The sequence below is a fragment of the Gopherus evgoodei genome, chromosome 4, assembly GCF_007399415.2.
Source record: "Gopherus evgoodei ecotype Sinaloan lineage chromosome 4, rGopEvg1_v1.p, whole genome shotgun sequence".
NCBI classification, from domain to species: domain Eukaryota; kingdom Metazoa; phylum Chordata; order Testudines; family Testudinidae; genus Gopherus; species Gopherus evgoodei.
In genome coordinates this window covers 128,932,779-129,002,555 of record NC_044325.1, presented here as the reverse complement: position 1 = coordinate 129,002,555, position 69,777 = coordinate 128,932,779, and positions in this window count along the sequence as shown.

Genomic DNA, 69,777 nt, shown 5'->3' with positions numbered 1-69,777 from the left:
CAACCCCTGGGGGCCCTAACCCTAGCCCCAGGGGCCTAACCACTGTGTGCCCTAACTCTAGCTCCAGAGGCCCATCCCCTGGGTCCTCAAACCCTAGCTCCAGGGGCCCAACCCCTGGGGACCATAACTCTAGCTGCAGGAGCCCAACCTCTGGGGGCTTTAACCCTACCTCCAGGGGCCCAGCCCCTGGGGCTCTAACACTAGCTCTAGGGGCCCAATCCCTGGGGAGTCTAACCCTAGCTCCAGGGGCCCAACCCCTTGGTCCCCTAACCCTATCTCCAGGGGCCCAAATCCTGGGGGTCCTAACCCTAGCTCCATTGGCCCAACCCCTGAGGGTTCAAACCCTAGCTCCATGGGCCAAAGCCCTGGGGGCCCTAACCCTAGCTCCAGGGGACTAACCCCTGTGTCTTATAACCCTAGCTCAAAGGGCCCAAACCCTGGGTGCCCTAACCCTAGCTCCGGGGGCCAACCCTTGGGTCCCCTAACCCTAGCTCCAGGAGCCCAAACACGGGAGGCCCTAACTCTAGCTCCAGGGGCCCAAACCCTGGGGGTCCTAACCCTAACTCCAGGGGCAAAACCCCTGGGTCCTCTAACCATAGCTTAGGGGCCCAACCCTTTGGGTCCTTAGCCCTAGCTTCAAGGCCCAACCCTTGGGTCCCCTCACCCTAGGTCCAGGTTTCCAAGCCCTAGGGCCGTACCACTACCTCCAGGGGCCCAACACCTGGGTCCCCTAACCCTAGCTCCAGGGGCTCAAACCCTGGGGGTCCTAACCCTAGCTGCAGGGGCCCAATTTTTGGGTCCACTAACCGTAGCTCTAGGGGACCAACCTCTGGGAGCTCTTACTTTAGTTCCAGGGGCCCAAACCCTGGGTCCCCTAACCCTAGCTTCAGGGGCCCAGCCCCTGGGGGCCCTAACCCTAGCTCCATTGCCCCAACCCCTGATGGCCATAACCCTAGCTCAAGGGGCCCAAACCCTGATGGCCCTAACCCTTGCTCCAGGGGCCCAATTCATGGGGGCCCTAACCCTTGCCCAGGGGCCCAACCCGTGAGTCCCCTAAAACTAGCTCCAGAGGCCCAACTCCTGGGGATCTTAAACCTAGCTCCAGAGGCATAACCCCTGGGTCCCCTAACCCTAACTCCAGAGTCCCATCCCCTGGGGGCCCAAACCCTAGCTCCAGGTCTAGCTGCAGGAGCCCAACCTCTGGGGGCTTTAACCCTAGCTCCAGGGGCCCAACTCCTGGGGCCCTTACACTAGCTCGAGGGGCCCAATCCCTGGGGGGTCTAACCCTAGTTCCAAGGGCCCAACCCCTGGGGACCATAACTCTATCTGCAGGGGCCCAAACTCTGGGGGATTTAACCCTACCTCCAGGGGCCCAACCCCGGGGGCTCTAACACTAGCTTTAGGGGCCCAATCCCTGGGGGGTCTAACCCTAGCTCCAGGGACCCTACCCGTCGGTCCCCTAACTCTGTCACCATGGGCCCAAATCCTGGGGGCCCTAACCCTAGCTCCAGGGGCCCAATCCCTGGGTCCCCTTACCCTTGCTCCAGGGGCCCAACGAGTGGGAGCCCGAACCCTAGCTCCAGAGTCACAACCCCTGGGGACCCTAACCCTAGCCCCATGGACCCAACCCCTGGGGGCCCTAACCCTTGCTCCAGGGGCCCAATCCCTGGGTCCCCTAACCCTAGCTCTAGGGGCCCAACCCCTGGGAGCCCTAATCCTAGCTCCAAGGGCCCAACCCCTGGGTCCCCAAACCCTAGCTCCAGAAACCCAACCCCTGGACGCCTTAACTCTAGCTCCAGGGGCCCAAACCCTGGGGGCCATAACCCTAGATCCAGGGGCCAAACCCCTGGGTCCTCTAATCCTAGATTAGGGGCCCAACCTTCGGGGCCCTAGCCCTAGCTCCAGGCCCAACCCCTGGGAGCCCTAACCCTAACTACAGGGGACCAAACCATGCGGGCCCTAATCCTAGCTGCAGGGGCCCAATTTTTGTGTCCCCTAAACATAGCTCTAGGGGACCAACCCCTCGGGGCTCTAACTCTAGCTCCAGGGCCCCAAACCCTGAGTCCCCTAACCCTAACTCCACGGGCCCAACCCCTGGGGGCCCTAACCATAGCTCCAGGGGTCCAACCAATGGGTCCCCTAACCCTAGCTCCAGGGACCCAAACCCTGTGGGCCCTATCCGTAGCTCCAGGGGGTCAATCCCTGTGTCCCCTAACCCATTGCTCCAGGGGCCCAACCCCTGGGGTCCTAACCCTAGCTCCATTGGCCGAATCCCTGGGGGCGCTAACCCTAGTACCAGGGGCCTACCCCCTAGGGGCCCTAAACCTAGCTCCAGAGGCCGAACCCCTGTGGGTCCTAACCCTAGTACCAGGGGCCCAACCCTTGGAGGTCCTCAATCTAGCCCCAGGGGCCCAATCCCTGGGTCCCCTAACCCTAGCAACAGGGGCCCAACCCATAGGGAGCCTAACCCTAGCTGCTGGGGACCAACCCCTGGGGGCCCTAACCTTAGCTCAAGGGGCCCAACCACTAGGGGTCCTAACCCTAGCTCCAGGGGCCCAACCTGCGGGATCCCTGACCCTAGCTCCAGGGGCCCAACCCCTGGGGGCCCTTACCCGAGCTCCCAGGCAAAACCTCAGGGGGTCATAACCCTAGCGCCAGGTCCCAAACCCCGGGGGCCCTAACCCTAGTTCCAGGGGCCCAACCCCTGGGCTCCCTAACCCTAGCTCCAAGGGCCCAACCCCTGGGTCCTCTATACCTAGCTCCAGGGGCCCAACCCCTAGGGGCCGTAACCCTAGCTCCAGGGGCCCATCCCCAGGATCCCCTAGCCCTAGTTCCAAGAGTCCAACCCCTATGGGTCCTAACCCTAGGTCCAGGGGCCCAACCCCTAGGTCCCCTAACCCTAACTCCAGGGGCCCAACCCCTGGGGGCCCAAACCCTAGCCCCTGGGCCCAACCCCTAGGTCCCCTAACCCTAGCTCCAGGGGCCCAAGCCCTGGGAGACCTAAATCTAGCTCCATTGTCCCAACCCCTGAGGGCCCTAACCCTAGCTCGAGGGGCCCAACCTCTGGGGGCCCTAACCCTAACTCCGGGGGCCCAACCCATGGGGGCTCTAACCCTAGCTCCAGGGGCCTAACCCCTGGGTCCCCTAACCCTAGCACCAGAGGCCCATTCCCTGGGGGCCCAAACCCTAGCTCCAGGGGCCCAACCCCTGGGGACCATAACTCTAGCTAAAGGGGCCCAACCTCTGGGGGCTTTAACCCTAGCTCCAGGGGCTCAATCCCTGGGGCGTTTAACCCTAGTTACAGGGGCCCGATCCCTGTGGGCCTGAACCCTACCTCCAGTGGCCCAACCCCTGGGGGCCCTAACCGTAGTTGCAGGGGCCAAATTTTTGGGTCCCCTAATCCTACCTCTAGGGGACCAACCCCTGGGAGCTCTAACTCTACCTGCAGGGGCCCAAACACTGGGTCCTCTAACCCAACTTCACGGGCCTAACCCCTGGGGGCCCTAATAATAGCTCCAGGGGTCCAACCAATGGGTCCCCTAACCCTAGCTCCAGGGACCCAAACCATGGGGGCCCTATCCCTAGCTCCAGGGGCCCTACCTCTGGGTCCCCTTACCCTTTGCTCCAGGGCCCAACCTCTGGGGGCCCTAACCTTAGCTCTAGGGGCCGAATCCCTGGGGACCCTGACCCTAGCTCCAGGGGCCCCTCCCCTGGTTCCCTTCACCCTAGCTCCAGGGGCCCAACCCCTGGGGGCCCAAGCCCTAGGTCCAGGACCCAAACCCTGCATCCCCTAACCCTAGCTCCAGGGGCCCAACCCCTGGGTCCCCTAACCCTAGCTCCAGGGGCCAAACCCCTGGAGGCCCTTACCCTAGCTCCAGGGTCCCAACCCCTGGGTCCCCTAACCGTAGCTCCAGGGGCCCAGGGGTTGTGCCGCTCACCCTAGCTCCTGGGGCCCAACCCCTTGGCTGCCCTAACTCTAGATCCAGGGGCCCAAACCCTGGGTCCCCTAACCCTAGCTCCAGGGGCCCAAACTCTGTGTCCCCTAACCCTAGCTCCACGGGTCCAACCCCTGGGGGCCCTAATCATAGCTCCAGGGGTCCAAGCAATGGGTCCACTAACCATAGCTCCAGGGACCCAAACCCTAGGGGTCCTATCCCTAGCTCCAAGGGCCCAAGCCCTGGGTCCCCTAACCCTTTGCTCTAGGGGCCCAAACCCTGGGGGCCATAACCCTAGCTCCAGCGGCCGAATCCCTGGGGGCCCTAACCCTAGCTCCAGGGGCCCAACCCCTGGGTCCCCTAACCCTAGCTCCAGCGGCCGAATCCCTGGGGGCCCTAACCCTAGCTCCAGGGGCCCAACCCCTGGGTCCCCTAACCCTAGCTCCAGAGGCTCAACCCCTGGGGACGCAAGCCCTAGGTCCAGGACCCAAACCTGGGTCTCCTAACCCTAGCTAGGGGGACTCCGCTCCTGGGAGCCCTAACCCTACCTCTGGGGGAAAACCCCTCGTTCCCCTAACCCAAGCTCCAGAGGCCCAAGTGCTGGGGGCCCAAACCTATCCCTAGCTCCAGAGGGACAACCCCTGAGTCCCCTAAGAATACCTCCAGGGCCCCAACCCCTGGGGGCCCTAACCCTAGCTCCAGGGGCCCAAACCCTGGGTCCCCTAACCCTAGCTCCAGGGGCCCAAATCCTGGGGGTCCTAACCCTAGCTCTAGGGTCCTAACCCCTGCATCCCCTAACCCTAGCTTCAGGGGTCCATCCCCTGGGGACCCTATCCTTAGCTCCAGGGACCCAAACCCTGGGTCTCCTAACCCTAGCTCCAGGGGCCAAACGCCTAGAGGCCCTTACCCTAGTTCCAGGGGCCCAACCCCTGGGTTCCTTAACCCTAGCTCCAGTGGCCCAAACCCTTGTGCCGCTCCCCCTAGCTCCTGGGGCCCAACCCCTTGGGTGCCCTAACCCTAGCTCCAAGGGCCTAACCCCTGGGGGCCCTAAACCTAGCTCCAGAGTCCCAACCCCTGAGGGACCTAACCCTAGCTCCAGGGGCCGAACCTCTGGGGGCACTAACCCTAAGTCCGGGGGACCAACCCATGGGGGCCCTAACCCTAGCTCCAGGGTCCTAACCCCTGGGTCCTCTAACCCTAGCTCCATTGGCCAATCCCCTGGGTGCCCAAACTCTAGCTCCAGGGGCCCAACCCCTGGGGACCATAACTCTAGCTGCAGAGGCCCAACCTCTGGGGGCTTTAACCCTAGTTCCAGGGGCCCAACCCCTGGGGCCCTAACACTAGCTCCAGGGGCTCAATCCCTAGGGGGTCTAACCCTAGTTCCAGGGGCCCGACCCCTGTGGGCCCGAACCCTAGCTCCAGTGGCCCAACCCCTGGGGGTCCTAACCCTACCTCTGTGGGCCCAACCCCTGGGTCCCCTAACCCTAGCTCCAGGGGCCCAAATCCTGGGGGCCCTAACCCTAGCTCCAGGGGCCCAACCCCTGGGGGCCCTAAACCTAGCTCCAGGGGCCCAACCCCTGCGCACTCTAACCCTAGCTCCAGGGGCCTAATCCCTGGGGGCCCTAACCCTAGCATCATGGGACCAACCCCTGGGGGCGCTAAACCTAGCTCCAGGGGCTCAACCCCTGGGGGTCCTAACCCTAGCTGCAGGGGCCCAATTTTTGGGTCCCCTAACCCTAGCTCTAGGGGACAAATCCCTGGGAGCTCTAACTCTAGTTCCAGGGGCCCAACCCCTGGGTCCCCTAACCTTTTGCTCCAGGGGCCCAACCCCTAGCGGCCCTAACGCTAGCTCCAGGGGCCGAATCCCTGGGGGCTCTAACCCTATCTCCAGGTGCCGAATCCCTGGGGGCCCTAACCCTAGCTCTAGGGGCCCAACCCCTGGGTCCCGTAACCCTAGCTCCAGGGGCCCAACCCCTGGGGGCCCCAGCCCTAGGTCCAGGACCCAAACCCTGGGTCCCGTAACCGTAGTTCCAGGGGCCCAAACCCTGGGTCCCCTAACCCTAGCTCCACAGCCTCAGCCCCTGGGGGCCCATCCATAGCTCCAAGGGTCCAACCAATGGGTCCCCTAACCCTAGCTCCAGGGACCCAAGCCCTGGGGGCCCTATCCCTAGCTCCAAGGGCCCAACCCCTGGGTCCCCTCAACCTTTGCTCAAAGGACCCAACCCCTGGGGGCCATAACCCTAGCTTCAGTGGCCGAATCCCTGGGAACCCTAACCCTAGCTCCAGGGGGACAACCCCTGGGTCCCCTGACCCTAGCTCCAGGGGCCCAACCCCTGCATCCCCTAACCCTATCTCCAGGGGCCCAAATCCTAGGGGCCCTAACCCTAGCTCCAGGGGGACAACCCCTGCGTCCCCTAACGCTAGCTTCAGGGGCCCAACCCCTGGGGACCCTTTCCCTAGTTCCAGGGGCCCAACCCGTGGCTCACCTATCCCTAGCTCCAGGGGCCAAACCCCTGGAGGCCCTTACCCTAAGTCCAGGGGCCCAACCCCTGGGTCCCCTAACCCTAGCTCCAGAGGCCCAACCCCTGGGTCCCCTTACCCTTGCTCCAGGGGCCCAGCCCCTGGGGTCCCTAACCCTAGCTCCATTGGCCCAACCACTGATGGCCCTAACCCTAGCTCCAGGGGCCCAACCTCTGGGGGCTTTGCCCCTACCTCCAGGGGCCCAACCCCGGGGGCCCTAACACTAGCACTAGGGGCCCAATCCTGGGGGGTCTAACCCTAGCTCTAGGGGCCCAGCCCCTCGGTCCCCTAACCCTACCTCCAGGGGCCCAAATCCTGGGGGCCCTAACCTAGCTCCAGAGGCCCAACCCCTGGGTCCCCTTACCCTTGCTCCAGGGGCCCAACGAGTGGGAGCCCGAACCCTAGCTCCAGAGTCACAACCCCTGGAGACCCTAACCCTAGCCTGATGGACCAAACCCCTGGGGGCCCTTACCCTAGCTCCATGGGCCCAATCCCTGGGTCCCCTAACCCTAGCTCTAGGGGCCTAAAACCTGGGAGCCCTAATCCTAGCTCCAGGGGCCCGACCCCTGGGTCCCCTAACCCTAGCTCCAGGAGCCCAACCCATGGAGGCCTTAACTCTAGCTCCAGGGGCCCAAACCCTGGAGGCCCTAACCCTAGCTCCAGGGGCCAAACCCCTGGGTTCTCCAATCCTAGCTTAGGGGCCCAACCCTTCTGGGCCCTAACCCTAGCCCCAGGCCCAACACCTGGGTCCCCTAACCCTAGCTCCAGAGGCCCAAAGCCTGGGGGTTCTAAATCTAGCTCCATTGTCCCCACCCCCGAGGGCCCTAACCCTCGCTCTAGGGGCCAAAACTCTGGGGGCCCTAAACCTACCTACAGGGGACCAACCCATCGGGGTCCTATCCCTAGGTGCAGGGGCCCAATTTTTGGGTCCCCTAACCCTAGCTCTAGGGGACCAACCCCTGGGAGCTCTAACTCTAGTTCCAGGGGCCCAACCCCTGGGTCCCCTAACCCTAGCTCCAGGGGCCCAACCCCTGGGTCCCCTAAACCTTTGTCCAGGGGCCCAACCCGTAGGGGCCCTAACCCTAGCTCCAGGGGCCAAATCTCTGGGGGCCCTAACCCTAGCTGCAGGGGCCCAAACCCTGGGTCCCCTAACCCTAGCTCCAGGGGCCCAACCCCTGGGGGCCCCAGCTCTTGGTCCAGGACCCAAACCCTGGGTCCCCTAACCGTAGCTCCTGGGGCATAACCCTTGGGTCCCCTAACCCTAACTCCAGAGGCTCATTCCCTAGGGGCCCAAACCCTAGCTCCAGGGGCCCAACCCCTGGGGACGATAACTCTATCTGCAGGGGCCTAACCTTTGGGGGCTTTAACCCTAGCTCCAGATCTCCAGGGCTTTAACCCTAGCCCTAAAACTAGCTTCAGGGGCCCAATCCCTGGGGGGTCTAACCCTAGCTCTAGGGGCCCAGCCCCTCGGTCCCCTGACCCTAGCTCCAGGTTCCCAAACCCTGGGGGCCCTAACCCTAGCTCCAGGGGCCCAACGAGTGGGAGCCCGAACCCTAGCTCCGGAGTCACAACCCCTGGGGACCCTAACCCTAGCCCCATGGACCCAACCCATGGGGGCCGTAACCCTAACTCCAGGGGCCCGATCCCTGGGTCCCCTAACCCTAGCTCCAGGAGCCCAAACCCTGGAGGCCTTAACTCTAGCTCCAAGGGCCCAAACCCTGGGGGCCCTAGCCCTAGCTCCAGGGCGAAACCCCTGGGTCTTCTAATCTTAGCTTAGGGGCCCAATCCTTCGGGGCAATAACCCTAGCTCCAAGCCCATCCCCTGGGTCCCCTAACCCTAGCTGCACGTGCCCAAGCCCTGGGGCCGTAACACTAGCTCCAGGGGCCCAACACCTGGGTCCCTTAACCCAACCCCAGAGGCCCAAAGCCTTGGGGTCCTAAATCTAGCTCCATTGTCCCAAACCCTGAGGGCCCTAACCCTAGCTCCAGGGGCCAAACCTCTGGGGGCCCTAACCCTACCTACAGGTGACCAACTCATGGGGGCCCTAACCCTAGGTGCAGGGGCCCAATTTTTCGGTCCCCTAAACATACCTCTAGGGGACCAACCCCTGGGGGCCCTAACCATAGCTTCAGGGGTTCAACCAATGGGTCCCCTAACCCTACCTCCAGGGACCCAAACCCTGGGGGCCCTATACCTAGCTCCAGGGGGCCAACCCCTGTGTCTCTTAACCCATTGGTTCAAGCTTCCCAACCCCTGGGGGCCCTAAACCTAGCTCCAGAGGCCCAACCCCTGGAGGCCCTAACCCTAGTACCAGGGGCCCAATCCTGGAGGTCCTAACCCTAGCCCCAGGGGCCCAATCCCTGGGTCCTCTAACCCTAGCCACAGGGGCTCAACCCATAGGGAGCCTAACCCTAGCTGCAGGGGCCCAGTCCCTGGGGGCCCTAACCTTAGCTCCAGGGGCTCAACCCCTAGGGGCCGTAACCCTACCTCCAGGGGCCCAAACCGTGGCATCCCTGACCCTATCTCCAGGGGCCCAGCCCCTGGGGGCCCTTACCCGAGCTCCAAGGGCAAAACCTCAGGGGGCCTTAACCCTAGTGCCAGGGTTCCAACCCCTGGGCTCCTTAACCCTAGCTCCAGGGGCCCAACCCCTGGGTCCTCTATCCCTAGCTCCAGGGGCCCAACCCCTGGGGGCCGTAACCCTAGCTCCAGGGGCCCATCCCCAGGGTCCCCTAGCCCTAGCTCGAGGAGTCCAACCCCTATGGTCCCTAACCCTAGCTCCAGGGGCCCAACCCCTGGGTCCCCTAACCCTAGCTCCAGGGGCCCAACCCCTGGGGGCCCAAACCCTAGCACCTCGGCCCAACCCCTAGGTCCCCTAACCCCAGCTCCAGGGGCCCAACCCCTGGGGGCCCTAAATCTAGCTCCATTGTCCCAGCCCCTGAGGGCCCTAACCCTAGCTCCAGGGGACCAACGCATGGGGTCCCTAACCCTAGCTCTAGGGGCCTAACCCCTGGGTCCCCTAACCCTTGCTCCAGAGGCCGATCCCCTGGGGGCCCTAACCCGAGCCCCAGGGGCCCAACCCCTGGGGGTCCTAACCCTAGTACCAGGGGCCCAACCCCTGGGGGTCGTAACCCTAGCCCCAGGGGCCCAATCCCTGGGTCCTCTAACCGTAGACAAAGGGGCCCAGCCCCTAGGGAGCCGAACCCTAGCTAGAGACGTTCAACCCCTGGGGTCCCTAACTTTAGCTACAGGAGCCCAACCCCTAGGGGCCCTAACCCTAGCTCCAGGGGCCTAACTCGTGGTTTCCCTGACCCTATCTCCAGGGGCCCAGCCCCTGGGGGCCCTTACCCGAGCTCCAAGGGCAAAACCCCAGGGGGCCCTGACCCTAGCACCAGGGGCCCAAACCCCGGGGGCCCTATCCCTAGTTCCAGGGGCCCAACCCCTTGGCGCCCTAACCCTAGCTCCAGGGTCTCAACCCCTGGTTCCTCTATCCCTAGCTCCAGGGGCCCAACCCCTGCAGGCCGTAACCCTAGCTCCAGGGTCCCATCCCCAGGGTCCCCTAGTCCTAGCTCCAGGAGCACAACCCCTATGGGCCTTAACCCTAGCTCCTGGGGCCCAATCCCTGGGTCCTCTAACCCTAGCTCAAGGGGCCCAACCCCTGGGGGGCTAAACCCTAGCCCCTGGGCCCAACCGCTAGGTTCCCTAACCCTAGATCCAGCGGCCCAACCCCTTGGGGCCCTAAATCTAGCTCCATTGTCCCAACCCCCGAGGGCCCTAACCCTACCTCCAGGGGCCGAACCTCTGGGGGCCCTAACCCTAACTCCGGGGGACCAACACATGGGGGCTCTAACCCTAGCTCCAGGAGCCTAACCACTGGGTCCCCTAACCCTAGCTCCATAGGCCAATCCCCTGGGTGCCCAAACCCTAGCTCCAGGAGCCCAACCCCTGGGGACCATAACTCTAGCTGCAGGGGCCCAACCTCTGGGGGCTTTAACCCTAGCTTCAGGGACCCAACCCCTGGGGCCCTAACAGTAGCTCCAGGGGCTCAAACCCTGGTGTGTCTAACCCTAGTTCCAGGGGCCCGACCCCTGTGGCCCGAAACCTAGCTCCAGTGGCCCAACCCCTGGGGGCCATAACCCTAGCTCCATGGTCCCAACCCCTCTGTCCCCTAACCCTAGCTGCAGGGGCCCAATTATTGGGTCCCCTAACCCTAGCTCTAGGGGACCAACCCCTGGGAGCTCTAACTCTAGTTCCAGGGGCCCAATCCCTGGGTCCCCTAGCCCTAGCTCCAGGGGCCCAACCTCTGGGTCCCCTAACCCTTTGCTCCAGAGGCCCAACCCCTAGGGGCCCTAACCCTAGCTCCAGGGGCCGAATCTCTGGGGGCCCTAACCCTATCTCCAGGTGCGGAATCCCTGGGGGCCATAACCCTAGCTGCAGGGGCCCAACCCCTGGGTCCCCTAACCCTAGCTCCAGGGGCCCAACCCCTGGGGACCCCAGCCCTAGGTCCAGGACCCAAACCCTGGGTCCCCTAACCGTAACTCCAGGGGCCCAAACCCTGGGTCCCCTAACCCTAGCTCCACGGACTCAACCCCTGGCTGCCCTAACCCTTGCCCAGGGGCCCAGCCCCTGGGTCCCCTAAAACTAATTCCAGGGGCCAAACTCCTGGGGGCTCTAATCCTAGCTCCAGGGGCATAACCCTTGGGTCCCCTAACCCTAATTCCAGAGGCTCATCCCCTGGGGGCCCAAACCCTAGCTCCAGGGGCCCAACCCCTGGGGACCATAATTTTAGCTGCAGGGCCCCAACCTCTGGGGGCTTTAACCCTCGCTCCAGGGGCCCAACCCCTGGGGCCCTAACACTAGCTCCAGGGGCCCAGTCCCTGGGGGGTCTAACCCTAGGTCCAGGGACCCAACCCCTGGGGACCATAACTCTATCTGCAGGGGTCTAACCTTTGGGGGCTTTAACCCTTGCTCCAGGGGCCCAACCCCTGGAGCCCTAACACTAGCTCTAGGGGCCCAATCCCTGGGGGGTCTAACCCTAGCTCTAGGGGCCCAGCCCCTCGGTCCCCTTACCCTAGCTCCAGGGACCCAACCCCTGGGTCCCCTTACCCTTGCTCCAGGGGCCCAACGAGTGGGAGCCCGAACCCTAGCTCCAGAGTCACAACCCCTGGGGACCCTAACCCTAGCCCCATGGACCCAACCCCTGGGGGCCGTAACCCTACCTCCATGGGCCCAACCCCTGGGTCCCCTAACCCTAGCTCCAGGAGCCCAAACCCTGGAGGCCTTAACTCTAGCTCCAAGGGCCCAACACCTGGAGGCCCTAACCCTAGCTCCAGGGCCAAACCCCTGGGTCTTCTAATCTTAGCTTAGGTGCCCAACCCTTCGGGGCCCTAACCCTAGCTCCAAGCCCAACCCCTGGGTCCCCTAACCCTAGCTGCACATGCCCAAGCCCTGGGGCCGTAACACTAGCTCCAGGGGCCCAACACCTGGATCCCCTAACCCAACCCCAGAGGCCCAAAGCCTTGGGGTCCTAAATCTAGCTCCATTGTCCCAAACCCTGAGGCCCCTAATCCTAGCTCCAGGGGCCAAACCTCTGGGGGCCGTAACCCTACCTACAGGGGACCAACTCATAGGGGCCCTAACCCTAGGTGCAGGGGCCCAATTTTTCGGTCCCCTAAACATAGCTCTAGGGGACCAACCCCTGGGGGCCCTAACCATAGCTCCAGGGGTCCAAATAATGGGTCCCCTAACCCTACCTCCAGGGACCGAAACCCTGGGGGCCCTATACCTAGCTCCAGGGGGCCAACCCCTGTGTCTCCTAACCCATTGGTTCAAGGTTCCCAACCCCTGGGGGCCCTAAACCTAGCTCCAGAGACCCAACCCCTGGGGACCCTAACCCTAGTACCAGGGGCCCAACCCTGGAGGTCCTAACCCTAGCCCCAGGGGCCCAGTCCCTGGGTCCTCTAAGCCTAGCCACAGGGCCTCAACCCATAGGGAGCCTAACCCTAGCTGCAGGGGCCCAATCCCTGGGGGCCCTAACCTTAGCTCCAGGGGCTCAAACCCTAGGGGCCCTAACCCTATCTCCAGAGGCCCAACCAGTGGGAACCCTGACCCTAGCTCCAGGGGCCCGGCCCCTGGGGGCCCTTACCCGAGCTCCAAGGGCAAAACACCAGGGAGCCCTAACCCTAGCGCCATGGGCCCAAAACCCGAGGGCCCTAACCCTAGTTCCAGGGGCCCAACCCCTGGGTCCCCTAACCCTAGCTCCAGGGGCTCTACCCCTGGGTCCTTTATCCCTAGCTCCAGGGTCCCAAACCATGGGGGCCGTAACCCTAGCGCCAGGGACCCATCCCCAGGGTCCCCTAGCCCTAGCTCCAGGAGCCCAACCTCTATGGGCCCTAACCCTAGCTCCAGGGGCCCAACCCCTGGGTCCCCTAACCCTAGCTCCAGGGGCCCAACCTCTGGGGGCCCTAACCCTAACTCCGGGGGACCAACCCATGGGTGCCCTAACCCTAGCTCCAGAGGCCCATGCCCTAGGGGCCCAAATGGGGGCCCTATCCCTAGCTCCAGGGGCCCAACCCCTGGGTCCCATAACCCTAGCTCCAGGGGCCCAAATCCTGGGGGCCCTAACCCTAGCATCAGGGGCCCAATCCCTGGGGGCGCTAACCCTAGCTCCAGGGGCCCAACCCCTGGGGGCCCTAATCATAGCTCCAGGGGTCCAACCAATGGGTCCCCTAACCCTAGCTCCACAGACCCAAACCCTGGGGGCCCTATCCCTAGCTCCAAGGGCACAAACCATGGGTCCCCTAACCCTTTTCTCCAGGGTCCCAACCCCAGGGGGCCATAACCCTAGCTCCAGGGGCCTTATCCCTGGGGGCACTAACCCTAGCTCCAGGGGCCCAACCCCTCGGTCCCCTAACCCTAGCTTCAGGGGCTCAACCCATGGGGGCCCAAGCCCTAGGTCCAGGACCCAACCCCTCGGTCCCCTAACCCTAGCTCCAGGGGCTCAACCCATGGGGGCCCAAGCCCTAGCTCCACAGACCCAAACCCTGGGGGCCCTATCCCTAGCTCCAAGGGCACAAACCATGGGTCCCCTAACCCTTTGCTCCAGGGTCCCAACCCCAGGGAACCCTAACCCTTGCTCCAGGGGCCCAAACCTTGGGTCCCCTAACCCTATCTCCAGGGGCCCAACCCCTCGGTCCCCTAACCCTAGCTCCAGGGGCCCAAATCCTGGGGGTCAAAACCCTAGCTCCAGAGTCCAAACCCCTGCGTCCCCTAAACCTAGCTTCAGGGGTCCAATCCCTGGGGACCCTATCCCTAGCTCCAGGGGCCCAACCCCTGGGTCCTCTAACCCTAGCTCCAGGGGCCCAAACCCTTGTGCCGCTCACCCTAGCTCCTGGAGTCCAAACCCCTGCGTCCCTTAACCAAATTGCTCTGATGTGAGACAGGGGTCATGGCTGTCATGCCCGGGGAAAGGCCCCAGCTCCTTCACCCGCTGATGTTGAGGGTGTGTTGGTGAGTGGTGGAGGGGGATGGTCGGAACCGTAGAGATGGGACGTGGCACTGAAAAGTGGTGCAACTCCCAGGCCCAGGGAGAGGGACGACCACCAGCAATCACATTGTGCCTCCACCGACTGCCATGGCATTGCAGACAATCGCAAATCAGATCAGTCTCTCATAACATATGAGCCTTCTCTCTGCTGGCTGCCTGCCGGTCCATTTCCACATGACCGAACCACCACCACCTACAAAGCAAAAAGATCCTAGCTCCAGGGGCCCAAACCCTGGGTCCCCTAACCCTAGCTCAAGGGGCCCAAACCCTGGGTCCCCTAACCATTTGCTCCAGGGGCCCAACCCCTGGAGGCCATAACCCTAGCTCCAGGGGCCCAACCTCTGGGTCCCCTAACCCTAGCTCCAGGGGCCCAACCCCTGGGGACCAAAGCCTTCACTCCAGGACCCAAAACCTGGGTCCCCAAACCCTAGCTCGGGGGACTCAACCCCAGGGAGCCCTAACCCTAGTTCCGGGGGCCAACCCCTCATTCCCCTAACCCTTGCTCCAGAGGTCCAGCCCCTGGGGCCCCAAACCATAGCTCCAGGGGAAAACCCCTGAGTCCCCTAACAATACCTCCAGGGCCCCAACCCTTGGGGGCCCTAACCCTAACTCCAGGAGCCAAACCTCTGGGGGCCCTAACTCTAACTCCAGGGGACCAATCCATAGGGGCCCTAACCCTAGCTGCAGGGGCCCAATTTTTGGGTCCCCTAACCATAGCTCTAGCGGACGAACCCCTGGGGGCTCTAACCCTAGCTCCACGGGCACAACCCCTGGGGGCCCTAACCATAGCTCCAGGGGTCCAACCAATGGGTCCAGTAACCCTAGCTCCAGGGACCCAAACCCTGGGGGCCCTATCCCTACCTCCAGAGGGCCAACCCCTGTGACCCCTAACCCTTTGCTCCAGGGGCTGAATCCCTGGGGGCCCTAACCCTAGCTCCAGGGAACAAATCCCTGGGGGCCCTAACCCTAGCTCCAGGGGCCTAACCCCTGGGGCCCTAAAACTAGCTCCAGAGGCCCAACCCCTGGAGGCCCTAACCCTAGTACCAGGGGCCCAACCCCTGGGGGTCCTAACCCTAGCCCCAGGCGCCCAATCCCTGGGTCCCCTAACTCTACCCACATTGGTCCAATCCCTAGCGAGCTTAAACCTAGCTCCAGGGGTCCAACCCGTGGGATCCCTGACCCTAGCTCCAGGGGCCCAGCCCCTGGGGGCCCTTACCCGAGCTCCAAGGGCAAAACCCCAGGGAACCCTAACCCTGGCACCAGGGGCCCAAACCCCGGGGGTTCTAACCCTAGTTCTAGGGGCCCAACCCCTGGGTGCCCTAACCCTAGCTCCAGGGGCCCAACCACTGGGGGCCGTAACCATAGAGCCAGGGGCCCATTCCCAGGGTCCCCTAGCCCTAGCTCCAGGAGCCCATCCCCTATGGGCCATAACCCTAGCTCCAGGGGCCCAATCCCCTGCATCCCCTAACCCTAGCTCCAGGGGCCCAACCGCTGGGGGCCCTAAATCTAGCTCCATTGTCCCAACCCCTGAGGGCCCTAACCCTAGCTCCAGGGGCTCAACCCTTGGGGACCCAAGCCCTAGCTCCAGGGACCCAAACCCTGGGTCCCCTAACCCTAGCTCCAGGGGCCCAACCTCTCGGTCCCCTACCCCTAGCTCCAAGGGCCCAAATTTTGGAGGCCCTAACCCTAGCTCCAGGGTCCCAACCCCTGCGTCCCCTAACCCTAGCTTCAGGGGCCCAACCCCTGGGGACCCTATCCCTAGCTCCAGGGGCCCAACCACTGGGTGCCCTAACCCTACCTCTTGGGGCCCAACCCCTGGGTCCACTAACCATAGCTCCAAGGGCCCAACCCCTGGGAGCCCTAACTTTAGCTCCAGGGGCCCAACCCGAGGGTCCTCAAACCCTAGCTCCAGGTGCCCAACTTATGGGGGCCCTAACCCTAACTCCAGGGGCCCAACCCCTGGGGGCCCTAACCCTAGCTCCAGGGGCCCAACCCCTGGGGGCACTAACTCTAGCTCCAGGGGCCCAACCCCTGGGTCCCCTAACCCTAGCTCCAGGGGCCTAACCCCTCGGGATCCTAACCCTAGTTCCAGGGGTCCAACCCCTGGTTCCCCTAATGCTAGTTACAGGGGCCTAACCCCTGGGTCCCCTAACCCAAGCTCCAGGGGCCAAACCCCTGGGGGCCCTAACACTAGCTTCAGTGGCCCAACCCCTCGGTCCCCAAACCCTAGCTCCAGAGGCCGAACACCTGTGTGCCCTAACTCTAGCTCCAGGGGCCCAACTCCAGGGGGCCCTAACCCTAGCTTCAGGGACCCAACCCCTGAGGGCAGTAATCCTAGCTCCAGGGGCCAAACCGCTGCATTCGCTAACCCTAGCTCCAGGGGCCCAACCCCTGGGGGCCCTAACACTAGGTCCAGTGGCCAAACCCCTGGAGGTCCTAACCCTATCCCCAGGTGCACAACCCCCGGAGGCCCTAACCCTGGCTCCAGGTACCCAAACTCTGGGTCCTCTAACCATAGCTCCAGGGGCCCAAACCCTGTGTCCCCTAATGCTAGCTCCAGGGGCCCAACCCCTGGGGGCCCTAACCCTAGCTCCAGGGGCCAAACCCCTCCGTCTCCTAACCCTAGCCCCAGGGGCCCAACCCCTGGGGGCCCTAACCCTAGCTCCAGGGGCCCAACCCCTGGGTCCTCTAATCCTTGTTCTAGGGGCAGAACTATTGGGGCCCGAACCCTACCTCCACGGTCCTAACCCCTTGGAGCCCTAAACCTAGCTCCAGGGGCCCAACCCCTAGGTCGCCTAACCAGAGCCTCAGGGGCCCAACATCTGGGGGCCCTAACCCTAGCTCCATTGGCCCAACTCCTGGTGGCCCTAACCCTAGGTCCATTGGCCCAACCCCTGGGTCCCCAAACCCTAGTTCCAGGTGCCCAACCCTTGAGGGCCCTAACCCTAGTTCCAGGGGTACAACCCCTGAGTCCTCTAACCCTAGCTCCAGTAGAACAACCACTGGGGCTCTAACCCTAGCTCCAGGGGACCATCCCCCGGGTCCCCTAACCCTAGATCCAGGAACCCAAACCCTGGGGGCCCTAACCCTAGCTCCAGGGGCCCAACCCCTGGGTCCCCTAAACCTAGCTCCAGGTGCTCAGCCCCTGTGGTCCCTAAACCTAGCTCCAGGGCCTCATCCCCTGGGGGCCCTAACCCTAGCTCCAGGGGCTGAAGCCCTGGGTCCCCTAATCCTAGCTCCAGGGGCCCACCCCCTGGGGGTCCTAACCCTAGCTCCAGTGGCCAAACACCTGGGGGCCCTAACCCTAGCTCCAAGGGCTAACCCCTGGGACCCTAAACTTAGCCCAGAGGCCCAACCCCTGGGGGTCCTAACTGTAGCCCAAGGGGCCCAACCCCTGGGTCCCCTAACCCTAGCCACAGGGGCCCAACCCCAAGGGAGCCTAACCCTAGCTCCAGGGGCCCAACCCCTGGGGGCCCTAACCTTAGCTCCAGGGGCCCAACCCCTAGGGGCCCTAACCCTAGCTCCAGGGGCAGAACCCCTGGGGGCCCTTACCCTAGCTCCAGGGACCCAACCCCTGGGTCCCCTTACCCTTGCTCCAGGGGCCCAACGAGTGGGAGCCCGAACCCTAGCTCCAGAGTCACAACCCCTGGGGACCCTAACCCTAGCCCCATGGACCCAACCCCTGGGGGCCGTAACCCTACCTCCATGGGCCCAACCCCTGGGTCCCCTAACCCTAGCTCCAGGAGCCCAAACCCTGGAGGCCTTAACTCTAGCTCCAAGGGCCCAACACCTGGAGGCCCTAACCCTAGCTCCAGGGCCAAACCCCTGGGTCTTCTAATCTTAGCTTAGGTGCCCAACCCTTCGGGGCCCTAACCCTAGCTCCAAGCCCAACCCCTGGGTCCCCTAACCCTAGCTGCACATGCCCAAGCCCTGGGGCCGTAACACTAGCTCCAGGGGCCCAACACCTGGATCCCCTAACCCAACCCCAGAGGCCCAAAGCCTTGGGGTCCTAAATCTAGCTCCATTGTCCCAAACCCTGAGGCCCCTAATCCTAGCTCCAGGGGCCAAACCTCTGGGGGCCGTAACCCTACCTACAGGGGACCAACTCATAGGGGCCCTAACCCTAGGTGCAGGGGCCCAATTTTTCGGTCCCCTAAACATAGCTCTAGGGGACCAACCCCTGGGGGCCCTAACCATAGCTCCAGGGGTCCAAATAATGGGTCCCCTAACCCTACCTCCAGGGACCGAAACCCTGGGGGCCCTATACCTAGCTCCAGGGGGCCAACCCCTGTGTCTCCTAACCCATTGGTTCAAGGTTCCCAACCCCTGGGGGCCCTAAACCTAGCTCCAGAGACCCAACCCCTGGGGACCCTAACCCTAGTACCAGGGGCCCAACCCTGGAGGTCCTAACCCTAGCCCCAGGGGCCCAGTCCCTGGGTCCTCTAAGCCTAGCCACAGGGCCTCAACCCATAGGGAGCCTAACCCTAGCTGCAGGGGCCCAATCCCTGGGGGCCCTAACCTTAGCTCCAGGGGCTCAAACCCTAGGGGCCCTAACCCTATCTCCAGAGGCCCAACCAGTGGGAACCCTGACCCTAGCTCCAGGGGCCCGGCCCCTGGGGGCCCTTACCCGAGCTCCAAGGGCAAAACACCAGGGAGCCCTAACCCTAGCGCCATGGGCCCAAAACCCGAGGGCCCTAACCCTAGTTCCAGGGGCCCAACCCCTGGGTCCCCTAACCCTAGCTCCAGGGGCTCTACCCCTGGGTCCTTTATCCCTAGCTCCAGGGTCCCAAACCATGGGGGCCGTAACCCTAGCGCCAGGGACCCATCCCCAGGGTCCCCTAGCCCTAGCTCCAGGAGCCCAACCTCTATGGGCCCTAACCCTAGCTCCAGGGGCCCAACCCCTGGGTCCCCTAACCCTAGCTCCAGGGGCCCAACCTCTGGGGGCCCTAACCCTAACTCCGGGGGACCAACCCATGGGTGCCCTAACCCTAGCTCCAGAGGCCCATGCCCTAGGGGCCCAAATGGGGGCCCTATCCCTAGCTCCAGGGGCCCAACCCCTGGGTCCCATAACCCTAGCTCCAGGGGCCCAAATCCTGGGGGCCCTAACCCTAGCATCAGGGGCCCAATCCCTGGGGGCGCTAACCCTAGCTCCAGGGGCCCAACCCCTGGGGGCCCTAATCATAGCTCCAGGGGTCCAACCAATGGGTCCCCTAACCCTAGCTCCACAGACCCAAACCCTGGGGGCCCTATCCCTAGCTCCAAGGGCACAAACCATGGGTCCCCTAACCCTTTTCTCCAGGGTCCCAACCCCAGGGGGCCATAACCCTAGCTCCAGGGGCCTTATCCCTGGGGGCACTAACCCTAGCTCCAGGGGCCCAACCCCTCGGTCCCCTAACCCTAGCTTCAGGGGCTCAACCCATGGGGGCCCAAGCCCTAGGTCCAGGACCCAACCCCTCGGTCCCCTAACCCTAGCTCCAGGGGCTCAACCCATGGGGGCCCAAGCCCTAGCTCCACAGACCCAAACCCTGGGGGCCCTATCCCTAGCTCCAAGGGCACAAACCATGGGTCCCCTAACCCTTTGCTCCAGGGTCCCAACCCCAGGGAACCCTAACCCTTGCTCCAGGGGCCCAAACCTTGGGTCCCCTAACCCTATCTCCAGGGGCCCAACCCCTCGGTCCCCTAACCCTAGCTCCAGGGGCCCAAATCCTGGGGGTCAAAACCCTAGCTCCAGAGTCCAAACCCCTGCGTCCCCTAAACCTAGCTTCAGGGGTCCAATCCCTGGGGACCCTATCCCTAGCTCCAGGGGCCCAACCCCTGGGTCCTCTAACCCTAGCTCCAGGGGCCCAAACCCTTGTGCCGCTCACCCTAGCTCCTGGAGTCCAAACCCCTGCGTCCCTTAACCAAATTGCTCTGATGTGAGACAGGGGTCATGGCTGTCATGCCCGGGGAAAGGCCCCAGCTCCTTCACCCGCTGATGTTGAGGGTGTGTTGGTGAGTGGTGGAGGGGGATGGTCGGAACCGTAGAGATGGGACGTGGCACTGAAAAGTGGTGCAACTCCCAGGCCCAGGGAGAGGGACGACCACCAGCAATCACATTGTGCCTCCACCGACTGCCATGGCATTGCAGACAATCGCAAATCAGATCAGTCTCTCATAACATATGAGCCTTCTCTCTGCTGGCTGCCTGCCGGTCCATTTCCACATGACCGAACCACCACCACCTACAAAGCAAAAAGATCCTAGCTCCAGGGGCCCAAACCCTGGGTCCCCTAACCCTAGCTCAAGGGGCCCAAACCCTGGGTCCCCTAACCATTTGCTCCAGGGGCCCAACCCCTGGAGGCCATAACCCTAGCTCCAGGGGCCCAACCTCTGGGTCCCCTAACCCTAGCTCCAGGGGCCCAACCCCTGGGGACCAAAGCCTTCACTCCAGGACCCAAAACCTGGGTCCCCAAACCCTAGCTCGGGGGACTCAACCCCAGGGAGCCCTAACCCTAGTTCCGGGGGCCAACCCCTCATTCCCCTAACCCTTGCTCCAGAGGTCCAGCCCCTGGGGCCCCAAACCATAGCTCCAGGGGAAAACCCCTGAGTCCCCTAACAATACCTCCAGGGCCCCAACCCTTGGGGGCCCTAACCCTAACTCCAGGAGCCAAACCTCTGGGGGCCCTAACTCTAACTCCAGGGGACCAATCCATAGGGGCCCTAACCCTAGCTGCAGGGGCCCAATTTTTGGGTCCCCTAACCATAGCTCTAGCGGACGAACCCCTGGGGGCTCTAACCCTAGCTCCACGGGCACAACCCCTGGGGGCCCTAACCATAGCTCCAGGGGTCCAACCAATGGGTCCAGTAACCCTAGCTCCAGGGACCCAAACCCTGGGGGCCCTATCCCTACCTCCAGAGGGCCAACCCCTGTGACCCCTAACCCTTTGCTCCAGGGGCTGAATCCCTGGGGGCCCTAACCCTAGCTCCAGGGAACGAATCCCTGGGGGCCCTAACCCTAGCTCCAGGGGCCCAACCCCTGGGGCCCTAAAACTAGCTCCAGAGGCCCAACCCCTGGAGGCCCTAACCCTAGTACCAGGGGCCCAACCCCTGGGGGTCCTAACCCTAGCCCCAGGCGCCCAATCCCTGGGTCCCCTAACTCTACCCACATTGGTCCAATCCCTAGCGAGCTTAAACCTAGCTCCAGGGGTCCAACCCGTGGGATCCCTGACCCTAGCTCCAGGGGCCCAGCCCCTGGGGGCCCTTACCCGAGCTCCAAGGGCAAAACCCCAGGGAACCCTAACCCTGGCACCAGGGGCCCAAACCCCGGGGGTTCTAACCCTAGTTCTAGGGGCCCAACCCCTGGGTGCCCTAACCCTAGCTCCAGGGGCCCAACCACTGGGGGCCGTAACCATAGAGCCAGGGGCCCATTCCCAGGGTCCCCTAGCCCTAGCTCCAGGAGCCCATCCCCTATGGGCCATAACCCTAGCTCCAGGGGCCCAATCCCCTGCATCCCCTAACCCTAGCTCCAGGGGCCCAACCGCTGGGGGCCCTAAATCTAGCTCCATTGTCCCAACCCCTGAGGGCCCTAACCCTAGCTCCAGGGGCTCAACCCTTGGGGACCCAAGCCCTAGCTCCAGGGACCCAAACCCTGGGTCCCCTAACCCTAGCTCCAGGGGCCCAACCTCTCGGTCCCCTACCCCTAGCTCCAAGGGCCCAAATTTTGGAGGCCCTAACCCTAGCTCCAGGGTCCCAACCCCTGCGTCCCCTAACCCTAGCTTCAGGGGCCCAACCCCTGGGGACCCTATCCCTAGCTCCAGGGGCCCAACCACTGGGTGCCCTAACCCTACCTCTTGGGGCCCAACCCCTGGGTCCACTAACCATAGCTCCAAGGGCCCAACCCCTAGGAGCCCTAACTTTAGCTCCAGGGGCCCAACCCGAGGGTCCTCAAACCCTAGCTCCAGGTGCCCAACTTATGGGGGCCCTAACCCTAACTCCAGGGGCCCAACCCCTGGGGGCCCTAACCCTAGCTCCAGGGGCCCAACCCCTGGGGGCACTAACTCTAGCTCCAGGGGCCCAACCCCTGGGTCCCCTAACCCTAGCTCCAGGGGCCTAACCCCTCGGGATCCTAACCCTAGTTCCAGGGGTCCAACCCCTGGTTCCCCTAATGCTAGTTACAGGGGCCTAACCCTGGGTCCCCTAACCCAAGCTCCAGGGGCCAAACCCCTGGGGGCCCTAACACTAGCTTCAGTGGCCCAACCCCTCGGTCCCCAAACCCTAGCTCCAGAGGCCGAACACCTGTGTGCCCTAACTCTAGCTCCAGGGGCCCAACTCCAGGGGGCCCTAACCCTAGCTTCAGGGACCCAACCCCTGAGGGCAGTAATCCTAGCTCCAGGGGCCAAACCGCTGCATTCGCTAACCCTAGCTCCAGGGGCCCAACCCCTGGGGGCCCTAACACTAGGTCCAGTGGCCAAACCCCTGGAGGTCCTAACCCTATCCCCAGGTGCACAACCCCCGGAGGCCCTAACCCTGGCTCCAGGTACCCAAACTCTGGGTCCTCTAACCATAGCTCCAGGGGCCCAAACCCTGTGTCCCCTAATGCTAGCTCCAGGGGCCCAACCCCTGGGGGCCCTAACCCTAGCTCCAGGGGCCAAACCCCTCCGTCTCCTAACCCTAGCCCCAGGGGCCCAACCCCTGGGGGCCCTAACCCTAGCTCCAGGGGCCCAACCCCTGGGTCCTCTAATCCTTGTTCTAGGGGCAGAACTATTGGGGCCCGAACCCTACCTCCACGGTCCTAACCCCTTGGAGCCCTAAACCTAGCTCCAGGGGCCCAACCCCTAGGTCGCCTAACCAGAGCCTCAGGGGCCCAACATCTGGGGGCCCTAACCCTAGCTCCATTGGCCCAACTCCTGGTGGCCCTAACCCTAGGTCCATTGGCCCAACCCCTGGGTCCCCAAACCCTAGTTCCAGGTGCCCAACCCTTGAGGGCCCTAACCCTAGTTCCAGGGGTACAACCCCTGAGTCCTCTAACCCTAGCTCCAGTAGAACAACCACTGGGGCTCTAACCCTAGCTCCAGGGGACCATCCCCCGGGTCCCCTAACCCTAGATCCAGGAACCCAAACCCTGGGGGCCCTAACCCTAGCTCCAGGGGCCCAACCCCTGGGTCCCCTAAACCTAGCTCCAGGTGCTCAGCCCCTGTGGTCCCTAAACCTAGCTCCAGGGCCTCATCCCCTGGGGGCCCTAACCCTAGCTCCAGGGGCTGAAGCCCTGGGTCCCCTAATCCTAGCTCCAGGGGCCCACCCCCTGGGGGTCCTAACCCTAGCTCCAAGGGCTAACCCCTGGGACCCTAAACTTAGCCCAGAGGCCCAACCCCTGGGGGTCCTAACTGTAGCCCAAGGGGCCCAACCCCTGGGTCCCCTAACCCTAGCCACAGGGGCCCAACCCCAAGGGAGCCTAACCCTAGCTCCAGGGGCCCAACCCCTGGGGGCCCTAACCTTAGCTCCAGGGGCCCAACCCCTAGGGGCCCTAACCCTAGCTCCAGGGGCAGAACCCCTGGGGGCCCTGACCTTAGATGCAGGGGCACAGCCCATGGGGACCCTTACCCGAGCTCCAGGGGCAGAACCCCAGGGGGCCCGAACCGTAGCGCCAGGGGCCGAAACCCTGGAGACCTTAACCCTAGTTCCAGGGACCCAACCCCCGGGCACCCTAACCCTAGCTCTAAGGGCCCAAGCCCTGGGTCCTCTATGCCTAGATCCAGGGGCCCAACCCCTGGGGGCCTTAGCCCTAGCTCCAGGGGACCAACCATTGGGGTCCCTAACCCTAGCCCCTTGGCCCAACCCCGAGGTCCCCTAACCCTAGCTCCAGGGGCCGAAGCCCTGGCGGCCCTTACTCTAGTTCCATTGTCCCAATCCCTGAGGGCCCTAACCCTAGCTCCAGGGGCCCAACCCCTGGGGCCCAACCCCTGGGTCCCCTAACCCTAGCTGCACATGCCCAAGCCCTGGGGCCGTAACACTAGCTCCAGGGGCCCAACACCTGGATCCCCTAACCCAACCCCAGAGGCCCAAAGCCTTGGGGTCCTAAATCTAGCTCCATTGTCCCAAACCCTGAGGCCCCTAATCCTAGCTCCAGGGGCCAAACCTCTGGGGGCCGTACCCTACCTACCGGGGACCAACTCATAGGGGCCCTAACCCTAGGTGCAGGGGCCCAATTTTTCGGTCCCCTAAACATAGCTCTAGGGGACCAACCCCTGGGGGCCCTAACCATAGCTCCAGGGGTCCAAATAATGGGTCCCCTAACCCTACCTCCAGGGACCGAAAACCCTGGGGGCCCTATACCTAGCTCCAGGGGGCCAACCCCTGTGTCTCCTAACCCATTGGTTCAAGGTTCCCAACCCTGGGGGCCCTAAACCTAGCTCCAGAGACCCAACCCCTGGGGGCCCTAACCCTAGTTCCAGTGGCCCAAACCCTGCATCCCCTAACCCTAGCTCCAGGGGCCCAACCCCTTGGGGCCCTAACCCTAGCATCAGGGGCCCAACCCCTGGGGACGCTAACCCTAGCTCCAAGGGCCCAACCCTTGGGGGTCCTAACCAAAGCTGCAGGGGCCAAATTTTTTGTTCCCCTAACCCTATCTCTAGGGGACCAACACCTGGGAGCTCTAACTCTTGCTCCAGGGGCCCAAACCCTTGGTCCCCTAACCCTAGCTCCATGGGCCCAACCCCTGGGGGCCCTAATAATACCTCCAGGGGTCCAACCAATGGGTCCGCTAACCCTAGCTCCAGGGACCCAAATCATGGGGGCCCTATCTCTAGCTCCAGGGGCCCAACCCCTGGGTCCCCTTACCCTTTGCTCCAGGGCCCAACCCCTGAGGGCCCTAACCTTAGCTCAGGGGCCGAATCCCTGGGGCCCTGACCCTAGCTCCAGGGGCCCCACCCCTGGGTCCCCTCACCCTAGCTCCAGGTGCCCAACCCCTGTGGGCCCAAGCCCTAGGTACAGGACCCAAACCCTGAGTCCCCTAACCCTAGTTCCAGGGTCCCAACCCCTGGGTCCCCTAACCCTAGCTCCACGGGTCCAACCCCTGGGGGCCCTAACCATAGCTCCAGGGGGCCAACCAATGGGTCCACTAACCGTAGCTCCAGCAACCCAACCCTCGGGGCCCTATCCCTAGCTCCAAGGGCCCAAACCCTGGGTCCCCTAACACTTTGCTCCAGGGGCCCAACCCCTGGGGGCCATAACCCAAGCTCCAGAGGCCGAATTCCTGGGGGCCCTAACCCTAGCTCCAGGGGCCTAACCCCTGGGGGCCTTAAACCTAGCTCCGTAGGCTCAACCCCTTGGGGGCCCTAACCCTAGTAACAGGGGCCCAACCCCTAGGGGTCCTAACCCTAGCCCCAGGGGCCCAATCCCTGGGTCCTCTAACTCTAGCCACAGCTGCCCAACCCCTCGGGAGCCTAACCCTAGCTCCAGGGGTCCAGCCCCTGGGTGCCCTAACCTTAGCTACAGGGGCCCAATCCCTAGGTGCCCTAACCCTATCTCCAGAGGCCCAACCAGTGGGAACCCTGACCCTAGCTCCAGGGGCCCGGCCCCCGGCGGCCCTTACCCGAGCTCCAAGGGCAAAACACCAGGGAGCCCTAACCCTAACGCCAGGGGCCCAAACCCCGGGGGCCCTAACCCTAGTTCCAGGGGCCCAACCCCTGGGTTCCCTAACCCTAGCTCCAGGTGCTCAACCCCTGGTTCTTTATCCCTAGCACCAGGGGCCCAAACCATGGGGGCCGTAACCCTAGTGCCAGGGACCCATCCCCAGGGTCCCCTAGCCCTAGCTCCAGGAGCCCAACCTCTATGGGCCCTAACCCTGGCTCCAGGGGCCCAACCCCTCGGTCCCCTAACCCTAGCTCCAGGGGTCCAACCTCTGGGGGCCCTAACCCTAACTCCGGGGGACCAACCCATGGGGGCCCTAACCCTAGCTCCAGAGGCCTAACCCCTGGGTCCCCTAACCCTAGCTCCAGAGGCCCAACCCATAGGGGCCCAAATGGGGCTCTATCCCTAGCTCCAGGGGCCCAACCCCTGGGTCCCATAACCCTAGCTCCAGGGGCCCAAACCCTGGGGGCCCTAACCCTAGCTCCAGGAGCCCAACCCCTGCGACCCCTAATCCTAGCTCCAGGGGCCCAACCCCTGGGGGCCCTAACCCTAGCATCCGGGGCCCAATCCCTGGGGGCGCTAACCCTAGCTCCAGGGGCCCAACCCCTGGGGGCTCTAACCATAGCTCCAGGGGTCCAACCAATGGGTCCCCTAACCCTAGCTCCACAGACCCAAACCCTGGGGGCCATATCCCTAGCTCCAAGGGCACAAACCATGGGTCCCCTAACCCTTTGCTCCAGGGTCCCAACCCCAGGGGACCATAACCCTAGCTCCAGGGCCTTATCCCTGGGGGCACTAACCCTAGCTCCAGGGGCCCAACCCCTTGGTCCCCTAACCCTAGCTCCAGGGGCTCAACCCATGCGGGCCCAAGCCCTAGGTCCAGGACCCAAACCCTTGTGCCGCTCACCCTAGCTCCTGGAGTCCAAACCCCTGCGTCCCCTAACCAGATTGCTCTGATGTGAGACAGGGATCATGGCTGTCATGCCCGGGGAAAGGCCCCAGCTCCTTCACCCACTGATGTTGAGGGTGTGTTGGTGAGTGGTGGAGGGGGATGGTCGGAACCGTAGAGATGGGACGTGGCACTGAAAAGTGGTGCAACTCCCAGGCCCAGGGAGAGGGACGACCACCAGCAATCACATTGTGCCTCCACCGACTGCCATGGCATTGCAGACAATCGCAAATCAGATCAGTCTCTCATAACATATGAGCCTTCACTCTGCTGGCTGCCTGCCGGTCCATTTCCACATGACCGAACCACCACCACCTACATAGCAAAAAGATCCTAGCTCCAGGGGCCCAAACCCTGGGTCCCCTAACCCTAGCTCAAGGGGCCCAAACCCTGGGTCCCCTAACCATTTGCTCCAGGGGCCCAACCCGGGGCCATAACCCTAGCTCCAGGGGCCCAACCTCTGGGTCCCCTAACCCTAGCTCCAGGGGCCCAACCCCTGGGGACCAAAGCCTTCACTCCAGGACCCAAACCCTGGGTCCCCAAACCCTAGCTCGGGGGACTCAAACCCTGGGAGCCCTAACCCTAGTTCCGGGGGCCAACCCCTCGTTCCCCTAACCCTTGCTCCAGAGGTCCAGCCCCTGGGGCCCAAACCCTAGCTCCAGGGGGACAACCCCTGAGTCCCCTAACAATACCTCCAGGGCCCCAACCCTTGGGGGCCCTAACCCTAACTCCAGGAGCCAAACCTCTGGGGGCCCTAACTCTAACTCCAGGGGACCAATCCATGGGGGCCCTAACCCTAGCTGCAGGGGCCCAATTTTTGGGTCCCCTAACCATTGCTCTAGGGGACCAACCCCTGGGGGCTCTAACCCTAGCTCCACGGGCCCAACCCCTGGGGGCCCTAACCATAGCTCCAGGGGTCCAACCAATGGGTCCCCTAACCCTAGCTCCAGGGACCCAACCCCTGGGGACCCTATCCCTACCTCCAGAGGGCCAACCCCTGTGACCCCTAACCCTTTGCTCCAGGGGCTGAATCCCTGGGGGCCCTAACCCTAGCTCCAGGGAACGAATCCCTGGGGGCCCTAACCCTAGTTCCAGGGGCCCAACCCCTGGGGGTCCTAACCCTAGCCCCAGGGGCCCAATCCCTGGGTCCCCTAACTCTACCCACATTGGTCCAATCCCTAGCGAGCTTAAACCTAGCTCCAGGGGTCCAACCCGTGGGATCCCTGACCCTAGCTCCAGGGGCCCAGCCCCAGGGGGCCCTTACCCGAGCTCCAAGGGCAAAACCCCAGGGGACCCTAACCCTGGCACCAGGGGCCCAAACCCTGGGGGTTCTAACCCTAGTTCCAGGGGCCCAGCCCCTGGGTGCCCTAACCCTAGCTCCAGGGGCCCAACCACTGGGGGCCGTAACCATAGCGCCAGGGGCCCATTCCCAGGGTCCCCTAGCCCTAGCTCCAGGAGCCCATCCCCTATGGGCCATAACCCTAGCTCCTGGGGCCCAACCCCTGCATCCCCTAACCCTAGCTCCAGGGGCCCAACCCCTGGGGCCCTAACCCTAGCCCCTGGGCCCAACCCCTAAGTCCACTAACCCTAGCTCCAGGGGCCCAACCGCTGGGGGCCCTAAATCTATCTCCATTGTCCCAACCCCTGAGGGCCCTAACCCTAGCTCTAGGGGCTCAACCCTTGGGGACCCAAGCCCTAGGTCCAGGACCCAAACCCTGGGTCCCCTAACCCTAAGTCGGTGGACTCAACCCCTGGGAGCCCTAATCCTAGCTCCGGTGGCCAACCCCTCGTTCCCCTATCCCTAGCTCAAGAGGTCCAACCCTCCGGCCCAATCCCAAGCTCCAGGGGGACAACCCCTGAGTCCCCTAACAATTCCTCCAGGACCCCAGCACTTGGGGGCCGTAGCCCTAGCTCCAGGGGCCCAAACCCTGGGTCCCCTACCCCTAGTTCTAGGGGCCCAAATCCTGGAGGCCCTAACCCTAGCTCCAGGGTCCCAACCCCTGCATCCCCTGACATTAGCTTCAGGGGCCCAACCCCTGGGGACCCTATCCCTAGCTCCAGGGGCCCAACCACTGGGTGCCCTAACCCTACCTCCTGGGGCCCAACCCCTGGGTCCACTAACCATAGCTCCAAGGGCCCAACCCCTGGGAGCCCTAACTTTAGCTCCAGGGGCCCAACCCCAGGGTCCTCAAACCCTAGCTCCAGGGGCCCAGCTAGCTCCAGGGGCCCAACCCCTGGGGGCCCTCACCCTAGCTTCAGGGGCTCAACCCCTGGGTCCCCTAACCCTAGCTCCAGGGGCCCAACCCCTGGGGGCCCTAACCCTAGCTCCAGGGGCCCAACCCCTGGGTCCCCTAACCCTAGCTCCAGGGGCCTAACCCCTCGGGATCCTAACCCTAGTTCCAGGGGTCCAACCCCTGGTTCCCCTAATGCTAGTTACAGGGGCCTAACCCCTGGGTCCCCTAACCCAAGCTCCAGGGGCCAAACCCCTGGGGGCCCTAACACTAGCTTCAGTGGCCCAACCCCTCGGTCCCCAACCCTAGCTCCAGAGGCCGAACACCTGTGTGCCCTAACCCTAGTTCCAGGGGCCCAACTCCAGGGGGCCCTAACCCTAGCTTCAGGGACCCAACCTCTCGGGGCCTAACCCTAGCTGCAGGGGCCCAACCCCTGAGGGCAGTAATCCTAGCTCCAGGGGCCAAACCCCTGCATTCGCTAACCCTAGCTCCAGGGGCCCAACCCCTGGGGGCCCTAACACTAGGTCCAGTGGCCAAACCCCTGGAGGTCCTAACCCTATCCCCAGGTGCCCAGCCCCTGGAGGCCCTAACCCTAGCTCCAGGTACCCAAACTCTGGGTCCTCTAACCATAGCTCCAGGGGCCCAAACCCTGTGTCCCCTAATGCGAGCTCCAGGGGCCCAACCCCTGGGGGCCCTAACCCTAGCTCCAGGGGCCAAACCCCTACGTCCCCTAACCCTAGCTCCAGGGGCCCAACCCCTGGGTCCTCTAATCCTTGTTCTAGGGGCCAAACCACTGGGGGCCCGAACCCTACCTCCACAGTCCTAACCCCTTGGAGCCCTAAACCTAGCTCCAGGGGCCCAACCCCTAGGTCCCCTAACCAGAGCCTCAGGGGCCCAACATCTGGGGGCCCTAACCCTAGCTCCATTGGCCCAACCCCTGGTGGCCCTAACCCTAGGCCCATTGGCCCAACCCCTGGGTCCCCAACCCTAGTTCCAGGGGTACAACCCCTGGGTCCTCTAACCCTAGCTCCAGTAGAACAACCACTGGGGCTCTAACCCTAGCTACAGGGGACCATCCCCCGGGTCCACTAACCCTAGATCCATGAACCCAAACCCTGGGGGCCCTAACCCTAGCTCCAGGGGCCCAACCCCTGGGTCCCCTAAACCAAGCTCCAGGTGCCCAGCCCCTGTGGTCCCTAAACCTAGTTCCAGGGCCTCATCCCCTGGGGGCCCTAACCCTAGTTCCAGGGGCCGAAGCCCTGGGTCCCCTAATCCTAGCTCCAGGGGTCCACCCCCTGGGGGTCCTAACCCTAGCTCCAGTGTCCAAACCCCTGGGGGCCCTAACCCTAGCTCCAAGGGCTAACCCCTGGGGCCCTAAACCTAGCCCAGAGGCCCAACCCCTGGGGGTCCTAACTGTAGCCCAAGGGGCCCAACCCCTGGGTCCCCTAACCCTAGCCACAGGGGCCTAACCCCAAGGGAGCCTAACCCTTGCTCCAGGGGCCCAACCCCTGGGGGCCCGAACCTTAGCTCCAGGGGCCCAACCCCTAGGGGCCCTAACCCTAGCTCCAGGGGTAGAACCCCTGGGGGCCCTGAACTTAGCTGCAGGGGCACAGCCCATGGGGACCCTTACCCGAGCTCCAGGGGCAGAACCCCAGGGGTCCCGAACCGTAGCGCCAGGGACCGAAATCCTGGAGACCTTAACCCTAGTTCCAGGGACCAAACACCCGGGCACCCTAACCCTAGCTCCAGGGGCCCAACCCCTGGGTCCTCTATGCCTAGATCCAGGGGCCGAACCCCTGGGGGCCCTAGCCCTAGCTCCAGGGGACCAACCATTGGGGTCCCTAACCCTAGCCCCTTGGCCCAACCCCTAGGTCCCCTAACCCTAGCTCCAAGGGCCGAAGCCCTGGCGGCCCTTACTCTAGTTCCATTGTCCCAATCCCTGAGGGCCCTAACCCTAGCTCTAGGGGCCCAACCTCTGGGGGCCCTAACCCTAGCTCCAGGGCCCAACCCCTGGTTCCCCTAACCCTAGCTCCTGGGGCCCAACCCCAGGGTCCCCTAACCCTAGCTCCAGGGGCCCAACCCCTGGGGGCCCAAAATCTAGCTCCATTGTCCCAACCCCTGAAGGCCCTGACCCTAGCTCCAGGGGCTCAACCCCTGGGGGCCCAAGCCCTAGGTCCAGGACCCAAACCCTGGGTCCCCTAACCTTAGCTCGGTGGACTCAGCCCCTGGGAGCCCTAATCCTAGCTCCGGGGGCCATCCCCTTGTTCCCCTAACCCTAGCTCCAGAGGCCCAACACCTGGGGGCCAAAACCCTGGCTAAAGTGGGACAACCCCTGAGTCCCCTAAGAATAGCTCCAGGGCCCCAACCCTTAGGGGCCCTAACAATAGCTCCAGGGGCCCAAACCCTGGGTCACCTAACCCTAGCTCCAGGGGCCCAACCCCTCTTTCCCCTAACCCTAGCTCCAGGGGCAAAAATCCTGGAGGCCCTAACCCTATTTCCAGGGGCCCAACCCCTGTGTCCCCTAACCCTAACTCCAGGTGGCCACCCGTGGGGGCTCAAAATCTAGCTCCATTGTCCCAACCCCTGAGGGCCCTAACCCTAGCTCCAGGGTCTCAACCCCTGGGGCCCAAGCCCTAGGTCCAGGACCCAAACCCTGGGTCCCCTAACCCTAGCTCAGTGGACTCAACCCCTGGGAGCCCTAATCCTAGCTCCGGCGACCAACCCCTCGTTCCCCTAACCATAGCTCCAGGGGCCCAACCCCTGGGGGCCCAAACCCTAGCTCCAGGGGGACAACCCCTGAGTCCCCTAAGAATAGCTCCAGGGCCCCAACCCTTAGGGGCCCTAACCCTAGCTCCAGGGGCCCAAACCCTGGGTCCCCTAACCCTAGCTCGAGAGGCCCAACCCCTCGGTCCCCTAACCCTAGCTCCAGGGGCAAAAATCCTGGAGGCCCTAACACTAGCTCCAGGGTCCCAACCCCTGCGTCTCCTAACTTTAGCTTCAGGGGTCCAACCCGTGAGGACCCTATCCCTAGCTCCAGGGGCCCAACCCCTGGGTCCCCTAACCCTAGCTCCAGGGGCCAAACCCCTGGAGGCCCTTACCCTAGCTCCAGGGTCCCAACCCCTGGGTCCCCTAACCGTAGCTCCAGGGGCCCAAACCCTTCTGCCGCTCACCCTAGCTCCTGGGGCCCAACCCCTTGGGTGCCCTAACCCTAGGTCCAGGGGCCCAAGCCCTGGGTCCCTAACCCTAGCTCCAGGGGCCTAACCCCTCAGAACCCTAACCCTAGCTCAAGGGGCCCAACCCCTGGGTCCCCTTATGCTAGGTACAGGGGCCTAACCCCTGGGTCCCCTAACCCTAGCTCCAGGGGCCCTGCCCCTAGGGGACCTAACCCTAGCTCCATTGGTCCAACCCCTTAGGGCCCTAACCCTAGCTCCAGGGGCCCAACCCCTGGGGGCCCTAACCCTATCTCCAGGGGCCCAACTCATGGGGGCCATAACCCTTGCCCAGGGGCCCAACCCTTGGGTCCCCTAAAACTAGCTCCAGGGGCCCAATCCCTGGGGGCCCTAACCCTAGCTGCAGGAGTGCAACCCCTGGGGGCTCTAACCCTAGCTCCAGGGGACTAACCCCTGGGGCCCTGACACTAGCTCCAGGGGACGAATCCCTGAGGGGTCTAACCCTAGCTCCAGGGGCCCAAACCCTAGGGGCCCTCACCCTAGGTCCAGGGGCCCGAACCCTGAGGGTCCAAACCCTAGCGCCAGGTGCCCAACCCCTGGGTCCCCTAACCCTAGCGCCAGGGGCCCAACCTCTGGGGTCCTTACCCTAGCTCCATCGGCCCAACCCCTGAGTGTCAATACCCTAGCTCCAGGGGCCAAACCCTGGGGGCCATAAGCCTAGCTCCACTGTACCAACCCCTGTGTCCCATAATCCTAGCCCAAGGGGCCCAACCCCTGGGGGCCCTAACCCTAGCCCCATGGGCCCATCCCCTGGGTGCCCTAACCCTAGCTCCTGGGGCCCAATCCCTGGGTCCACTAACCCTAGCTCCAGGGGCCCAACCCCTGGGAGCCCTAACTCTAGCTCCAGGGGCCCAACCCTTGGGTCCTCAAAGCCTAGCTCCAGGTGCCCAACCTACGGGGGCCCTAACCTTAGCTCCAGGGGCCCAAACCCTAGGGGCCCTCACCCTAGGTCCAGGGGCCAGAACCCTGAGGGCCCTAACCCTAGCGCCAGGGGCCCAACCCCTGGGTCCCCTAACCCTAGCTCCAGGGGCCTAACACCTAGGGATCGTAACCCTAGTTCCGGGGTTCAACCCCTGGTTCCCCTAATGCTAGTTACAGGGGCCTAACCTCTGGGTCCCCTAACCCAAGCTCCAGGGTCCCAGCCCCTGGGGGCCCTAACCTTATCTCCATTGGCCCAACCCCTTAGGGCCCTAAACCTTGCGCCAGGGGCCCAACACCTGGGGGCCTTAATCCTAGCTCCAGGGGCCCAGCCCATGGGGGCCGTAACCCTTGCTCCAGGGGCCCAACCCCTGGGTCCCCTAAAACCAACTCCAGGTGCCCAGCCCCTGGGGGCCCAAACCCTAGCTCCAGGGGCCTGACCCCTGGGGGCCCTAAACCTAGCTGCAGGGGCCCAAACCCAGGGGCCTCTAATCCTAGCTCCAGGGGCCCAACCCCTGGGGCCCTAACACTAGCTCCAGGGGCCGTATCCCTGGGGGGTCTAACCGTAGCTCCATGGGCCCAACCCTGTGGGCCCGAACCCTAGTTCTAGGAACCGAATCCCTTTGGGCCCTAAGCCTAGCTCCAAGGGCCCAACCACTGGGTCACCTAACCCTAGCTCCGGGGGCCCAACCCTTGGGGGCCCTAACCCTAGCTCCAGTTGCACAACCCCTGGGTCAAATAACCCTAAGTCCAGGGAACCAACCTCTGGGGGCCCCGAACCCTAGGTCCAGGGTGCCAAACCCTGGGGGCCCCGAATCCTAGCCTTACGTGCCCAACCCCTGGGTCTCCAAACCCTATCTCCAGGTGATAAACCCCTGGCGACCCTAACCCTAAATCCAAGGGCCCAAACCCTGGGTCCCCTAACCCTAGCTCCGGGCTCCCAACCCCTGGGGGCCCTAACCTTCTATCCAGGGGCCCAAGCCCTGGATCCCCCAACCCTAACTCTAGGGCCCAAACCCCTGGGGGCCCTAACACTAGCTCCAGGGATCCAACCCCTCGGTCCCCAAACCCTAGCTCCAGGGGCCGAACACCTGTGTACCCTAACCCTAGCTCCAGGGGCCCAACTCCGGGGGGCCCTAACCCTAGCTTCAGGGACCCAACCTCTCGGAGCCTAACCCTAGCTGTAGGAGCCCAAACCCTGAGGGCAGTAATCCTAGCTCCAGGGGCCAAACCCCTGCATTTGCTAACCCTAGCTCCAGGGGCCCAACCCCTGCTGGCCCTAACACTAGGTCCAGTGGCCAAACCCCTGGAGACCCCAACCCAATCATCAGGTGCCCATCCCCTGGGGGCCCTAACCCTAGCTCCAGGGGCCAAACCCCTGCGTCCCCTAAACCCTAGCTCCAGGGGCCCAACCCCTGGGAGCCCTAACCCTAGCTCCAGGGGCCCAAACCCTGGGTCCTCTAATCCTTGTTCCACGGGCCGAACCACTGAGGGCCTGAACCCTAGCTCCACGGTCCGAACCCCTTGGAGCCCTAAACATAACTCCAGGGGCCCAACCCCTAGGTCCTCCAACCGTAGCTCCATTGGCCCAACCCTTACGGGCCTTAACCCTAGATCCAGGGGCCCAACCCCTGTGTCCCCTAACGCTAGCTCCAGGGGCCAAAATCCTGGGGGCCCTAACCCTAGCTCCAGGGGCCAAACCCCTGTGTCCCCTAAACCCTAGCTACAGGAGCCCAACCACTGGTGGCCCTAACCCTTGGTCCATTGGCCGAACCCCTGGGTCCCCAAACCCTAGTTCCAGGTGCCCAACCCCTGACGGCCCTAACCCTAGCTCCAGGGGCCGAAGCCCTGGCGGCCCTTACTCTAGTTCCATTGTCCCAATCCCTGAGGGCCCTAACCCTAGCTCTAGGGGCCCAACCTCTGGGGCCCTAACCCTAGCTCCAGGGCCCAACCCCTGGTTCCCCTAACCCTAGCTCCTGGGGCCCAACGCCAGGGTCCCCTAACCCTAGCTCCAGGGGCTCAACCCCTGGGGGCCCAAAATCTAGCTCCATTGTCCCAACCCCTGAAGGCCCTGACCCTAGCTCCAGGGGCTCAACCCCTGGGGGCCCAAGCCCTAGGTCCAGGACCCAAACCCTGGGTCCCCTAACCTTAGCTCGGTGGACTCAGCCCCTGGGAGCCCTAATCCTAGCTCCGGGGGCCATCCCCTCCTTCCCCTAACCCTAGCTCTAGAGGCCCAACCCCTGGGGGCCCAAACCCTAGCTCCAGGGGGACAACCCTTGAGTCCCCTAAGAATAGCTCCAGGGCCCCAACCCTTAGGGGCCCTAACCCTAGCTCCAGGGGCCCAAACCGTGGGTCCCCTAACCCTAGCTCGAGGGGCCCAACCCCTCGGTCCCCTAACCCTAGCTCCAGGGGCAAAAATCCTGGAGGCCTTAACCCTAGCTCCAGGATCCCAACCCCTGCGTCTCCTAACCCTAGCTTCAGGTGTCCAACCCCTGAGGACCCTATCCCTAGCTCCATAGGCCCAACCCCTGGGTCCCCTAACCCTAGCTCCAGGGGCCAAACCCCTGGAGGCCCTAACTCTAGCTCCAGAGGCCCAATCCCTGAGGGCCCTAACCGTAGGTCCAGGAACCCAACCCATGGGGGCAGTAACCCTAGCGCCAGGGGCCCAACCCCTGGGTCCCCTAACTCTAGCTCCAGGAGCCCAGCCCCTGTTGTCCCCTAACCTTGCTCCAGGGCCTCATCCCCTTGGGGCCCTAACCCTAGCTCCAGGGGCTGAAGCCCTGGGTCCTTTAACCCTAGCTCCAGGGGCCCACCCCCTGGGGGTCCTAGCCCTACCTCCATGGCAAAACCCCTGGGGGCCTAACCCTAGCTCCAGGGGCCCAACCCCTGGGACCTCCATCCCTAGCTCCAGCAGCAAATCCAATGGGGCTCTAACCCTAGCTCCAGGGGACCATCCCCTGGGTCCCCTAACCCTAGCTCAAGGAACCGAACCCATGGGGGCAGTAACTCTAGCTCCAGGGGCCCAACCCCTGGGTCCCCTAACCCTAGCTCCAGGTGCCCAGGCCCTGTGGTCCCTAACCCTAGCTCCAGGGTCTCATCCCCTGGGGGTCCTAACCCTAGCTCCAGGGGCCGAAGCCCTGGGTCCCCTTATCCTAGCTCCAGGTGCCGAAGCCCTGGGTCCCCTTATCCTAGCTCCAGGGGCCCACTCCCTGGGGGTCCTAACCCTAGCTCCAGTGGCCAAACCCCTGGGGGCCCTAACCCTAGCTCCAGGGGCTAACCTCTGGGGGCCCTAAACCTAGCCCAGAGGCCCAACCCCTGGGGTCCTAACCGTAGCCCCAGGGGCCCAACCCCTGGGTCCCCTAACACTAGCCACAGGGGCCGAAGCCCTGGGGACCCTAACCCTAGTTCCAGGGACCCAACCCCTGGGTGCCCAAACCCTAGCTCCAGGGTCCCAACCCCTGGGTCAACTAACCCTAGCTCCAGGGTCCCAACCCCTGGGGGCCCTAACCCTAGGTCCAGGCGCCCAACCCCAGTATCCCCTAACCCGAACTCTAGCAGCCCAACCCCTATGGGCCCTAACCCTAGCCCCAGGGGCCCAACTCCTGGGTCCCTTAACCCTAGCTCCAGGGGCCCAACCCCTGGGTCCTCTAATCCTTGTTCTAGGGGCAGAACTATTGGGGCCCGAACCCTACCTCCACGGTCCTAACCCCTTGGAGCCCTAAACCTAGCTCCAGGGGCCCAACCCCTAGGTCGCCTAACCAGAGCCTCAGGGGCCCAACATCTGGGGGCCCTAACCCTAGCTCCATTGGCCCAACTCCTGGTGGCCCTAACCCTAGGTCCATTGGCCCAACCCCTGGGTCCCCAAACCCTAGTTCCAGGTGCCCAACCCTTGAGGGCCCTAACCCTAGTTCCAGGGGTACAACCCCTGAGTCCTCTAACCCTAGCTCCAGTAGAACAACCACTGGGGCTCTAACCCTAGCTCCAGGGGACCATCCCCCGGGTCCCCTAACCCTAGATCCAGGAACCCAAACCCTGGGGGCCCTAACCCTAGCTCCAGGGGCCCAACCCCTGGGTCCCCTAAACCTAGCTCCAGGTGCTCAGCCCCTGTGGTCCCTAAACCTAGCTCCAGGGCCTCATCCCCTGGGGGCCCTAACCCTAGCTCCAGGGGCTGAAGCCCTGGGTCCCCTAATCCTAGCTCCAGGGGCCCACCCCCTGGGGGTCCTAACCCTAGCTCCAGTGGCCAAACACCTGGGGGCCCTAACCCTAGCTCCAAGGGCTAACCCCTGGGACCCTAAACTTAGCCCAGAGGCCCAACCCCTGGGGGTCCTAACTGTAGCCCAAGGGGCCCAACCCCTGGGTCCCCTAACCCTAGCCACAGGGGCCCAACCCCAAGGGAGCCTAACCCTAGCTCCAGGGGCCCAACCCCTGGGGGCCCTAACCTTAGCTCCAGGGGCCCAACCCCTAGGGGCCCTAACCCTAGCTCCAGGGGCAGAACCCCTGGGGGCCCTTACCCTAGCTCCAGGGACCCAACCCCTGGGTCCCCTTACCCTTGCTCCAGGGGCCCAACGAGTGGGAGCCCGAACCCTAGCTCCAGAGTCACAACCCCTGGGGACCCTAACCCTAGCCCCATGGACCCAACCCCTGGGGGCCGTAACCCTACCTCCATGGGCCCAACCCCTGGGTCCCCTAACCCTAGCTCCAGGAGCCCAAACCCTGGAGGCCTTAACTCTAGCTCCAAGGGCCCAACACCTGGAGGCCCTAACCCTAGCTCCAGGGCCAAACCCCTGGGTCTTCTAATCTTAGCTTAGGTGCCCAACCCTTCGGGGCCCTAACCCTAGCTCCAAGCCCAACCCCTGGGTCCCCTAACCCTAGCTGCACATGCCCAAGCCCTGGGGCCGTAACACTAGCTCCAGGGGCCCAACACCTGGATCCCCTAACCCAACCCCAGAGGCCCAAAGCCTTGGGGTCCTAAATCTAGCTCCATTGTCCCAAACCCTGAGGCCCCTAATCCTAGCTCCAGGGGCCAAACCTCTGGGGGCCGTAACCCTACCTACAGGGGACCAACTCATAGGGGCCCTAACCCTAGGTGCAGGGGCCCAATTTTTCGGTCCCCTAAACATAGCTCTAGGGGACCAACCCCTGGGGGCCCTAACCATAGCTCCAGGGGTCCAAATAATGGGTCCCCTAACCCTACCTCCAGGGACCGAAACCCTGGGGGCCCTATACCTAGCTCCAGGGGGCCAACCCCTGTGTCTCCTAACCCATTGGTTCAAGGTTCCCAACCCCTGGGGGCCCTAAACCTAGCTCCAGAGACCCAACCCCTGGGGACCCTAACCCTAGTACCAGGGGCCCAACCCTGGAGGTCCTAACCCTAGCCCCAGGGGCCCAGTCCCTGGGTCCTCTAAGCCTAGCCACAGGGCCTCAACCCATAGGGAGCCTAACCCTAGCTGCAGGGGCCCAATCCCTGGGGGCCCTAACCTTAGCTCCAGGGGCTCAAACCCTAGGGGCCCTAACCCTATCTCCAGAGGCCCAACCAGTGGGAACCCTAACCCTAGCTCCAGGGGCCCAACCTCTGGGGGCCCTAACCCTAACTCCGGGGGACCAACCCATGGGTGCCCTAACCCTAGCTCCAGAGGCCCATGCCCTAGGGGCCCAAATGGGGGCCCTATCCCTAGCTCCAGGGGCCCAACCCCTGGGTCCCATAACCCTAGCTCCAGGGGCCCAAATCCTGGGGGCCCTAACCCTAGCATCAGGGGCCCAATCCCTGGGGGCGCTAACCCTAGCTCCAGGGGCCCAACCCCTGGGGGCCCTAATCATAGCTCCAGGGGTCCAACCAATGGGTCCCCTAACCCTAGCTCCACAGACCCAAACCCTGGGGGCCCTATCCCTAGCTCCAAGGGCACAAACCATGGGTCCCCTAACCCTTTTCTCCAGGGTCCCAACCCCAGGGGGCCATAACCCTAGCTCCAGGGGCCTTATCCCTGGGGGCACTAACCCTAGCTCCAGGGGCCCAACCCCTCGGTCCCCTAACCCTAGCTTCAGGGGCTCAACCCATGGGGGCCCAAGCCCTAGGTCCAGGACCCAACCCCTCGGTCCCCTAACCCTAGCTCCAGGGGCTCAACCCATGGGGGCCCAAGCCCTAGCTCCACAGACCCAAACCCTGGGGGCCCTATCCCTAGCTCCAAGGGCACAAACCATGGGTCCCCTAACCCTTTGCTCCAGGGTCCCAACCCCAGGGAACCCTAACCCTTGCTCCAGGGGCCCAAACCTTGGGTCCCCTAACCCTATCTCCAGGGGCCCAACCCCTCGGTCCCCTAACCCTAGCTCCAGGGGCCCAAATCCTGGGGGTCAAAACCCTAGCTCCAGAGTCCAAACCCCTGCGTCCCCTAAACCTAGCTTCAGGGGTCCAATCCCTGGGGACCCTATCCCTAGCTCCAGGGGCCCAACCCCTGGGTCCTCTAACCCTAGCTCCAGGGGCCCAAACCCTTGTGCCGCTCACCCTAGCTCCTGGAGTCCAAACCCCTGCGTCCCTTAACCAAATTGCTCTGATGTGAGACAGGGGTCATGGCTGTCATGCCCGGGGAAAGGCCCCAGCTCCTTCACCCGCTGATGTTGAGGGTGTGTTGGTGAGTGGTGGAGGGGGATGGTCGGAACCGTAGAGATGGGACGTGGCACTGAAAAGTGGTGCAACTCCCAGGCCCAGGGAGAGGGACGACCACCAGCAATCACATTGTACCTCCACCGACTGCCATGGCATTGCAGACAATCGCAAATCAGATCAGTCTCTCATAACATATGAGCCTTCTCTCTGCTGGCTGCCTGCCGGTCAATTTCCACATGACCGAACCACCACCACCTACAAAGCAAAAAGATCCTAGCTCCAGGGGCCCAAACCCTGGGTCCCCTAACCCTAGCTCAAGGGGCCCAAACCCTGGGTCCCCTAACCATTTGCTCCAGGGGCCCAACCCCTGGAGGCCATAACCCTAGCTCCAGGGGCCCAACCTCTGGGTCCCCTAACCCTAGCTCCAGGGGCCCAACCCCTGGGGACCAAAGCCTTCACTCCAGGACCCAAAACCTGGGTCCCCAAACCCTAGCTCGGGGGACTCAACCCCAGGGAGCCCTAACCCTAGTTCCGGGGGCCAACCCCTCATTCCCCTAACCCTTGCTCCAGAGGTCCAGCCCCTGGGGCCCCAAACCATAGCTCCAGGGGAAAACCCCTGAGTCCCCTAACAATACCTCCAGGGCCCCAACCCTTGGGGGCCCTAACCCTAACTCCAGGAGCCAAACCTCTGGGGGCCCTAACTCTAACTCCAGGGGACCAATCCATAGGGGCCCTAACCCTAGCTGCAGGGGCCCAATTTTTGGGTCCCCTAACCATAGCTCTAGCGGACGAACCCCTGGGGGCTCTAACCCTAGCTCCACGGGCACAACCCCTGGGGGCCCTAACCATAGCTCCAGGGGTCCAACCAATGGGTCCAGTAACCCTAGCTCCAGGGACCCAAACCCTGGGGGCCCTATCCCTACCTCCAGAGGGCCAACCCCTGTGACCCCTAACCCTTTGCTCCAGGGGCTGAATCCCTGGGGGCCCTAACCCTAGCTCCAGGGAACGAATCCCTGGGGGCCCTAACCCTAGCTCCAGGGGCCCAACCCCTGGGGCCCTAAAACTAGCTCCAGAGGCCCAACCCCTGGAGGCCCTAACCCTAGTACCAGGGGCCCAACCCCTGGGGGTCCTAACCCTAGCCCCAGGCGCCCAATCCCTGGGTCCCCTAACTCTACCCACATTGGTCCAATCCCTAGCGAGCTTAAACCTAGCTCCAGGGGTCCAACCCGTGGGATCCCTGACCCTAGCTCCAGGGGCCCAGCCCCTGGGGGCCCTTACCCGAGCTCCAAGGGCAAAACCCCAGGGAACCCTAACCCTGGCACCAGGGGCCCAAACCCCGGGGGTTCTAACCCTAGTTCTAGGGGCCCAACCCCTGGGTGCCCTAACCCTAGCTCCAGGGGCCCAACCACTGGGGGCCGTAACCATAGAGCCAGGGGCCCATTCCCAGGGTCCCCTAGCCCTAGCTCCAGGAGCCCATCCCCTATGGGCCATAACCCTAGCTCCAGGGGCCCAATCCCCTGCATCCCCTAACCCTAGCTCCAGGGGCCCAACCGCTGGGGGCCCTAAATCTAGCTCCATTGTCCCAACCCCTGAGGGCCCTAACCCTAGCTCCAGGGGCTCAACCCTTGGGGACCCAAGCCCTAGCTCCAGGGACCCAAACCCTGGGTCCCCTGACCCTAGCTCCAGGGGCCCAACCTCTCGGTCCCCTACCCCTAGCTCCAAGGGCCCAAATTTTGGAGGCCCTAACCCTAGCTCCAGGGTCCCAACCCCTGCGTCCCCTAACCCTAGCTTCAGGGGCCCAACCCCTGGGGACCCTATCCCTAGCTCCAGGGGCCCAACCACTGGGTGCCCTAACCCTACCTCTTGGGGCCCAACCCCTGGGTCCACTAACCATAGCTCCAAGGGCCCAACCCCTGGGAGCCCTAACTTTAGCTCCAGGGGCCCAACCCGAGGGTCCTCAAACCCTAGCTCCAGGTGCCCAACTTATGGGGGCCCTAACCCTAACTCCAGGGGCCCAACCCCTGGGGGCCCTAACCCTAGCTCCAGGGGCCCAACCCCTGGGGGCCCTAACTCTAGCTCCAGGGGCCCAACCCCTGGGTCCCCTAACCCTAGCTCCAGGGGCCTAACCCCTCGGGATCCTAACCCTAGTTCCAGGGGTCCAACCCCTGGTTCCCCTAATGCTAGTTACAGGGGCCTAACCCCTGGGTCCCCTAACCCAAGCTCCAGGGGCCAAACCCCTGGGGGCCCTAACACTAGCTTCAGTGGCCCAACCCCTCGGTCCCCAAACCCTAGCTCCAGAGGCCGAACACCTGTGTGCCCTAACTCTAGCTCCAGGGGCCCAACTCCAGGGGGCCCTAACCCTAGCTTCAGGGACCCAACCCCTGAGGGCAGTAATCCTAGCTCCAGGGGCCAAACCGCTGCATTCGCTAACCCTAGCTCCAGGGGCCCAACCCCTGGGGGCCCTAACACTAGGTCCAGTGGCCAAACCCCTGGAGGTCCTAACCCTATCCCCAGGTGCACAACCCCCGGAGGCCCTAACCCTGGCTCCAGGTACCCAAACTCTGGGTCCTCTAACCATAGCTCCAGGGGCCCAAACCCTGTGTCCCCTAATGCTAGCTCCAGGGGCCCAACCCCTGGGGGCCCTAACCCTAGCTCCAGGGGCCAAACCCCTCCGTCTCCTAACCCTAGCCCCAGGGGCCCAACCCCTGGGGGCCCTAACCCTAGCTCCAGGGGCCCAACCCCTGGGTCCTCTAATCCTTGTTCTAGGGGCAGAACTATTGGGGCCCGAACCCTACCTCCACGGTCCTAACCCCTTGGAGCCCTAAACCTAGCTCCAGGGGCCCAACCCCTAGGTCGCCTAACCAGAGCCTCAGGGGCCCAACATCTGGGGGCCCTAACCCTAGCTCCATTGGCCCAACTCCTGGTGGCCCTAACCCTAGGTCCATTGGCCCAACCCCTGGGTCCCCAAACCCTAGTTCCAGGTGCCCAACCCTTGAGGGCCCTAACCCTAGTTCCAGGGGTACAACCCCTGAGTCCTCTAACCCTAGCTCCAGTAGAACAACCACTGGGGCTCTAACCCTAGCTCCAGGGGACCATCCCCCGGGTCCCCTAACCCTAGCCCCAGGAACCCAACCCCTGGGGGCCCTAACCCTAGCTCCAGGGGCCCAACCCCTGGGTCCCCTAAACCTAGCTCCAGGTGCTCAGCCCCTGTGGTCCCTAAACCTAGCTCCAGGGCCTCATCCCCTGGGGGCCCTAACCCTAGCTCCAGGGGCTGAAGCCCTGGGTCCCCTAATCCTAGCTCCAGGGGCCCACCCCCTGGGGGTCCTAACCCTAGCTCCAGTGGCCAAACACCTGGGGGCCCTAACCCTAGCTCCAAGGGCTAACCCCTGGGACCCTAAACTTAGCCCAGAGGCCCAACCCCTGGGGGTCCTAACTGTAGCCCAAGGGGCCCAACCCCTGGGTCCCCTAACCCTAGCCACAGGGGCCCAACCCCAAGGGAGCCTAACCCTAGCTCCAGGGGCCCAACCCCTGGGGGCCCTAACCTTAGCTCCAGGGGCCCAACCCCTAGGGGCCCTAACCCTAGCTCCAGGGGCAGAACCCCTGGGGGCCCTGACCTTAGATGCAGGGGCACAGCCCATGGGGACCCTTACCCGAGCTCCAGGGGCAGAACCCCAGGGGGCCCGAACCGTAGCGCCAGGGGCCGAAACCCTGGAGACCTTAACCCTAGTTCCAGGGACCCAACCCCCGGGCACCCTAACCCTAGCTCTAAGGGCCCAAGCCCTGGGTCCTCTATGCCTAGATCCAGGGGCCCAACCCCTGGGGGCCTTAGCCCTAGCTCCAGGGGACCAACCATTGGGGTCCCTAACCCTAGCCCCTTGGCCCAACCCCGAGGTCCCCTAACCCTAGCTCCAGGGGCCGAAGCCCTGGCGGCCCTTACTCTAGTTCCATTGTCCCAATCCCTGAGGGCCCTAACCCTAGCTCCAGGGGCCCAACCCCTGGGGGCCCAAACCCTAGCACCTCGGCCCAACCCCTAGGTCCCCTAACCCCAGCTCCAGGGGCCCAACCCCTGGGGGCCCAAACCCTAGCACCTCGGCCCAACCCCTAGGTCCCCTAAACCCAGCTCCAGGGGCCCAACCCCTGGGGGCCCTAAATCTAGCTCCATTGTCCCAACCCCTGAGGGCCCTAACCCTAGCTCCAGGGGCCCAACCTCTGGGGGCCCTAACCCTAACTCCAGGGGACCAACCCATGGGGGCCCTAACCCTAGCTCCAGAGGCCAATCCACTGGGGGCCCACACCCTAGCTCCAGGGGCCCAACCCCTCGGGACCATAACATTAGCTACAGGGGCCCAACATCTGGGGGCTTTAACCCTAGCTCCAGGGGCCAAACCCCTGGGGCACTAACACTAGCTCCATGGGCTCAATCCCTGGGGGGTTTAACCCTAGTTCTAGGGGCCCGATCCCTGTGGGCCCGAACCTTAGCTCCAGTGGCCCAACCCCTGGGGGCCCTAACCCTAGTTCCAGTGGCCCAAACCCTGCATCCCCTAACCCTAGCTCCAGGGGCCCAACCCCTTGGGGCCCTAACCCTAGCATCAGGGGCCCAACCCCTGGGGACGCTAACCCTAGCTCCAAGGGCCCAACCCTTGGGGGTCCTAACCAAAGCTGCAGGGGCCAAATTTTTTGTTCCCCTAACCCTATCTCTAGGGGACCAACACCTGGGAGCTCTAACTCTTGCTCCAGGGGCCCAAACCCTTGGTCCCCTAACCCTAGCTCCATGGGCCCAACCCCTGGGGGCCCTAATAATACCTCCAGGGGTCCAACCAATGGGTCCGCTAACCCTAGCTCCAGGGACCCAAATCATGGGGGCCCTATCTCTAGCTCCAGGGGCCCAACCCCTGGGTCCCCTTACCCTTTGCTCCAGGGCCCAACCCCTGAGGGCCCTAACCTTAGCTCAGGGGCCGAATCCCTGGGGGCCCTGACCCTAGCTCCAGGGGCCCCACCCCTGGGTCCCCTCACCCTAGCTCCAGGTGCCCAACCCCTGTGGGCCCAAGCCCTAGGTACAGGACCCAAACCCTGAGACCCCTAACCCTAGTTCCAGGGTCCCAACCCCTGGGTCCCCTAACCCTAGCTCCACGGGTCCAACCCCTGGGGGCCCTAACCATAGCTCCAGGGGGCCAACCAATGGGTCCACTAACCGTAGCTCCAGCAACCCAACCCTCGGGGCCCTATCCCTAGCTCCAAGGGCCCAAACCCTGGGTCCCCTAACACTTTGCTCCAGGGGCCCAACCCCTGGGGGCCATAACCCAAGCTCCAGAGGCCGAATTCCTGGGGGCCCTAACCCTAGCTCCAGGGGCCTAACCCCTGGGGGCCTTAAACCTAGCTCCGTAGGCTCAACCCCTTGGGGGCCCTAACCCTAGTAACAGGGGCCCAACCCCTAGGGGTCCTAACCCTAGCCCCAGGGGCCCAATCCCTGGGTCCTCTAACTCTAGCCACAGCTGCCCAACCCCTCGGGAGCCTAACCCTAGCTCCAGGGGTCCAGCCCCTGGGTGCCCTAACCTTAGCTACAGGGGCCCAATCCCTAGGTGCCCTAACCCTATCTCCAGAGGCCCAACCAGTGGGAACCCTGACCCTAGCTCCAGGGGCCCGGCCCCCGGCGGCCCTTACCCGAGCTCCAAGGGCAAAACACCAGGGAGCCCTAACCCTAACGCCAGGGGCCCAAACCCCGGGGGCCCTAACTCTAGTTCCAGGGGCCCAACCCCTGGGTTCCCTAACCCTAGCTCCAGGTGCTCAACCCCTGGTTCTTTATCCCTAGCACCAGGGGCCCAAACCATGGGGGCCGTAACCCTAGTGCCAGGGACCCATCCCCAGGGTCCCCTAGCCCTAGCTCCAGGAGCCCAACCTCTATGGGCCCTAACCCTGGCTCCAGGGGCCCAACCCCTCGGTCCCCTAACCCTAGCTCCAGGGGTCCAACCTCTGGGGGCCCTAACCCTAACTCCGGGGGACCAACCCATGGGGGCCCTAACCCTAGCTCCAGAGGCCTAACCCCTGGGTCCCCTAACCCTAGCTCCAGAGGCCCATCCCCTAGGGGCCCAAATGGGGGCTCTATCCCTAGCTCCAGGGGCCCAACCCCTGGGTCCCATAACCCTAGCTCCAGGGGCCCAAATCCTGGGGGCCCTAACCCTAGCTCCAGGAGCCCAACCCCTGCGACCCCTAATCCTAGCTCCAGGGGCCCAACCCCTGGGGGCCCTAACCCTAGCATCCGGGGCCCAATCCCTGGGGGCGCTAACCCTAGCTCCAGGGGCCCAACCCCTGGGGGCTCTAACCATAGCTCCAGGGGTCCAACCAATGGGTCCCCTAACCCTAGCTCCACAGACCCAAACCCTGGGGGCCATATCCCTAGCTCCAAGGGCACAAACCATGGGTCCCCTAACCCTTTGCTCCAGGGTCCCAACCCCAGGGGACCATAACCCTAGCTCCAGGGCCTTATCCCTGGGGGCACTAACCCTAGCTCCAGGGGCCCAACCCCTTGGTCCCCTAACCCTAGCTCCAGGGGCTCAACCCATGCGGGCCCAAGCCCTAGGTCCAGGACCCAAACCCTTGTGCCGCTCACCCTAGCTCCTGGAGTCCAAACCCCTGCGTCCCCTAACCAAATTGCTCTGATGTGAGACAGGGATCATGGCTGTCATGCCCGGGGAAAGGCCCCAGCTCCTTCACCCACTGATGTTGAGGGTGTGTTGGTGAGTGGTGGAGGGGGATGGTCGGAACCGTAGAGATGGGACGTGGCACTGAAAAGTGGTGCAACTCCCAGGCCCAGGGAGAGGGACGACCACCAGCAATCACATTGTGCCTCCACCGACTGCCATGGCATTGCAGACAATCGCAAATCAGATCAGTCTCTCATAACATATGAGCCTTCACTCTGCTGGCTGCCTGCCGGTCCATTTCCACATGACCGAACCACCACCACCTACATAGCAAAAAGATCCTAGCTCCAGGGGCCCAAACCCTGGGTCCCCTAACCCTAGCTCAAGGGGCCCAAACCCTGGGTCCCCTAACCATTTGCTCCAGGGGCCCAACCCGGGGCCATAACCCTAGCTCCAGGGGCCCAACCTCTGGGTCCCCTAACCCTAGCTCCAGGGGCCCAACCCCTGGGGACCAAAGCCTTCACTCCAGGACCCAAACCCTGGGTCCCCAAACCCTAGCTCGGGGGACTCAAACCCTGGGAGCCCTAACCCTAGTTCCGGGGGCCAACCCCTCGTTCCCCTAACCCTTGCTCCAGAGGTCCAGCCCCTGGGGGCCCAAACCCTAGCTCCAGGGGGACAACCCCTGAGTCCCCTAACAATACCTCCAGGGCCCCAACCCTTGGGGGCCCTAACCCTAACTCCAGGAGCCAAACCTCTGGGGGCCCTAACTCTAACTCCAGGGGACCAATCCATGGGGGCCCTAACCCTAGCTGCAGGGGCCCAATTTTTGGGTCCCCTAACCATTGCTCTAGGGGACCAACCCCTGGGGGCTCTAACCCTAGCTCCACGGGCCCAACCCCTGGGGGCCCTAACCATAGCTCCAGGGGTCCAACCAATGGGTCCCCTAACCCTAGCTCCAGGGACCCAACCCCTGGGGACCCTATCCCTACCTCCAGAGGGCCAACCCCTGTGACCCCTAACCCTTTGCTCCAGGGGCTGAATCCCTGGGGGCCCTAACCCTAGCTCCAGGGAACGAATCCCTGGGGGCCCTAACCCTAGTTCCAGGGGCCCAACCCCTGGGGGTCCTAACCCTAGCCCCAGGGGCCCAATCCCTGGGTCCCCTAACTCTACCCACATTGGTCCAATCCCTAGCGAGCTTAAACCTAGCTCCAGGGGTCCAACCCGTGGGATCCCTGACCCTAGCTCCAGGGGCCCAGCCCCTGGGGGCCCTTACCCGAGCTCCAAGGGCAAAACCCCAGGGGACCCTAACCCTGGCACCAGGGGCCCAAACCCTGGGGGTTCTAACCCTAGTTCCAGGGGCCCAGCCCCTGGGTGCCCTAACCCTAGCTCCAGGGGCCCAACCACTGGGGGCCGTAACCATAGCGCCAGGGGCCCATTCCCAGGGTCCCCTAGCCCTAGCTCCAGGAGCCCATCCCCTATGGGCCATAACCCTAGCTCCTGGGGCCCAACCCCTGCATCCCCTAACCCTAGCTCCAGGGGCCCAACCCCTGGGGGCCCTAACCCTAGCCCCTGGGCCCAACCCCTAAGTCCACTAACCCTAGCTCCAGGGGCCCAACCGCTGGGGGCCCTAAATCTATCTCCATTGTCCCAACCCCTGAGGGCCCTAACCCTAGCTCTAGGGGCTCAACCCTTGGGGACCCAAGCCCTAGGTCCAGGACCCAAACCCTGGGTCCCCTAACCCTAAGTCGGTGGACTCAACCCCTGGGAGCCCTAATCCTAGCTCCGGTGGCCAACCCCTCGTTCCCCTATCCCTAGCTCAAGAGGTCCAACCCCTCCGGCCCAATCCCAAGCTCCAGGGGGACAACCCCTGAGTCCCCTAACAATTCCTCCAGGACCCCAGCACTTGGGGGCCGTAGCCCTAGCTCCAGGGGCCCAAACCCTGGGTCCCCTACCCCTAGTTCTAGGGGCCCAAATCCTGGAGGCCCTAACCCTAGCTCCAGGGTCCCAACCCCTGCATCCCCTGACATTAGCTTCAGGGGCCCAACCCCTGGGGACCCTATCCCTAGCTCCAGGGGCCCAACCACTGGGTGCCCTAACCCTACCTCCTGGGGCCCAACCCCTGGGTCCACTAACCATAGCTCCAAGGGCCCAACCCCTGGGAGCCCTAACTTTAGCTCCAGGGGCCCAACCCCAGGGTCCTCAAACCCTAGCTCCAGGGGCCCAGCTAGCTCCAGGGGCCCAACCCCTGGGGGCCCTCACCCTAGCTTCAGGGGCTCAACCCCTGGGTCCCCTAACCCTAGCTCCAGGGGCCCAACCCCTGGGGGCCCTAACTCTAGCTCCAGGGGCCCAACCCCTGGGTCCCCTAACCCTAGCTCCAGGGGCCTAACCCCTCGGGATCCTAACCCTAGTTCCAGGGGTCCAACCCCTGGTTCCCCTAATGCTAGTTACAGGGGCCTAACCCCTGGGTCCCCTAACCCAAGCTCCAGGGGCCAAACCCCTGGGGGCCCTAACACTAGCTTCAGTGGCCCAACCCCTCGGTCCCCAAACCCTAGCTCCAGAGGCCGAACACCTGTGTGCCCTAACCCTAGTTCCAGGGGCCCAACTCCAGGGGGCCCTAACCCTAGCTTCAGGGACCCAACCTCTCGGGGCCTAACCCTAGCTGCAGGGGCCCAACCCCTGAGGGCAGTAATCCTAGCTCCAGGGGCCAAACCCCTGCATTCGCTAACCCTAGCTCCAGGGGCCCAACCCCTGGGGGCCCTAACACTAGGTCCAGTGGCCAAACCCCTGGAGGTCCTAACCCTATCCCCAGGTGCCCAGCCCCTGGAGGCCCTAACCCTAGCTCCAGGTACCCAAACTCTGGGTCCTCTAACCATAGCTCCAGGGGCCCAAACCCTGTGTCCCCTAATGCGAGCTCCAGGGGCCCAACCCCTGGGGGCCCTAACCCTAGCTCCAGGGGCCAAACCCCTACGTCCCCTAACCCTAGCTCCAGGGGCCCAACCCCTGGGTCCTCTAATCCTTGTTCTAGGGGCCAAACCACTGGGGGCCCGAACCCTACCTCCACAGTCCTAACCCCTTGGAGCCCTAAACCTAGCTCCAGGGGCCCAACCCCTAGGTCCCCTAACCAGAGCCTCAGGGGCCCAACATCTGGGGGCCCTAACCCTAGCTCCATTGGCCCAACCCCTGGTGGCCCTAACCCTAGGCCCATTGGCCCAACCCCTGGGTCCCCAAACCCTAGTTCCAGGGGTACAACCCCTGGGTCCTCTAACCCTAGCTCCAGTAGAACAACCACTGGGGCTCTAACCCTAGCTACAGGGGACCATCCCCCGGGTCCACTAACCCTAGATCCATGAACCCAAACCCTGGGGGCCCTAACCCTAGCTCCAGGGGCCCAACCCCTGGGTCCCCTAAACCAAGCTCCAGGTGCCCAGCCCCTGTGGTCCCTAAACCTAGTTCCAGGGCCTCATCCCCTGGGGGCCCTAACCCTAGTTCCAGGGGCCGAAGCCCTGGGTCCCCTAATCCTAGCTCCAGGGGTCCACCCCCTGGGGGTCCTAACCCTAGCTCCAGTGTCCAAACCCCTGGGGGCCCTAACCCTAGCTCCAAGGGCTAACCCCTGGGGCCCTAAACCTAGCCCAGAGGCCCAACCCCTGGGGGTCCTAACTGTAGCCCAAGGGGCCCAACCCCTGGGTCCCCTAACCCTAGCCACAGGGGCCTAACCCCAAGGGAGCCTAACCCTTGCTCCAGGGGCCCAACCCCTGGGGGCCCGAACCTTAGCTCCAGGGGCCCAACCCCTAGGGGCCCTAACCCTAGCTCCAGGGGTAGAACCCCTGGGGGCCCTGAACTTAGCTGCAGGGGCACAGCCCATGGGGACCCTTACCCGAGCTCCAGGGGCAGAACCCCAGGGGTCCCGAACCGTAGCGCCAGGGACCGAAATCCTGGAGACCTTAACCCTAGTTCCAGGGACCAAACACCCGGGCACCCTAACCCTAGCTCCAGGGGCCCAACCCCTGGGTCCTCTATGCCTAGATCCAGGGGCCGAACCCCTGGGGGCCCTAGCCCTAGCTCCAGGGGACCAACCATTGGGGTCCCTAACCCTAGCCCCTTGGCCCAACCCCTAGGTCCCCTAACCCTAGCTCCAAGGGCCGAAGCCCTGGCGGCCCTTACTCTAGTTCCATTGTCCCAATCCCTGAGGGCCCTAACCCTAGCTCTAGGGGCCCAACCTCTGGGGGCCCTAACCCTAGCTCCAGGGCCCAACCCCTGGTTCCCCTAACCCTAGCTCCTGGGGCCCAACCCCAGGGTCCCCTAACCCTAGCTCCAGGGGCCCAACCCCTGGGGGCCCAAAATCTAGCTCCATTGTCCCAACCCCTGAAGGCCCTGACCCTAGCTCCAGGGGCTCAACCCCTGGGGGCCCAAGCCCTAGGTCCAGGACCCAAACCCTGGGTCCCCTAACCTTAGCTCGGTGGACTCAGCCCCTGGGAGCCCTAATCCTAGCTCCGGGGGCCATCCCCTTGTTCCCCTAACCCTAGCTCCAGAGGCCCAACACCTGGGGGCCAAAACCCTGGCTAAAGTGGGACAACCCCTGAGTCCCCTAAGAATAGCTCCAGGGCCCCAACCCTTAGGGGCCCTAACAATAGCTCCAGGGGCCCAAACCCTGGGTCACCTAACCCTAGCTCCAGGGGCCCAACCCCTCTTTCCCCTAACCCTAGCTCCAGGGGCAAAAATCCTGGAGGCCCTAACCCTATTTCCAGGGGCCCAACCCCTGTGTCCCCTAACCCTAACTCCAGGTGGCCAACCCGTGGGGGCTCAAAATCTAGCTCCATTGTCCCAACCCCTGAGGGCCCTAACCCTAGCTCCAGGGTCTCAACCCCTGGGGCCCAAGCCCTAGGTCCAGGACCCAAACCCTGGGTCCCCTAACCCTAGCTCAGTGGACTCAACCCCTGGGAGCCCTAATCCTAGCTCCGGCGACCAACCCCTCGTTCCCCTAACCATAGCTCCAGGGGCCCAACCCCTGGGGGCCCAAACCCTAGCTCCAGGGGGACAACCCCTGAGTCCCCTAAGAATAGCTCCAGGGCCCCAACCCTTAGGGGCCCTAACCCTAGCTCCAGGGGCCCAAACCCTGGGTCCCCTAACCCTAGCTCGAGAGGCCCAACCCCTCGGTCCCCTAACCCTAGCTCCAGGGGCAAAAATCCTGGAGGCCCTAACACTAGCTCCAGGGTCCCAACCCCTGCGTCTCCTAACTTTAGCTTCAGGGGTCCAACCCGTGAGGACCCTATCCCTAGCTCCAGGGGCCCAACCCCTGGGTCCCCTAACCCTAGCTCCAGGGGCCAAACCCCTGGAGGCCCTTACCCTAGCTCCAGGGTCCCAACCCCTGGGTCCCCTAACCGTAGCTCCAGGGGCCCAAACCCTTCTGCCGCTCACCCTAGCTCCTGGGGCCCAACCCCTTGGGTGCCCTAACCCTAGGTCCAGGGGCCCAAGCCCTGGGTCCCTAACCCTAGCTCCAGGGGCCTAACCCCTCAGAACCCTAACCCTAGCTCAAGGGGCCCAACCCCTGGGTCCCCTTATGCTAGGTACAGGGGCCTAACCCCTGGGTCCCCTAACCCTAGCTCCAGGGGCCCTGCCCCTAGGGGACCTAACCCTAGCTCCATTGGTCCAACCCCTTAGGGCCCTAACCCTAGCTCCAGGGGCCCAACCCCTGGGGGCCCTAACCCTATCTCCAGGGGCCCAACTCATGGGGGCCATAACCCTTGCCCAGGGGCCCAACCCTTGGGTCCCCTAAAACTAGCTCCAGGGGCCCAATCCCTGGGGGCCCTAACCCTAGCTGCAGGAGCGCAACCCCTGGGGGCTCTAACCCTAGCTCCAGGGGACTAACCCCTGGGGCCCTGACACTAGCTCCAGGGGACGAATCCCTGAGGGGTCTAACCCTAGCTCCAGGGGCCCAAACCCTAGGGGCCCTCACCCTAGGTCCAGGGGCCCGAACCCTGAGGGTCCAAACCCTAGCGCCAGGTGCCCAACCCCTGGGTCCCCTAACCCTAGCGCCAGGGGCCCAACCTCTGGGGTCCTTACCCTAGCTCCATCGGCCCAACCCCTGAGTGTCAATACCCTAGCTCCAGGGGCCAAACCCCTGGGGGCCATAAGCCTAGCTCCACTGTACCAACCCCTGTGTCCCATAATCCTAGCCCAAGGGGCCCAACCCCTGGGGGCCCTAACCCTAGCCCCATGGGCCCATCCCCTGGGTGCCCTAACCCTAGCTCCTGGGGCCCAATCCCTGGGTCCACTAACCCTAGCTCCAGGGGCCCAACCCCTGGGAGCCCTAACTCTAGCTCCAGGGGCCCAACCCTTGGGTCCTCAAAGCCTAGCTCCAGGTGCCCAACCTACGGGGGCCCTAACCTTAGCTCCAGGGGCCCAAACCCTAGGGGCCCTCACCCTAGGTCCAGGGGCCAGAACCCTGAGGGCCCTAACCCTAGCGCCAGGGGCCCAACCCCTGGGTCCCCTAACCCTAGCTCCAGGGGCCTAACACCTAGGGATCGTAACCCTAGTTCCGGGGTTCAACCCCTGGTTCCCCTAATGCTAGTTACAGGGGCCTAACCTCTGGGTCCCCTAACCCAAGCTCCAGGGTCCCAGCCCCTGGGGGCCCTAACCTTATCTCCATTGGCCCAACCCCTTAGGGCCCTAAACCTTGCGCCAGGGGCCCAACACCTGGGGGCCTTAATCCTAGCTCCAGGGGCCCAGCCCATGGGGGCCGTAACCCTTGCTCCAGGGGCCCAACCCCTGGGTCCCCTAAAACCAACTCCAGGTGCCCAGCCCCTGGGGGCCCAAACCCTAGCTCCAGGGGCCTGACCCCTGGGGGCCCTAAACCTAGCTGCAGGGGCCCAAACCCAGGGGCCTCTAATCCTAGCTCCAGGGGCCCAACCCCTGGGGCCCTAACACTAGCTCCAGGGGCCGTATCCCTGGGGGGTCTAACCGTAGCTCCATGGGCCCAACCCTGTGGGCCCGAACCCTAGTTCTAGGAACCGAATCCCTTTGGGCCCTAAGCCTAGCTCCAAGGGCCCAACCACTGGGTCACCTAACCCTAGCTCCGGGGGCCCAACCCTTGGGGGCCCTAACCCTAGCTCCAGTTGCACAACCCCTGGGTCAAATAACCCTAAGTCCAGGGAACCAACCTCTGGGGGCCCCGAACCCTAGGTCCAGGGTGCCAAACCCTGGGGGCCCCGAATCCTAGCCTTACGTGCCCAACCCCTGGGTCTCCAAACCCTATCTCCAGGTGATAAACCCCTGGCGACCCTAACCCTAAATCCAAGGGCCCAAACCCTGGGTCCCCTAACCCTAGCTCCGGGCTCCCAACCCCTGGGGGCCCTAACCTTCTATCCAGGGGCCCAAGCCCTGGATCCCCCAACCCTAACTCTAGGGCCCAAACCCCTGGGGGCCCTAACACTAGCTCCAGGGATCCAACCCCTCGGTCCCCAAACCCTAGCTCCAGGGGCCGAACACCTGTGTACCCTAACCCTAGCTCCAGGGGCCCAACTCCGGGGGGCCCTAACCCTAGCTTCAGGGACCCAACCTCTCGGAGCCTAACCCTAGCTGTAGGAGCCCAAACCCTGAGGGCAGTAATCCTAGCTCCAGGGGCCAAACCCCTGCATTTGCTAACCCTAGCTCCAGGGGCCCAACCCCTGCTGGCCCTAACACTAGGTCCAGTGGCCAAACCCCTGGAGACCCCAACCCAATCATCAGGTGCCCATCCCCTGGGGGCCCTAACCCTAGCTCCAGGGGCCAAACCCCTGCGTCCCCTAAACCCTAGCTCCAGGGGCCCAACCCCTGGGAGCCCTAACCCTAGCTCCAGGGGCCCAAACCCTGGGTCCTCTAATCCTTGTTCCACGGGCCGAACCACTGAGGGCCTGAACCCTAGCTCCACGGTCCGAACCCCTTGGAGCCCTAAACATAACTCCAGGGGCCCAACCCCTAGGTCCTCCAACCGTAGCTCCATTGGCCCAACCCTTACGGGCCTTAACCCTAGATCCAGGGGCCCAACCCCTGTGTCCCCTAACGCTAGCTCCAGGGGCCAAAATCCTGGGGGCCCTAACCCTAGCTCCAGGGGCCAAACCCCTGTGTCCCCTAAACCCTAGCTACAGGAGCCCAACCACTGGTGGCCCTAACCCTTGGTCCATTGGCCGAACCCCTGGGTCCCCAAACCCTAGTTCCAGGTGCCCAACCCCTGACGGCCCTAACCCTAGCTCCAGGGGCCGAAGCCCTGGCGGCCCTTACTCTAGTTCCATTGTCCCAATCCCTGAGGGCCCTAACCCTAGCTCTAGGGGCCCAACCTCTGGGGGCCCTAACCCTAGCTCCAGGGCCCAACCCCTGGTTCCCCTAACCCTAGCTCCTGGGGCCCAACGCCAGGGTCCCCTAACCCTAGCTCCAGGGGCCCAACCCCTGGGGGCCCAAAATCTAGCTCCATTGTCCCAACCCCTGAAGGCCCTGACCCTAGCTCCAGGGGCTCAACCCCTGGGGGCCCAAGCCCTAGGTCCAGGACCCAAACCCTGGGTCCCCTAACCTTAGCTCGGTGGACTCAGCCCCTGGGAGCCCTAATCCTAGCTCCGGGGGCCATCCCCTCCTTCCCCTAACCCTAGCTCTAGAGGCCCAACCCCTGGGGGCCCAAACCCTAGCTCCAGGGGGACAACCCTTGAGTCCCCTAAGAATAGCTCCAGGGCCCCAACCCTTAGGGGCCCTAACCCTAGCTCCAGGGGCCCAAACCGTGGGTCCCCTAACCCTAGCTCGAGGGGCCCAACCCCTCGGTCCCCTAACCCTAGCTCCAGGGGCAAAAATCCTGGAGGCCTTAACCCTAGCTCCAGGATCCCAACCCCTGCGTCTCCTAACCCTAGCTTCAGGTGTCCAACCCCTGAGGACCCTATCCCTAGCTCCATAGGCCCAACCCCTGGGTCCCCTAACCCTAGCTCCAGGGGCCAAACCCCTGGAGGCCCTAACTCTAGCTCCAGAGGCCCAATCCCTGAGGGCCCTAACCGTAGGTCCAGGAACCCAACCCATGGGGGCAGTAACCCTAGCGCCAGGGGCCCAACCCCTGGGTCCCCTAACTCTAGCTCCAGGAGCCCAGCCCCTGTTGTCCCCTAACCTTGCTCCAGGGCCTCATCCCCTTGGGGCCCTAACCCTAGCTCCAGGGGCTGAAGCCCTGGGTCCTTTAACCCTAGCTCCAGGGGCCCACCCCCTGGGGGTCCTAGCCCTACCTCCATGGCAAAACCCCTGGGGGTCCTAACCCTAGCTCCAGGGGCCCAACCCCTGGGACCTCCATCCCTAGCTCCAGCAGCAAATCCAATGGGGCTCTAACCCTAGCTCCAGGGGACCATCCCCTGGGTCCCCTAACCCTAGCTCAAGGAACCGAACCCATGGGGGCAGTAACTCTAGCTCCAGGGGCCCAACCCCTGGGTCCCCTAACCCTAGCTCCAGGTGCCCAGGCCCTGTGGTCCCTAACCCTAGCTCCAGGGTCTCATCCCCTGGGGGTCCTAACCCTAGCTCCAGGGGCCGAAGCCCTGGGTCCCCTTATCCTAGCTCCAGGTGCCGAAGCCCTGGGTCCCCTTATCCTAGCTCCAGGGGCCCACTCCCTGGGGGTCCTAACCCTAGCTCCAGTGGCCAAACCCCTGGGGGCCCTAACCCTAGCTCCAGGGGCTAACCTCTGGGGGCCCTAAACCTAGCCCAGAGGCCCAACCCCTGGGGGTCCTAACCGTAGCCCCAGGGGCCCAACCCCTGGGTCCCCTAACACTAGCCACAGGGGCCGAAGCCCTGGGGACCCTAACCCTAGTTCCAGGGACCCAACCCCTGGGTGCCCAAACCCTAGCTCCAGGGTCCCAACCCCTGGGTCAACTAACCCTAGCTCCAGGGTCCCAACCCCTGGGGGCCCTAACCCTAGGTCCAGGCGCCCAACCCCAGTATCCCCTAACCCGAACTCTAGCAGCCCAACCCCTATGGGCCCTAACCCTAGCCCCAGGGGCCCAACTCCTGGGTCCCTTAACCCTAGCTCCAGGGGCCCAACCCCTGGGTCCTCTAATCCTTGTTCTAGGGGCAGAACTATTGGGGCCCGAACCCTACCTCCACGGTCCTAACCCCTTGGAGCCCTAAACCTAGCTCCAGGGGCCCAACCCCTAGGTCGCCTAACCAGAGCCTCAGGGGCCCAACATCTGGGGGCCCTAACCCTAGCTCCATTGGCCCAACTCCTGGTGGCCCTAACCCTAGGTCCATTGGCCCAACCCCTGGGTCCCCAAACCCTAGTTCCAGGTGCCCAACCCTTGAGGGCCCTAACCCTAGTTCCAGGGGTACAACCCCTGAGTCCTCTAACCCTAGCTCCAGTAGAACAACCACTGGGGCTCTAACCCTAGCTCCAGGGGACCATCCCCCGGGTCCCCTAACCCTAGATCCAGGAACCCAAACCCTGGGGGCCCTAACCCTAGCTCCAGGGGCCCAACCCCTGGGTCCCCTAAACCTAGCTCCAGGTGCTCAGCCCCTGTGGTCCCTAAACCTAGCTCCAGGGCCTCATCCCCTGGGGGCCCTAACCCTAGCTCCAGGGGCTGAAGCCCTGGGTCCCCTAATCCTAGCTCCAGGGGCCCACCCCCTGGGGGTCCTAACCCTAGCTCCAGTGGCCAAACACCTGGGGGCCCTAACCCTAGCTCCAAGGGCTAACCCCTGGGACCCTAAACTTAGCCCAGAGGCCCAACCCCTGGGGGTCCTAACTGTAGCCCAAGGGGCCCAACCCCTGGGTCCCCTAACCCTAGCCACAGGGGCCCAACCCCAAGGGAGCCTAACCCTAGCTCCAGGGGCCCAACCCCTGGGGGCCCTAACCTTAGCTCCAGGGGCCCAACCCCTAGGGGCCTTAACCCTAGCTCCAGGGGCAGAACCCCTGGGGGCCCTGACCTTAGATGCAGGGGCACAGCCCATGGGGACCCTTACCCGAGCTCCAGGGGCAGAACCCCAGGGGGCCCGAACCGTAGCGCCAGGGGCCGAAACCCTGGAGACCTTAACCCTAGTTCCAGGGACCCAACCCCCGGGCACCCTAACCCTAGCTCTAAGGGCCCAAGCCCTGGGTCCTCTATGCCTAGATCCAGGGGCCCAACCCCTGGGGGCCTTAGCCCTAGCTCCAGGGGACCAACCATTGGGGTCCCTAACCCTAGCCCCTTGGCCCAACCCCGAGGTCCTCTAACCCTAGCTCCAGGGGCCGAAGCCCTGGCGGCCCTTACTCTAGTTCCATTGTCCCAATCCCTGAGGGCCCTAACCCTAGCTCCAGGGGCCCAACCCCTGGGGGCCCAAACCCTAGCACCTCGGCCCAACCCCTAGGTCCCCTAACCCCAGCTCCAGGGGCCCAACCCCTGGGGGCCCAAACCCTAGCACCTCGGCCCAACCCCTAGGTCCCCTAAACCCAGCTCCAGGGGCCCAACCCCTGGGGGCCCTAAATCTAGCTCCATTGTCCCAACCCCTGAGGGCCCTAACCCTAGCTCCAGGGGCCCAACCTCTGGGGGCCCTAACCCTAACTCCAGGGGACCAACCCATGGGGGCCCTAACCCTAGCTCCAGAGGCCAATCCACTGGGGGCCCACACCCTAGCTCCAGGGGCCCAACCCCTCGGGACCATAACATTAGCTACAGGGGCCCAACATCTGGGGGCTTTAACCCTAGCTCCAGGGGCCAAACCCCTGGGGCACTAACACTAGCTCCATGGGCTCAATCCCTGGGGGGTTTAACCCTAGTTCTAGGGGCCCGATCCCTGTGGGCCCGAACCTTAGCTCCAGTGGCCCAACCCCTGGGGGCCCTAACCCTAGTTCCAGTGGCCCAAACCCTGCATCCCCTAACCCTAGCTCCAGGGGCCCAACCCCTTGGGGTCCTAACCCTAGCATCAGGGGCCCAACCCCTGGGGACGCTAACCCTAGCTCCAAGGGCCCAACCCTTGGGGGTCCTAACCAAAGCTGCAGGGGCCAAATTTTTTGTTCCCCTAACCCTATCTCTAGGGGACCAACACCTGGGAGCTCTAACTCTTGCTCCAGGGGCCCAAACCCTTGGTCCCCTAACCCTAGCTCCATGGGCCCAACCCCTGGGGGCCCTAATAATACCTCCAGGGGTCCAACCAATGGGTCCGCTAACCCTAGCTCCAGGGACCCAAATCATGGGGGCCCTATCTCTAGCTCCAGGGGCCCAACCCCTGGGTCCCCTTACCCTTTGCTCCAGGGCCCAACCCCTGAGGGCCCTAACCTTAGCTCAGGGGCCGAATCCCTGGGGGCCCTGACCCTAGCTCCAGGGGCCCCACCCCTGGGTCCCCTCACCCTAGCTCCAGGTGCCCAACCCCTGTGGGCCCAAGCCCTAGGTACAGGACCCAAACCCTGAGTCCCCTAACCCTAGTTCCAGGGTCCCAACCCCTGGGTCCCCTAACCCTAGCTCCACGGGTCCAACCCCTGGGGGCCCTAACCATAGCTCCAGGGGGCCAACCAATGGGTCCACTAACCGTAGCTCCAGCAACCCAACCCTCGGGGCCCTATCCCTAGCTCCAAGGGCCCAAACCCTGGGTCCCCTAACACTTTGCTCCAGGGGCCCAACCCCTGGGGGCCATAACCCAAGCTCCAGAGGCCGAATTCCTGGGGGCCCTAACCCTAGCTCCAGGGGCCTAACCCCTGGGGGCCTTAAACCTAGCTCCGTAGGCTCAACCCCTTGGGGGCCCTAACCCTAGTAACAGGGGCCCAACCCCTAGGGGTCCTAACCCTAGCCCCAGGGGCCCAATCCCTGGGTCCTCTAACTCTAGCCACAGCTGCCCAACCCCTCGGGAGCCTAACCCTAGCTCCAGGGGTCCAGCCCCTGGGTGCCCTAACCTTAGCTACAGGGGCCCAATCCCTAGGTGCCCTAACCCTATCTCCAGAGGCCCAACCAGTGGGAACCCTGACCCTAGCTCCAGGGGCCCGGCCCCCGGCGGCCCTTACCCGAGCTCCAAGGGCAAAACACCAGGGAGCCCTAACCCTAACGCCAGGGGCCCAAACCCCGGGGGCCCTAACCCTAGTTCCAGGGGCCCAACCCCTGGGTTCCCTAACCCTAGCTCCAGGTGCTCAACCCCTGGTTCTTTATCCCTAGCACCAGGGGCCCAAACCATGGGGGCCGTAACCCTAGTGCCAGGGACCCATCCCCAGGGTCCCCTAGCCCTAGCTCCAGGAGCCCAACCTCTATGGGCCCTAACCCTGGCTCCAGGGGCCCAACCCCTCGGTCCCCTAACCCTAGCTCCAGGGGTCCAACCTCTGGGGGCCCTAACCCTAACTCCGGGGGACCAACCCATGGGGGCCCTAACCCTAGCTCCAGAGGCCTAACCCCTGGGTCCCCTAACCCTAGCTCCAGAGGCCCATCCCCTAGGGGCCCAAATGGGGGCTCTATCCCTAGCTCCAGGGGCCCAACCCCTGGGTCCCATAACCCTAGCTCCAGGGGCCCAAATCCTGGGGGCCCTAACCCTAGCTCCAGGAGCCCAACCCCTGCGACCCCTAATCCTAGCTCCAGGGGCCCAACCCCTGGGGGCCCTAACCCTAGCATCCGGGGCCCAATCCCTGGGGGCGCTAACCCTAGCTCCAGGGGCCCAACCCCTGGGGGCTCTAACCATAGCTCCAGGGGTCCAACCAATGGGTCCCCTAACCCTAGCTCCACAGACCCAAACCCTGGGGGCCATATCCCTAGCTCCAAGGGCACAAACCATGGGTCCCCTAACCCTTTGCTCCAGGGTCCCAACCCCAGGGGACCATAACCCTAGCTCCAGGGCCTTATCCCTGGGGGCACTAACCCTAGCTCCAGGGGCCCAACCCCTTGGTCCCCTAACCCTAGCTCCAGGGGCTCAACCCATGCGGGCCCAAGCCCTAGGTCCAGGACCCAAACCCTTGTGCCGCTCACCCTAGCTCCTGGAGTCCAAACCCCTGCGTCCCCTAACCAAATTGCTCTGATGTGAGACAGGGATCATGGCTGTCATGCCCGGGGAAAGGCCCCAGCTCCTTCACCCACTGATGTTGAGGGTGTGTTGGTGAGTGGTGGAGGGGGATGGTCGGAACCGTAGAGATGGGACGTGGCACTGAAAAGTGGTGCAACTCCCAGGCCCAGGGAGAGGGACGACCACCAGCAATCACATTGTGCCTCCACCGACTGCCATGGCATTGCAGACAATCGCAAATCAGATCAGTCTCTCATAACATATGAGCCTTCACTCTGCTGGCTGCCTGCCGGTCCATTTCCACATGACCGAACCACCACCACCTACATAGCAAAAAGATCCTAGCTCCAGGGGCCCAAACCCTGGGTCCCCTAACCCTAGCTCAAGGGGCCCAAACCCTGGGTCCCCTAACCATTTGCTCCAGGGGCCCAACCCGGGGCCATAACCCTAGCTCCAGGGGCCCAACCTCTGGGTCCCCTAACCCTAGCTCCAGGGGCCCAACCCCTGGGGACCAAAGCCTTCACTCCAGGACCCAAACCCTGGGTCCCCAAACCCTAGCTCGGGGGACTCAAACCCTGGGAGCCCTAACCCTAGTTCCGGGGGCCAACCCCTCGTTCCCCTAACCCTTGCTCCAGAGGTCCAGCCCCTGGGGGCCCAAACCCTAGCTCCAGGGGGACAACCCCTGAGTCCCCTAACAATACCTCCAGGGCCCCAACCCTTGGGGGCCCTAACCCTAACTCCAGGAGCCAAACCTCTGGGGGCCCTAACTCTAACTCCAGGGGACCAATCCATGGGGGCCCTAACCCTAGCTGCAGGGGCCCAATTTTTGGGTCCCCTAACCATTGCTCTAGGGGACCAACCCCTGGGGGCTCTAACCCTAGCTCCACGGGCCCAACCCCTGGGGGCCCTAACCATAGCTCCAGGGGTCCAACCAATGGGTCCCCTAACCCTAGCTCCAGGGACCCAACCCCTGGGGACCCTATCCCTACCTCCAGAGGGCCAACCCCTGTGACCCCTAACCCTTTGCTCCAGGGGCTGAATCCCTGGGGGCCCTAACCCTAGCTCCAGGGAACGAATCCCTGGGGGCCCTAACCCTAGTTCCAGGGGCCCAACCCTGGGGGTCCTAACCCTAGCCCCAGGGGCCCAATCCCTGGGTCCCCTAACTCTACCCACATTGGTCCAATCCCTAGCGAGCTTAAACCTAGCTCCAGGGGTCCAACCCGTGGGATCCCTGACCCTAGCTCCAGGGGCCCAGCCCCTGGGGGCCCTTACCCGAGCTCCAAGGGCAAAACCCCAGGGGACCCTAACCCTGGCACCAGGGGCCCAAACCCTGGGGGTTCTAACCCTAGTTCCAGGGGCCCAGCCCCTGGGTGCCCTAACCCTAGCTCCAGGGGCCCAACCACTGGGGGCCGTAACCATAGCGCCAGGGGCCCATTCCCAGGGTCCCCTAGCCCTAGCTCCAGGAGCCCATCCCCTATGGGCCATAACCCTAGCTCCTGGGGCCCAACCCCTGCATCCCCTAACCCTAGCTCCAGGGGCCCAACCCCTGGGGGCCCTAACCCTAGCCCCTGGGCCCAACCCCTAAGTCCACTAACCCTAGCTCCAGGGGCCCAACCGCTGGGGGCCCTAAATCTATCTCCATTGTCCCAACCCCTGAGGGCCCTAACCCTAGCTCTAGGGGCTCAACCCTTGGGGACCCAAGCCCTAGGTCCAGGACCCAAACCCTGGGTCCCCTAACCCTAAGTCGGTGGACTCAACCCCTGGGAGCCCTAATCCTAGCTCCGGTGGCCAACCCCTCGTTCCCCTATCCCTAGCTCAAGAGGTCCAACCCCTCCGGCCCAATCCCAAGCTCCAGGGGGACAACCCCTGAGTCCCCTAACAATTCCTCCAGGACCCCAGCACTTGGGGGCCGTAGCCCTAGCTCCAGGGGCCCAAACCCTGGGTCCCCTACCCCTAGTTCTAGGGGCCCAAATCCTGGAGGCCCTAACCCTAGCTCCAGGGTCCCAACCCCTGCATCCCCTGACATTAGCTTCAGGGGCCCAACCCCTGGGGACCCTATCCCTAGCTCCAGGGGCCCAACCACTGGGTGCCCTAACCCTACCTCCTGGGGCCCAACCCCTGGGTCCACTAACCATAGCTCCAAGGGCCCAACCCCTGGGAGCCCTAACTTTAGCTCCAGGGGCCCAACCCCAGGGTCCTCAAACCCTAGCTCCAGGGGCCCAGCTAGCTCCAGGGGCCCAACCCCTGGGGGCCCTCACCCTAGCTTCAGGGGCTCAACCCCTGGGTCCCCTAACCCTAGCTCCAGGGGCCCAACCCCTGGGGGCCCTAACTCTAGCTCCAGGGGCCCAACCCCTGGGTCCCCTAACCCTAGCTCCAGGGGCCTAACCCCTCGGGATCCTAACCCTAGTTCCAGGGGTCCAACCCCTGGTTCCCCTAATGCTAGTTACAGGGGCCTAACCCCTGGGTCCCCTAACCCAAGCTCCAGGGGCCAAACCCCTGGGGGCCCTAACACTAGCTTCAGTGGCCCAACCCCTCGGTCCCCAAACCCTAGCTCCAGAGGCCGAACACCTGTGTGCCCTAACCCTAGTTCCAGGGGCCCAACTCCAGGGGGCCCTAACCCTAGCTTCAGGGACCCAACCTCTCGGGGCCTAACCCTAGCTGCAGGGGCCCAACCCCTGAGGGCAGTAATCCTAGCTCCAGGGGCCAAACCCCTGCATTCGCTAACCCTAGCTCCAGGGGCCCAACCCCTGGGGGCCCTAACACTAGGTCCAGTGGCCAAACCCCTGGAGGTCCTAACCCTATCCCCAGGTGCCCAGCCCCTGGAGGCCCTAACCCTAGCTCCAGGTACCCAAACTCTGGGTCCTCTAACCATAGCTCCAGGGGCCCAAACCCTGTGTCCCCTAATGCGAGCTCCAGGGGCCCAACCCCTGGGGGCCCTAACCCTAGCTCCAGGGGCCAAACCCCTACGTCCCCTAACCCTAGCTCCAGGGGCCCAACCCCTGGGTCCTCTAATCCTTGTTCTAGGGGCCAAACCACTGGGGGCCCGAACCCTACCTCCACAGTCCTAACCCCTTGGAGCCCTAAACCTAGCTCCAGGGGCCCAACCCCTAGGTCCCCTAACCAGAGCCTCAGGGGCCCAACATCTGGGGGCCCTAACCCTAGCTCCATTGGCCCAACCCCTGGTGGCCCTAACCCTAGGCCCATTGGCCCAACCCCTGGGTCCCCAAACCCTAGTTCCAGGGGTACAACCCCTGGGTCCTCTAACCCTAGCTCCAGTAGAACAACCACTGGGGCTCTAACCCTAGCTACAGGGGACCATCCCCCGGGTCCACTAACCCTAGATCCATGAACCCAAACCCTGGGGGCCCTAACCCTAGCTCCAGGGGCCCAACCCCTGGGTCCCCTAAACCAAGCTCCAGGTGCCCAGCCCCTGTGGTCCCTAAACCTAGTTCCAGGGCCTCATCCCCTGGGGGCCCTAACCCTAGTTCCAGGGGCCGAAGCCCTGGGTCCCCTAATCCTAGCTCCAGGGGTCCACCCCCTGGGGGTCCTAACCCTAGCTCCAGTGTCCAAACCCCTGGGGGCCCTAACCCTAGCTCCAAGGGCTAACCCCTGGGGCCCTAAACCTAGCCCAGAGGCCCAACCCCTGGGGGTCCTAACTGTAGCCCAAGGGGCCCAACCCCTGGGTCCCCTAACCCTAGCCACAGGGGCCTAACCCCAAGGGAGCCTAACCCTTGCTCCAGGGGCCCAACCCCTGGGGGCCCGAACCTTAGCTCCAGGGGCCCAACCCCTAGGGGCCCTAACCCTAGCTCCAGGGGTAGAACCCCTGGGGGCCCTGAACTTAGCTGCAGGGGCACAGCCCATGGGGACCCTTACCCGAGCTCCAGGGGCAGAACCCCAGGGGTCCCGAACCGTAGCGCCAGGGACCGAAATCCTGGAGACCTTAACCCTAGTTCCAGGGACCAAACACCCGGGCACCCTAACCCTAGCTCCAGGGGCCCAACCCCTGGGTCCTCTATGCCTAGATCCAGGGGCCGAACCCCTGGGGGCCCTAGCCCTAGCTCCAGGGGACCAACCATTGGGGTCCCTAACCCTAGCCCCTTGGCCCAACCCCTAGGTCCCCTAACCCTAGCTCCAAGGGCCGAAGCCCTGGCGGCCCTTACTCTAGTTCCATTGTCCCAATCCCTGAGGGCCCTAACCCTAGCTCTAGGGGCCCAACCTCTGGGGGCCCTAACCCTAGCTCCAGGGCCCAACCCCTGGTTCCCCTAACCCTAGCTCCTGGGGCCCAACCCCAGGGTCCCCTAACCCTAGCTCCAGGGGCCCAACCCCTGGGGGCCCAAAATCTAGCTCCATTGTCCCAACCCCTGAAGGCCCTGACCCTAGCTCCAGGGGCTCAACCCCTGGGGGCCCAAGCCCTAGGTCCAGGACCCAAACCCTGGGTCCCCTAACCTTAGCTCGGTGGACTCAGCCCCTGGGAGCCCTAATCCTAGCTCCGGGGGCCATCCCCTTGTTCCCCTAACCCTAGCTCCAGAGGCCCAACACCTGGGGGCCAAAACCCTGGCTAAAGTGGGACAACCCCTGAGTCCCCTAAGAATAGCTCCAGGGCCCCAACCCTTAGGGGCCCTAACAATAGCTCCAGGGGCCCAAACCCTGGGTCACCTAACCCTAGCTCCAGGGGCCCAACCCCTCTTTCCCCTAACCCTAGCTCCAGGGGCAAAAATCCTGGAGGCCCTAACCCTATTTCCAGGGGCCCAACCCCTGTGTCCCCTAACCCTAACTCCAGGTGGCCAACCCGTGGGGGCTCAAAATCTAGCTCCATTGTCCCAACCCCTGAGGGCCCTAACCCTAGCTCCAGGGTCTCAACCCCTGGGGCCCAAGCCCTAGGTCCAGGACCCAAACCCTGGGTCCCCTAACCCTAGCTCAGTGGACTCAACCCCTGGGAGCCCTAATCCTAGCTCCGGCGACCAACCCCTCGTTCCCCTAACCATAGCTCCAGGGGCCCAACCCCTGGGGGCCCAAACCCTAGCTCCAGGGGGACAACCCCTGAGTCCCCTAAGAATAGCTCCAGGGCCCCAACCCTTAGGGGCCCTAACCCTAGCTCCAGGGGCCCAAACCCTGGGTCCCCTAACCCTAGCTCGAGAGGCCCAACCCCTCGGTCCCCTAACCCTAGCTCCAGGGGCAAAAATCCTGGAGGCCCTAACACTAGCTCCAGGGTCCCAACCCCTGCGTCTCCTAACTTTAGCTTCAGGGGTCCAACCCGTGAGGACCCTATCCCTAGCTCCAGGGGCCCAACCCCTGGGTCCCCTAACCCTAGCTCCAGGGGCCAAACCCCTGGAGGCCCTTACCCTAGCTCCAGGGTCCCAACCCCTGGGTCCCCTAACCGTAGCTCCAGGGGCCCAAACCCTTCTGCCGCTCACCCTAGCTCCTGGGGCCCAACCCCTTGGGTGCCCTAACCCTAGGTCCAGGGGCCCAAGCCCTGGGTCCCTAACCCTAGCTCCAGGGGCCTAACCCCTCAGAACCCTAACCCTAGCTCAAGGGGCCCAACCCCTGGGTCCCCTTATGCTAGGTACAGGGGCCTAACCCCTGGGTCCCCTAACCCTAGCTCCAGGGGCCCTGCCCCTAGGGGACCTAACCCTAGCTCCATTGGTCCAACACCTTAGGGCCCTAACCCTAGCTCCAGGGGCCCAACCCCTGGGGGCCCTAACCCTATCTCCAGGGGCCCAACTCATGGGGGCCATAACCCTTGCCCAGGGGCCCAACCCTTGGGTCCCCTAAAACTAGCTCCAGGGGCCCAATCCCTGGGGGCCCTAACCCTAGCTGCAGGAGCGCAACCCCTGGGGGCTCTAACCCTAGCTCCAGGGGACTAACCCCTGGGGCCCTGACACTAGCTCCAGGGGACGAATCCCTGAGGGGTCTAACCCTAGCTCCAGGGGCCCAAACCCTAGGGGCCCTCACCCTAGGTCCAGGGGCCCGAACCCTGAGGGTCCAAACCCTAGCGCCAGGTGCCCAACCCCTGGGTCCCCTAACCCTAGCGCCAGGGGCCCAACCTCTGGGGTCCTTACCCTAGCTCCATCGGCCCAACCCCTGAGTGTCAATACCCTAGCTCCAGGGGCCAAACCCCTGGGGGCCATAAGCCTAGCTCCACTGTACCAACCCCTGTGTCCCATAATCCTAGCCCAAGGGGCCCAACCCCTGGGGGCCCTAACCCTAGCCCCATGGGCCCATCCCCTGGGTGCCCTAACCCTAGCTCCTGGGGCCCAATCCCTGGGTCCACTAACCCTAGCTCCAGGGGCCCAACCCCTGGGAGCCCTAACTCTAGCTCCAGGGGCCCAACCCTTGGGTCCTCAAAGCCTAGCTCCAGGTGCCCAACCTACGGGGGCCCTAACCTTAGCTCCAGGGGCCCAAACCCTAGGGGCCCTCACCCTAGGTCCAGGGGCCAGAACCCTGAGGGCCCTAACCCTAGCGCCAGGGGCCCAACCCCTGGGTCCCCTAACCCTAGCTCCAGGGGCCTAACACCTAGGGATCGTAACCCTAGTTCCGGGGTTCAACCCCTGGTTCCCCTAATGCTAGTTACAGGGGCCTAACCTCTGGGTCCCCTAACCCAAGCTCCAGGGTCCCAGCCCCTGGGGGCCCTAACCTTATCTCCATTGGCCCAACCCCTTAGGGCCCTAAACCTTGCGCCAGGGGCCCAACACCTGGGGGCCTTAATCCTAGCTCCAGGGGCCCAGCCCATGGGGGCCGTAACCCTTGCTCCAGGGGCCCAACCCCTGGGTCCCCTAAAACCAACTCCAGGTGCCCAGCCCCTGGGGGCCCAAACCCTAGCTCCAGGGGCCTGACCCCTGGGGGCCCTAAACCTAGCTGCAGGGGCCCAAACCCAGGGGCCTCTAATCCTAGCTCCAGGGGCCCAACCCCTGGGGCCCTAACACTAGCTCCAGGGGCCGTATCCCTGGGGGGTCTAACCGTAGCTCCATGGGCCCAACCCTGTGGGCCCGAACCCTAGTTTAAGGAACCGAATCCCTTTGGGCCCTAAGCCTAGCTCCAAGGGCCCAACCACTGGGTCACCTAACCCTAGCTCCTGGGGCCCAACCCTTGGGGGCCCTAACCCTAGCTCCAGTTGCACAACCCCTGGGTCAAATAACCCTAAGTCCAGGGAACCAACCTCTGGGGGCCCCGAACCCTAGGTCCAGGGTGCCAAACCCTGGGGGCCCCGAATCCTAGCCTTACGTGCCCAACCCCTGGGTCTCCAAACCCTATCTCCAGGTGATAAACCCCTGGCGACCCTAACCCTAAATCCAAGGGCCCAAACCCTGGGTCCCCTAACCCTAGCTCCGGGCTCCCAACCCCTGGGGGCCCTAACCTTCTATCCAGGGGCCCAAGCCCTGGATCCCCCAACCCTAACTCTAGGGCCCAAACCCCTGGGGGCCCTAACACTAGCTCCAGGGATCCAACCCCTCGGTCCCCAAACCCTAGCTCCAGGGGCCGAACACCTGTGTACCCTAACCCTAGCTCCAGGGGCCCAACTCCGGGGGGCCCTAACCCTAGCTTCAGGGACCCAACCTCTCGGAGCCTAACCCTAGCTGTAGGAGCCCAAACCCTGAGGGCAGTAATCCTAGCTCCAGGGGCCAAACCCCTGCATTTGCTAACCCTAGCTCCAGGGGCCCAACCCCTGCTGGCCCTAACACTAGGTCCAGTGGCCAAACCCCTGGAGACCCCAACCCAATCATCAGGTGCCCATCCCCTGGGGGCCCTAACCCTAGCTCCAGGGGCCAAACCCCTGCGTCCCCTAAACCCTAGCTCCAGGGGCCCAACCCCTGGGAGCCCTAACCCTAGCTCCAGGGGCCCAAACCCTGGGTCCTCTAATCCTTGTTCCACGGGCCGAACCACTGAGGGCCTGAACCCTAGCTCCACGGTCCGAACCCCTTGGAGCCCTAAACATAACTCCAGGGGCCCAACCCCTAGGTCCTCCAACCGTAGCTCCATTGGCCCAACCCTTACGGGCCTTAACCCTAGATCCAGGGGCCCAACCCCTGTGTCCCCTAACGCTAGCTCCAGGGGCCAAAATCCTGGGGGCCCTAACCCTAGCTCCAGGGGCCAAACCCCTGTGTCCCCTAAACCCTAGCTACAGGAGCCCAACCACTGGTGGCCCTAACCCTTGGTCCATTGGCCGAACCCCTGGATCCCCAAACCCTAGTTCCAGGTGCCCAACCCCTGACGGCCCTAACCCTAGCTCCAGGGGCCGAAGCCCTGGCGGCCCTTACTCTAGTTCCATTGTCCCAATCCCTGAGGGCCCTAACCCTAGCTCTAGGGGCCCAACCTCTGGGGGCCCTAACCCTAGCTCCAGGGCCCAACCCCTGGTTCCCCTAACCCTAGCTCCTGGGGCCCAACGCCAGGGTCCCCTAACCCTAGCTCCAGGGGCCCAACCCCTGGGGGCCCAAAATCTAGTTCCATTGTCCCAACCCCTGAAGGCCCTGACCCTAGCTCCAGGGGCTCAACCCCTGGGGGCCCAAGCCCTAGGTCCAGGACCCAAACCCTGGGTCCCCTAACCTTAGCTCGGTGGACTCAGCCCCTGGGAGCCCTAATCCTAGCTCCGGGGGCCATCCCCTCCTTCCCCTAACCCTAGCTCTAGAGGCCCAACCCCTGGGGGCCCAAACCCTAGCTCCAGGGGGACAACCCTTGAGTCCCCTAAGAATAGCTCCAGGGCCCCAACCCTTAGGGGCCCTAACCCTAGCTCCAGGGGCCCAAACCGTGGGTCCCCTAACCCTAGCTCGAGGGGCCCAACCCCTCGGTCCCCTAACCCTAGCTCCAGGGGCAAAAATCCTGGAGGCCTTAACCCTAGCTCCAGGATCCCAACCCCTGCGTCTCCTAACCCTAGCTTCAGGTGTCCAACCCCTGAGGACCCTATCCCTAGCTCCATAGGCCCAACCCCTGGGTCCCCTAACCCTAGCTCCAGGGGCCAAACCCCTGGAGGCCCTAACTCTAGCTCCAGAGGCCCAATCCCTGAGGGCCCTAACCGTAGGTCCAGGAACCCAACCCATGGGGGCAGTAACCCTAGCGCCAGGGGCCCAACCCCTGGGTCCCCTAACTCTAGCTCCAGGAGCCCAGCCCCTGTTGTCCCCTAACCTTGCTCCAGGGCCTCATCCCCTTGGGGCCCTAACCCTAGCTCCAGGGGCTGAAGCCCTGGGTCCTTTAACCCTAGCTCCAGGGGCCCACCCCCTGGGGGTCCTAGCCCTACCTCCATGGCAAAACCCCTGGGGGTCCTAACCCTAGCTCCAGGGGCCCAACCCCTGGGACCTCCATCCCTAGCTCCAGCAGCAAATCCAATGGGGCTCTAACCCTAGCTCCAGGGGACCATCCCCTGGGTCCCCTAACCCTAGCTCAAGGAACCGAACCCATGGGGGCAGTAACTCTAGCTCCAGGGGCCCAACCCCTGGGTCCCCTAACCCTAGCTCCAGGTGCCCAGGCCCTGTGGTCCCTAACCCTAGCTCCAGGGTCTCATCCCCTGGGGGTCCTAACCCTAGCTCCAGGGGCCGAAGCCCTGGGTCCCCTTATCCTAGCTCCAGGTGCCGAAGCCCTGGGTCCCCTTATCCTAGCTCCAGGGGCCCACTCCCTGGGGGTCCTAACCCTAGCTCCAGTGGCCAAACCCCTGGGGGCCCTAACCCTAGCTCCAGG